The sequence below is a fragment of the Myotis daubentonii genome, chromosome 8 (genome assembly GCF_963259705.1).
Source record: "Myotis daubentonii chromosome 8, mMyoDau2.1, whole genome shotgun sequence".
NCBI classification, from domain to species: domain Eukaryota; kingdom Metazoa; phylum Chordata; class Mammalia; order Chiroptera; family Vespertilionidae; genus Myotis; species Myotis daubentonii.
This window is the reverse complement of record NC_081847.1, coordinates 32,814,692-32,867,399: the sequence shown is the minus strand read 5'-3', so window position 1 is coordinate 32,867,399 and position 52,708 is coordinate 32,814,692. Positions and strand designations below refer to the sequence as shown.

The following is a 52,708-nucleotide window of genomic DNA, read 5'->3' as shown; positions in this document are numbered from 1 at the left end:
GCCCGCAACCCAGGTACATGCCCTTGACTGGAATCGAACCTGGGACCCCTCAGTCCTCAGGCTGACGCTCTATCCACTGAGCCAAAATGGTTTCGGTTGTTTTGTTTTTAACATTACACATGTAAGTGAAATCTTACGGTATTTGTTTCTCTCTGCCTGTAAAGTCTTTTTCTCATATTAAGCTATCCAGCTTTCCTTTGATTAGTATTTGCATGGTATATCTTTTTCCATCTTTTACTTTTAGCCTGCCCATATCATTATATTTAAACTGAGTTTCTTGTAGTTAGCATCTAATTAAGTCATTTTTATCCATCCTGATAATCTCTGTTTTAATTGATGTGTCATTAAACCACATATTGATATTGATATGCTTGGGTTTAGATCTACCATTTTATTGTTTGTTTACCATTTGCTCCTGTCTTATTTTGGAAAATTTGAACATTTTTCTAGAATTCCATTTTAATTTATCTGCTGATTTTTACTATATCTTTTGTTATATTTTTAAATGGATGCTCTAAAAACTACAGAACACATGTTTAACTTTTCACATTCTATTTAGAATCAATATTTTACCACTTCAAGTGGAGTGTAGAAACCTTGTATCATATAAGTTCCTTTATACTCCCTCCTTTGTATTGCAATTAATTGTCTTATGTTTTACATCCACTACATTGAAACCCCATCAGACAATGTTGAGAGTTTCGCTTTCAGCTGTCAAACATATTTAAAAGAATTCAAGAGGAGAAAAATAGGTTATTAAATGTACCCAGATATTTACCATTGTGATTGTCCTTCTTTCTTTCTTCCTGATGTTCCAAAAGTTTCCTTTTATATAATTTCCCTTTTAACTAAAAAATTTTCTTTTGCCAAAACCGGTTTGGCTCAGTGGATAGAGTGTCGGCCTGTGGACTGAAAGGTCCCAGGTTCGATTCCAGTCAAGGGCATGTACCTGGGTTGCGGGCATATCCCCAGTAGGAGATGTGCAGGAGGCAGCTGATCGATGTTTCTCTCTCATCGATGTTTCTAACTCTCTATCTCTCTCCCTTCCTCTCTGTAAAAAATCAATAAAATATATTATTTAAAAAATTTTTTTCTTTCTTTCTTTCAGAGCAGGTTTTCTGGCAATGAGTTCTCTTAGTTTTTCTTTATCTCAGAATGTCTTTACATCACCTTTATTTCTGAAGGATATGTTTGCTAAGTAAGTAATCCAGGACCACAGCTACTCTGATTGGAGAAGTTTCTCCTCCCTCCGAGTTTCAGGCACCTATGGGTCCCTGTTGTCACAGCCACCACTGCAGGATTGCTTGGAGGCTGGGTCATGAGACAATGGAGAAGAGACTAAAACAGAAAAGAACAATTATTTCCCCCTCTCACCCTGAGCATCAAGGGGTCTCCTTTCCTGATCTTCAAGTCAGAACTAGGGAGACTCTTTGAGAGCTATCTCTGTTTATTCCCTAAATTCCAGATTTTGGCTGCCTTGAAACCAGGCCAGGGGACACCAGAGGAAACAAAAATGGTGAATTCACTAGTTCAGTGGCCTTTTTCCCTAATTTGCCTGCTAATATTTTCTCTTCAGACTCCTCAAGTAGCTGCTCTCTGCATTTTGTTCAGGTTGTATTACGGCATTCAGTGGGAGCAGTGTGCTTAGCAGTGGAATCAAAATTGTTTTGAAACTAAACAAATTGAAGTATTTCCCAATTAGTACAAAACAAAACTACTGATTTCTTTAGAGCAATTTTGCTTTATGCTTAAAATCCTCCTTTGCAATTTACATTATGACTAAACACTAGTTCTTTTTTTTAATCACGTTTTATGATGCAGAGGAGAGAATTATTTATTGCCTAACTCCATTCCAGATGGGAGTATTGTGGGTGAAAGTACTCTAGTTTTAGAGAAATTCCTTGTGGAGAATTCTGGGAAATTTAGTCTTCTAAGTACCAAGCAAAAATACATGGGGGTCAGACAAAAAGGTATATTTTTAATGAGGATCACAAATTATCTCCTGATTTAAAAAAACACACATGGCTTCCTTTGATTTTACTTTAAGTGTAAAAAAGTCATTTACATAATTTAGGTGGGCCTTAGGGCAGATAAAACATTTCATCAATTAACTTGCTAATATAGCAATCGGTGTTTTTTTTAGACATCAGGCCACCTTTCACATGGCTTTTTTCACTACCATTTCCTATTCCTGCTACAAATGCTCTACATGTTTTCCCACAAAACATAATGTAATAATGGTCATCTGATAGAATTCAATTTAATTGAATAGCAGGGGGAAAATAACCAATGCCAAAAAAAATTATAGGCCTTTATTGCAAAATTATAGGCATTGTTGTAGAGTGATTTACCACAAATCAGAGCTACAGAAAAAGATTTCACTTTGAGGTGGGCTCTCTCTGGAGCACGCCCACAACTTTCTTCCCTCTCAGGTGTACGTCTTTACTTTTCTCTCCTAGAAACTCTAAGGGTTCCCATGAGATTTGCCACCAGGGGAGCAATAGGCAGTGGCAGCTCGCCCCAGGTTTACACCCTGATTCTGTTTCCAAGGCCTGCTTTCCTCTGACTTTCCAGTGAGCTAAAAGCAGCCCTGCCTAGACTCGCTTCCCTCACTGTGACTTACACTTCTCAGTGAATTCACTCAGCCCAGCGCGGCTCACTTCTTTCTTGTAACATTCCTAGAGAGTAAGAACAGAGTGCCGCCTGGGCTCCCTCCTGTTGCTTCTTCTACCCTACGACCTTCCTTTGTCTCACTGTCCTCAGCTTTAATAGACGTACTCCCAAAATCACCTGGGCTCATATTGTGAGATCTTTCCTGCATGAAGTCAAAAACCCACCCAAGACTGGCCAGACCAAAAAAGATCCACTCCAAACCTGTTTTTTTCCCTGCAACAAAACCGCATTAAAGCACTAGCCAACCACTTCTGCAAGCGACACACTTAAGAGGCAGGCTCAGTGGGCACCAAAGCCCTGCCGAAGTAAGTCCTGCTCCGAGGGGAGGGATCTTGCACAGCTGATCCTCCAGGGTGGTCGCGGCCAGTCCTTGCAGCTGACCAGCCTGGGGGTTATATAACTTCCATTGATGTGCCAACAGCAATCAAGGTTCAACTACAAGAGGAGGGAGGAGGAGAAAAAAAAAGACTTAACTTTGAAAAGTAACAGTTAATTGAACATGTATTTTATTTAATTATTATTTCTTCATGTACATTAGAAATATTAACCAGGACAGTAGTGCAGAGTCACAATATAAAATCCGTGGAGTAACTTTACAAATTCTTCTGAAAAGGTCAGCTTTGGGTAGAGAGTAGAGGGTACCGAGTTCAGCCTCGCCACCAGTAGACAGAGACTTAGGGACTTAAGAGACCGGGATGGCAAATGACCTAGTGTCCTTAGAGAAGACTAGGGCCTGGCACAATGTGCGCTTGCTCTCTCATTCACTGAATCATATTTATTGAGCACCTAATATGTGCTAAGCACTATTCTATAGATAAAACATAGAGTGCACATTCTGGGGGGGGGGGGGTGCGGGTGTTAATGACAGACTAACAAATAGTAAATAAACAACACATCAGCTGATGTCGAAATGCAGCAAAACTAGAGCAGCGGGAGAGGGGAAGAGGGAGTTGTTATTTTAGGTAGGGAGGTCAAGAAAGGCCTCCTTGAAACAGTGACACTTGATCACAGTCCTGGAAGTGAGGAGTGGTTTTGAGCAGAGGCATGACTGGTCAGGTAGTTAGGGCTGGTTCAAAAGGAGGTAGCCCTTGCCCACTGCTCCCCCTTCCCACATGAGCCACATAAGAAACCAGGCCCAGAGAGTGAGTTAACTTCTCTCTTGTGGAGCTAGCGCTTGTTGCATAGCCAGAAGTGAAAGGGTGAGCCAGACAATCCAGTTTCCTGGACTTTCCCCCCATGCTTCCCCCGTGATAGTGATGGAAGACAGTGGGGGGAAAAGTTTCATGAACATTTATTTTTAGGTTGTGATTGTTTCTCTTTCCACCTTTCCAATGAATCACCATCTTAACTTCAAAGAAAAAACATGTTCGTTTTCAGATATTTAAGATTCTTGCTATCATTTTTTGTAATAGTCCAAGTGCAGTTTGCATTCAATAACCCTGGTACTCAGAAATACTTGGTTTGGGGAGTGAAATATGTTCCTAACGGAATTCAGATCAAAATGTTTATTTCATGTAAGCCAACCGTGTGCCAGGAAGCCAGATGGGTATCATCATCCCATGTTACAGAGCAGAAAGCTGAGGCCCAGAGAGGTTAAGGGACTCGCCCAGGGTCACACAGCCGCTTAGCGACCCAACGCACGTTCCGCGATGCCCCACCGCCCAGTACAGACTGGTGTGCAGGTGGCAGAGGACGCCGCTCTGCGTGCTCGCGTGTCCGCTCCCACGCCCTCTGGAGCAAGGGCCCAACTATCTCTTTAAGAAGGAAAGTGAAGACCAGCCGCTTACGCAGCTGCCGGCGAGCCGCCGACTGGCTCATCCCTTCCATCCACCTCGCCCTCCCCGCCCCGCCCTCCCGGCAGCCCCAGCCCCGGCGAGCGCCCAGTTAGCCGCTTCCAGCAGGGGCTCCGGAGAGCAGCTCGGCAGCCCCGGCCGGGCAGCCGAGGCCATGGCAGCCTCCACAGGTGATGACAGGGTCTCCGGGGACCTGCGAGCCCACCCCCCAGCGGCGCCCGCCGCAGCCCGGGGTGCCCGGTGAGGGGTGGGGGGAGGGGAGGCGCGCACCGCCAGGAGGAGCGGGCCCGGCGCCCGGCAGGCAGCCCGCCCTCCAAGCTCTCCGGCCGGCGGCCCAGCTGTCGGCGGCCGGGGGCTCCCCGGCCTGGGGTCCCCGCCCGCGTTCACCTGCACCTGTCTGTCTGTTTTCCCCGCCGCCGCAGGTTGCTGATCGCGGCCGGGCAGCTGCAGCAGCGACTGCAGAGGCGCTGCGCCAAGCCGGGCCGGAGCGGTGCGAGCCCGCGCGGCCGCAGAGGGCGAGCGGACTCAGGTGAGGAGGCCGCGGCGACCGGGAGGGGCCCCTGCGCTGCACCGCGGCGGGTGGCGGGCGGGGGCCGCTCGCTGCGGTAGAATCCGCAGAGGGCAGCGGCCGAGGAGGGGTTAACTGTGACTCACTCATACCCTCCCTTCCTTCCCCTACATCCTTCTCATTGCACCCCCACCACCGCCACCACCGTGAAATTCACAACTAGAGGAGACTCATTGCCACAAGGAAGATGCCCCAGGTGGGCGAGGAAGAGGGCGTTAGGGACTCCCCGCATCGCTGTTTGTCTTCCTCTCCCAGCATTTGGCAAACACTTCGCTTCTTTCCTCTTGGAGGAGGAGCAAGGCTCCCTGGGGGTGGAAGAAGGCTGGAACCCCACACCCAACCCAAGGTCAAGTACCAGTGACGGCCTCCCTCCCATATCCCCCTGAGAAGTATCCGGGCCCTGCAGCAGATCAGGGGAACATGCCCGTGACCTCTAACGGGAGGTCCCGGCCCCACTCTCCCTGGAGCTTCCTGGGGTGGGATGCCCCCTCCTTCCACTCCTCGGCTCCCACTGGCCTGAGCAGCCCCGTATTCCCTCCCTCCGCCCGGGAGGCCTGGGTCCTCACTGCCTGTTTCCTCTGCTTTCTCTGCCCATCGGGTGGTGTGGGATGAGCTGGAGTTGCTCCCCAGAAGACAGTGGTCTCTGCAGGCAGGGTGGGGTAGGGAAAGTGCCAGCGATTGGGGTCTGGCCCCTTAGCTTGCTAGTAGGCGACTAGTAGCCATTTTAAAATGCTCCAGGCGTGGGTGTCTGTCTGCTCATCTGTTCGATGCAGGAGTTGGATTAGATGGTCTGTACAATGTTAATATGCCACTCAAGCAGCTTTAACGTGGCAGGAGACCCGTCTCTTAAAGCAACCCAGGATTCAAACTCGAGTCTATGAAATAATTGGGGTTTCCTCGGTTGATCTCTCTCAACTCTGGACTTCTCAAGTGAAACCCTGACCTTGTGGGTCTCGTGGAACCGGAGGCACCAGGCAGTCCTCTGCTGGCATCCCTGTGCCGTCACTAGGGTGACCTTTGTCAAGTCACTTCCCTTCCCCAAGCTTCAGTTTCCTCATCTGTAAATCGGGAAGAAGGGCACACGTCTCAAAGGGTTGATGTTGGGATTAAAGGAAACACTTAGAATTGTACCTGTGCCTGGCACATAGTAGGTTTTCAGAGACGCAGAAGCTGGGAGATAGACTGAGGAACGAGGAGTAGCTGCTTTTAGTCCTCTTCTCTCCGCCTGGTACCCCACCCGCCCCACCCCGCCAGCCTCTTCTACATCCCTGTGGAGGTGTCCCTGCCAGGGGCTAATGATGCTGGAGTGATTTGGGCTGCTGGGCTGAGGGCCTAGGAAGCCACATTCCCACTGCAAGGGCTATGACATCATTTTAGCAAAAGATGGTCCCAAAGAGGCATAGATAGCCCGGCCCTGGGTTTGGAAAACCTTGGCATCTGAGGGCAGAGTCGCTAAGGGAACAGAAGCATCAGAAGCTTGTGTGCCAGCAGGGGGTGGGGACCAAGCTTCCTGGTTTCAAGTGGACCCCCTGCTGCTCCCTTGTCCTCTCGGGAGTCTCTTACTAGAATCTCCCTGAGACGAGCCAGTCACGTGTTTAGTGTCCAGATTCTCTATTCTTTATCTCCTTCCTGTGTTTAGTGTCCAGATTCTCTATTCTTTATCTCCTTCCCTGCTGTAATTTCCAGGCTTGCACTTACCCTTTCTCTCCCCAGCCTATTCCACAGATGCCTTCTGCCTCTTGATGGCATGATAAAGACAGCGCCCCAGGGGGTGGGGCAGGGCCTTGGCTGCTGTACCCTTTGGGTCAAAAGAAGTTGTGGTGTCTCCACCTGCCTTCATCCTCCGGGCAGAGGCCCTGTCTTTCCTCTCTATGTCCTCAACCTCTGGTCTGTGGCTAGGCACAAAGTAGGTCTTCAGGAAGATGGAGGAAATTATGTCCCTGAGCCAACTGGGTTAGGGAGAAGTTTGGGGAATGTGTTGATGGTGTAGGTGAGGCACTTTTAAGTACAGGGCATTGTGCAAGTTCCTGGTTGTCACTTCTGTTGTTAATACTGTTGTTATCGCCATTGCCAGTGGCCAACAGCGGTTTTACCTTCTCAAGTCAGGTTTAAAGGGGCTAGCTGTGCCTGGGAGAGGGGTGTCGTTGGCAAACAGGTGGTGCGAAGATGAATATGAAGGGAAGAGGATTGGGAAGAGAGTGAGTCCAGCCACTTGCTGTGTTTGTGGGGTAGAGGCAGATGAGCAGAATCAAGTGAGCCAAAATGGATGCACAGTAGAAAACCAGGAGACCCAGGTCCCAGGTCTCATTCCACCACCTCACTGGGTGACCTTGGGCCAATCACACCTCCTCTCAAGATCTGGGTCTCCAGCTATAAAGTGAGAGGACTGGACTACATCATCCCTAAGGTTCTGACATTTTTAAGTGGATTTTGTTAAGTAAAAATGGGGACTGTTATTGCTCTCAGTATCATTGATGGAGTGCCAGACCATTCCCTATCTCATGTAATTCTCATTAAAAAGCATACCCGTTTGAGAGAGGATGAGGCTGAGGCTTAGAGAGACTGACTTGCCTCAGATTGCACAGCTGGAAGGGGCAGAACTATTATCTGACACCAGGTCCGCCTGACTCGAAAGAGCATGCTCTTGCAAAAGTTTCACTGCCCCCCGTCGGACCTGCTGTCATTGCTGTGCGTGTGTGTACGCTGTACGTGCACACCGCGGTTTGGAGAAGGGAAAGGTATTTCCCTGAAGTGATTACTGCAGAGGACTTGCTGGGTGGAAACGTGCATAAATCGGTGCTGAAAAGCCTTCCTTCACTGTGAGCTCTGCTGTGCTGGTGGGTGGTGGGTGCCCTTTACCACGGAGAATGGCCCGGAATGAATGGCAATCAGGACAGACAGGCTTCCTATGTGCTGTGTGGTTTACACTGGGGCACTCAGTTACTCCTCAGAAAATCCCGTTATGTGGGCGCCATAATTTTACCAATTTCACAAGTGAGAAAGTCAGGGCAGAGAGGCAAAGGGTCTTGCCCAGAGTTACACGGCGAATTTGTTGTGAAACCTGAGAAAGTTGAGCTGGAAGCGCGCTGCCCTGGGAGTCAAAGAGCTGCTTTCAGTCTGTGCCCTCTCATTGACTGAGCAGCTTTGGGTAAACCAGCTTTCCTCTGAATGTCGGTGCTCCCGTCCCACAAAAGGACTGGATGAATCTACTGGCTGTAAAAGACCTAAATGCCACCTTGTCCCAGAATAGGCGTGAAGGGGATTCCTTGTCCAGAGAAACATTAATCAGCATCTGTTATTTATTACCTGCGGGGTAAGTGCAGGGGATACAGGAAAGAGTAAGAGTTGATCTTTAGTTTTAAGAAGCTGACGGAAGAGACAAATATCTAAACGTGTAGGTATGATAAACCGTCTAGGAACTGATAATCCTGATATGGGCTATGATGGGCCTGGGGGTGGGAGGGGTGGTCTTTTCTGCTCAGAGGCCAGGAAAGCATTAGAGAGCTGATACCATTGTCAGCTCCTTATTTTCAGCATTGAGTTTACGCACGAGGATGATGGTGAGGACGATGATTAATGTTCTACCCAGCTTAGGATATTTCCAAACAGTTTTAAACTCTCGTTGACTCTTGATCCCAACAACCCAAAAAGTAGCCACAGACATCCGAGGGACAGCTCAAGCCCACTGTGTGGCACCCTTCCAGTGGAGCTACCCGTGTGCCCCAGGGGGGCCTAAAGCTTTCCCTCCTCCGGTGCTTATGGAGGCGGGACTCTGAAATTCCTCTTGGAAATAATCTTCCTCACGTCTGTTCTCACCATCCCTCCTGTCTGCAGCACCTAACACCTGGAGAGGTGAAGGCATTTACCCACGATCCCTCAGCAAGCCTGGGATCATAACTCCGGCCTCGCGGGAATGGCATTTCTCAGCTGCACGCAGTCATTCTCCATCCAGGTCACCAGGGGCCTGAGGGGCCGTTTCTCCATTTGATGGGCAGCTCACACTGAGTGAAGGTTGGACGCGGGTGAAATGAAGCTCGGACTGAGGGCCCTGGAGAGGGAGAGGCCTGTGTTCCCTGGGCGCTTTGCACCTCTTAATAGACAGATATTTACAAAGCATGTGTCACATGCTCAGCGCTGTCCTCCGAATTGAGGTGCTGAGTCAACCAAAAGGGAGTGTCTAGGAAGCAGCCTGGTGCAGTGGAAAGAGCCGGCGCCGAGTTGGGAGACTCGCCTCGCTCTGCCAGCAGCTCCCTGGGTGGCCCGCGCCGAGGCCCTTTGCTTCCCCACACCTGCAAAGTGAGCGCCAGAGGTGGTCTCTGAGGGCTTCGCCAGCTCCCACTGGCTGACAGTTCAGCCGCTCTTTCTTCAGTTCTGTAACCACTTTAGGGGCACGGGCGTGGAGAGGATACAGATAACTGTAACCCGAGGAAGAATGAGATAAATATCACAAGAGGCAAGAACAAGTGTTCTGTGGGTTTGCTGCAGGGACGGGGCTTGGGAAAGGCTCAGTTCAGAAGCCACCTCTTCGGTGATAGGATGCGGGTGCGATGCAGATAAGGCGGTTTGGGGGTTCTGAGCCAGGCAGTCGCCGAAGCAGGCTGTCTTCCTGGGAGAGGAGGTTTCATAGCAGAGCAGCGGTCCCCGGCCTCAGATTTCAAACATCGGTACATTGGGGAGTCTGTCCTCGGTTAGCCAGCGTTCTATTTTGCCGTCTAAGGACATTCAAAGGGCAGTGAGAGTTCTGTTTACAATCACTACCACATAGTGAGAGAAAGAGCATGTTAACAGTTCCATCTCCCACAGAAAGAAGGCCGTATAATATCAGGGGGGAAGTACTTCTTCAAATTGAATGCATTCTGCTTTACTAAACACTGCATTGTCCGTTAATTTTGCCGTAGACGGGTGTCCTTGTGTTTGACTCGAGTCAGGCTGCTTGGGTTCGAATCCTGGCCGAGTGACTTTTTCTCCCAGAGCCTGTTTCCTCATCCGTAAAATGGGGAAACGGTGCCACCCACCTCGTAGGGTCATTAGGAGGCCTGTGTGCCACCATAAAGCAAGCACAGCCGGGGACCTCCAACCCAGGTGTCCACAGAGGCAAACCAGGCTGGGCTGTGTGGGGACTGCGGCAAATGGAAAGGGGCTTGCTTGAAAGAGGCTGCTGCCAGCCGCCTCCTGGGCCCTGTGTTGCCAGATCTTCTGATTCATAAACAGAAATCTGGATATTCCTTCGTGACATCTCTTGATTTTTAAAACGTGGTCAATATTTTTAAATGCACATATTAGAACATGAGTGTGCTGGTCCATCGGTTCGTGTCCTGCAATGTCAAGTGCCGGGTGTCGGACACTAAAGCTCAGTAGCTGTGAGCTGAGCATGAGGTCAGGGAGGGAGGGGAGGCCGGAAAGGCGCCCGGGCCGGGGCATGCCTGTCTGCAAGGCTGGGAACACGTTTCTTTGGCAGCTTGTGATCTGCGTCTGGGCCTCCGGCGTCAAAGGCCCTGTTTGTGCCCCTTCCCTTTTGGGCAGCACTGTCGGGATCGAGTCTCTAGGGACCGAGGCCTCCAGACACCTCTGTGCCCCCTTGAAGTTGGCACCAGCCGGGCTTCCCTACCGCTGGGTCTTTGGGAGCTTGGTCGGCAGCCTCAGAAGAGGGAACTTGGCTGACGGCCCGGGGAGCCTGGCAGAGAAGCCGCCTGGAGAGGTGGCCTAAGGGGGGCTCTGGCAGCTGCTCGGTGGGGGGCAGTTCCTGTCCTTGGAGCCTGGCTGGCCTTGCGGCCGAGGTCCCGCCGCCTTCTGCTGGGGTCGTGGTGAGGGCTGGGCGGTAAGCAGCCCCTCCGGACCTGCATGGCTCTGCCACGCGGCCGCCACGGAGGGGGTGTCGGGATCTGGCTGTGGAGGAAGCCCCGAGCGTTCTCCGAGAATGGCCCCAGAGGAGTTCCGAACTCGCGGGAGGACGCCCACGGACAGGTTGCAGGGCGTTCTGGGATTCCGATGGAAACCTCTAATGACAGCTTCTCTTTTGCGGCTCCCATTAATCAAATATGCATCAAGCACCTTCCGTGGTAAGGCTTGATCCCAGCCTCAGTGGGGAACGCAAAGAAGTATTTACACCCATTCATTCCACCAGAATGCCCGGGTGTCTGCTCTGAGGCGGGCGCCAAGGTGTGGTCCTGCCCTCGGGGAGCTGTTCAGCCTGATGAAGATATACAAACGGCGCCTGGCTCAGAGACATAGTAGTAACAGCTGCCATTGGGTTGCGCGCCTTCCGAATGTTAGGTACTAGCCCTATAGCACCTGTGTGAGAGGGTGGCTGTGGGGGTTGCTGGCTGGTACCTGGGCTGACTCCCTTCGGAAAGCCCTCGGAGGGTTCTGTGCCTGCGAGAGGAGGAGCCTCAGATTGGGCGGGACTGGCAGGAGATGGTCATGGTAAGGAATCCCAGAGGTCAGCATCCAGGTGAAGGAAACCAGGCTCCAGATCTAGACGCTGGCAGGCCCTTTGCCCTGAGCGGTCGGAGACAGAAAGCCCGGACTTCGAAGGTGGACACACTTGGGCTGCCACCTCGGTCTCTACGTGGACTTACTTTGTGACGTGGGCGAGTCACTTGATTTCTCTGGCCCTTGTTTCCTCGGCAGTAAAAACAGGCATCATAATCATAGCTCCAGCCTCTTAGGGCACCGCTGGCATAAGAATTAAGCCAGAGTAGAAATCCCACATATGCAAAGCCCCCTGCACAGGGTTCAGCTCACAGTAGGTGCTTAATAAATGCCATGCCCTTCCATCCACAGTTAGAAAGAACTGTAACTTCTCTAATTTTCCAAAGACCCAGTGCATCCTCAGTTGGTAGTGAGCTCCCCTCTCACTGGAGGTATTCAAACTGGGTCAGAGAAATTGAGCTTCAAACAGATGGATGTTGGGCTTTGAAACCTTCAGATTCTCCCCCACCCCGAATTCCTGTGATTCTGTGCAGACTTGGCTCAGATCTCATTAGTCAGTTATTAGAAATCAGTTGAGGTTTGGCTTGGGTGTGTGTTCACAGATAAAAGACAGGTTTCTGCTGGAGAAGTGCAATCATTGAAGGCTTCTCCCCGGAGGTGGCAAGGCTAGAAGCAAAATGAGGTCCAGGAAGAGCTCTGAGAGGTCCTGCGAAGGGAGCAGGGAGCCAGCTGGGGCGTTTGGGGCACGTGGCTAAATGTTCAGGCTGAATTTGGGGCAGGCTATGCCATGACTGATGGAATGAACTGCCCAGGACAAGGACTGTTTGCTTTACCGCTGAATCCCAGGGCCCAGCACAAGCCAGGCCCACAGGAAGTACTCTGGAAAAAGAAAGTGAGCAAATGAAAAGTAGCCGATAAGAATCCTGGGTTGAGAGACTTAAGTATCCCTAGAGGCCAGGTGGCAGCTTCATCCTTAACACACATGTGTATGTCTGTGTGTGTGCCTGGCATCCTAAGTAAGACTCACCCTGCTTGCTGCTGCTCCTTCTGCTTCTCTTTCCCCTGCCCCTCCTTCTCTGTGTTGCAGCTTTATTGAACTACTAGGGGCCCAGTGCATGAATTTGTGCACCTTGAAAGGAACTGTGAGCCATGAGGCTGCGGTGGGCACAGGGGCAGGTCTTGGCCCATCTTCCACGCCCCGGCCCGGCTCCTCCCGCCACAGTTCCCGGTCCCCTGTCTGCTGGCAGCCCGGCTCCCACCACCACTGTTCCCATGCGCTGACTGCACCAGCTCAGCTCACACCCGTAGACAGTGCAGAATAATTGGGGCCAGGGCCGGAGCGGCGGCTGCTGCCCGATCACCCCTCAGGAGCAGGGGAAGGTGGAGAAGCCCTTAGGGGTGATCAGGGCCGGCAGCTGCTCCTCGCACCCGTTGATGGCGCCAAGCAATCGGGGCTGGAGCTGGGTGCCGACAGCAGGTGTGAGCAGCAGCTCTGGCTCCAGCAGTGGGTGCGAGCTCTGGGCAGGACCATGGCACATAGGAGCAAAGAATTTTCAGTAACCACCACCAGAGGCTCACCTCGATGACAGCGACTGGTGCCCTGCCTTGGTCTGGTGCCCCTGCTCACTTGCTCCACCATTCCGCCGCGGCCAATGCCTGCCATGTTCTGCACACAACCCCTGCTGGTCAGTGCACATCATGGCGACCAGTTGTTCAGTTGTTTGGTTATCCCGCCCTTGGGTTTTATGTATGTAGATAGCCAACACACAACAGGCTGCACATATTGAAAGTGTACAATTCGGTTAGTTTTTACATAGCATCTAACCCACAAAGCCATCACCGCGATTAATAATGAACGCCTCCATCATCCCCCGGTTTCCTCTTGCCCCTTGGTACTTCCTCCCTCTTGTGCCTTTCCCTCCCCCACCGCGTCCCCAGCAACCACTGACCTGCTGTTACTACAGATTATGTAGCATTTTCTAGAATCTTATAGAAACAGGATCATACAGTAAGCACTCTTTTTTTGGTCTGGCATCTTTCACTCAGCATAATTATTTTGAGGTTCATGTTGTTGTGTATATCAATAGTTTATGTCTTTTTATTGCTGTGTGGTATTCTATTGCATGGAAGGATAAACCCTGATTTGTTTATCTCTTCATTTGTTGGACTTTTTTTCCCCCCAGGCTTTTTGCTTTTATAAATAAAGCTGCAGGAAGCATTTGTGTATAAGTTGTTGTGTGGGCATATACTTCCCTGTTCTCTTGGCTAAATACCTAGGCGTGGAATGGCTGAATTATTCGGTAAATATATATTTAACCTGTTAAGAAACTGCCCGAATAGTTCCCAAGTGGTTGTAGCATTTTACACTCCCCTCATCAGTGTACGAGCGCTCCGGCTCCTCCGCTCCTCGCCAGCACTTGCTACGGTCAGTCTTTTTAACATTAACCATTCTAACAGGTGTGTAGTCGCATCTCCTGTGGGTTTAATTTGCATTTTTCAATGAGTGATGATGTTGAGCATCGTTTGTGTGTTTGTCATCCATGTATCTTCTTTGGTGACATGACTGTTTAAGTATTTTGCCCACCTTTAAATCTTCAATCATTGCATTGTTGGTCATCTTATTATTGGGTTGTAACAGTTCTTTATACATTCTGGATACAAGTTCTTTGTCAAGTATATATTTTGCACATATTTTCTCCCAGTCTGTGTCTTGCCTAGAGGGCCCTGTGGGAGTTTCCGACTCAGTGTGCACATGTGTGTGCACGTGTGAACGTGCAGGTGTGAGAGAGGGCCTGGCTTCCTGTGAGATTCCTGCTTCTGGATTCAGTTCTTCTCCACTAACGTGCAGAATCATGGAAAGACAGCACAGAGGGAGCAGGCCCAGGGCTGGGTGCCTGAATTTCTTTTCTTCCTGTCAGGTCACTCTTCTGAGTTTCTCTCACTTTGTCTATAAAATGGGCACAGCAGTGCCTTCCTGTGGGGGAGAGGCCAGGGCGGACCCCTCTAGCTGACCATCCCAACTTCAAGCACCATCTATTGCCATCACAGGCCCGGGAGGGGAAGCCCTGTGTTCATTAAAGAAGGTTTACTGAGCTCCACACTGGCTGGGTCGGGGGTGTGGCTGGGCCAGTGCTGGGAGCCTTCTCTGCTTTGCTCTGGGCTGTGTAGAGCCTGGTTGAGGGCATCTTCATCCCTCTGCACGGCCCTGCACAGCTCCCAGCAGCAGCCCAGCTGCTTAAGCTGTGAGGGGGCGGGCGGAGGTGGGGGCGGGGGGCGCTTAGAAGTCCTCAAAAGATGGAGGCTCGTGGTCCCCAGGTGGGATGTGTGTAAGCAGCCTGTGTCCTGTTGGTGTGAGAAGCGGGGCCCACAGAGGAGCCCCGACCTCTGTCTCCTGTGAGCTCTGCTGGGCGTCCGGCTGGACCTGGGCTTTGGAAGATAAGGAGCTAGAAGCTTGGAAGGGCTTTCTAGGCAGAGGGCACCACACAGGCGAACGCAGAGCGAGCTCGGAGAAGATGGCCGAGAAGACTGTGTGATGAGAGCCAGAGCTCGCAAGGCAGGCCGGGGTCAGGTTGTCACAGCAGCTGTGTGTGTGTGGGGGGGGGGGGGGGGGCGGGGCGGGGGGGGGCGGAGGGGGGATGTATCTCCATTTTACAAATGGGGTCGCTGAAGTACCACGAGGTGGAGTGTGCCTTGGGCCTGTGAGCCAGAGGCTCCCACCGCCGTGCTCTGTCTGCTGTGTCCCAGGGGCGACCGATGGTGGGGCTCTCCCTGGATAGTGGGGGGGGGGGGGTTCTCAGCAGGTCCTGACTTCCTTCCACGGGCGTTGCTAGGCCTTGGCTCTCAGGCCAGCGCTTTCTCGGCACCTGGGAAGGCCCCGAGCCCCTGAAGGCGCGACGCCCGCTCCTCTCCGGCCTCGCAGGCAGTGGGCCACCGGCCCAGGCGCTGCTGCTTACGGTGCACGGGCCAGAGCTGCCACCGTCGTGTGCTTTAGGTTGGCTCTGTGGCCACCCTTGAACAAAATGGGGAGAGGGGGGCTGGACACTGAGTGGACAGTGACTAGCGTCCATCACTCCACCCACCCAGGGGCCTGGGCACCACCATGATGCTCTCCCCTCCACGTTCCCACCGCCCATCTCTTTGGGCCTGAAGAGCCGACCTCCGTAACTTCCCTTGACTCCCTCTTTGCTCCTCTCCCTCCGCTACTCCCGTTTCAGCTCTCCGATGCCTCTCGTCTCTTCCCAGCCCATTCCCAGCAGAGCTGGTACAGGGCTTCCTTCTGTAACGTGGACCCGACCTTGTCATTGTCCTGCCCAAAGCCTTTTTCTGGGGACTCACGTGGCACTGCCAGCCTTCCCCCCTGCTCCCCTGCGGCCCCCACACTGTCTGGTCTACCCACACCCCTTGTCCTCCTCCCTCTTCGTGCCTCTGCGGTGCTCACCCCTGCCCCTGCCTTGAATCTCGTGTCTCCCCTGCAGACAGCAGACAGCTCTGCAGCCACCCTTCAGAACCCGGCTTGGGCTTCCTCCCCTGCGCTGGGCACAGAGACTCCGCCCTCCTGGGCCTGCCCTTCCTGACCAGGCTTCGATTACAGGGGCTGAGGGAGGAGGCCCCGCGCAGTGGACACTTGGTAAATATTAACTAACATGGCCCTGCCAGGGCCGCCCGCAGATAAGTGCTGTAATTATCGAGGGAAGGCGCTCTGGGGAGCCGCTGCCGTCTTGCAGCTGGGCCGCTTCTGAGCCAGGTCTCTCCAGGAGGCCGGGTCCCCCCACCCCCACCCCCCCCATCCCCGCCCCGAGGATGGAGAGGCACAGAACCATCACCTTGGTGAAGTCTTGTGTTTGAGCTTGAACTCCCTGCCTTTTAGGAGGCCAGGCTGAACGCCTACGGTCTTGTGGAGGGAAGGCACAGCTGATGTACACATATTATGGGGGAGCATTGTCAACGGCCACTCAACCCTTTAGGGAAGCGGTCGGCAGCATCTTCATACTTTTTGACCCTATAAATCCACGGGGACCCCTCCTGAGGAGACCATTCTGAATACAGAACGTACTTATGCACAGATATCTGTTAAGGCATTCTTTTTGATAGGGAGAAAGTCTAAATGTTAACTCTGATGGACCCGTGAAATGAAATATTATGCAGCCCATAAAGTACTTTTTATAAAGCATATACCGTATTAGGGGCAATTCTTAAACCATGTTACATTTTTTAAAGATACAGAGGTGCATGTGCACCATGGCTGTAACTGTGTGAAACACACACACACGCTCACACACAAAAGAAAAAAGTTTTTTTTTTAGGCCTAGAAAAAAAAAATCGAGAAGGGCCAGTGGTTTATCTTTAAGTAGCAAAACTGGAGTTTTTTGTTTAAAAGGTACGTGCTATTTTTAGACTGTAACAGCTGCTTTTATAAATATAAGCATATTTAACATTTTAAAAATGCCCAGTCAGAGCTGAGGGGCACATTTTCGTTCATGACCCTCTCAGGGTGAATTATTCACTTGTCTCTGGGCCTGGTTTGTGGCATCAGGGAGAGGAGCCCGTGTCCCTGGGCATGTGAGGAGCCGGTGTGCCAGGCTCCTCACATGCATCATCTAATTGAATTTCACCACCGGAGCCCTGTTTTTCAGATGCGGAGGCTAAAGTTCATGCTCAGTCTGCTCTGCACACCACCCCAGGGGCCCCATGATTATGCAGTTCTCGCTGCTCCGGGGAAGGCAGGCGGGAGGGACACCTGAGAGCACTGTGTCCGCAGAGCCCGTGCTGGGGTTTCTCTTACAGAGCGGGGAGGTCGGTGTCCGCCAGCGGCGGGGAGAAGAGCCCTTCTGCTGACTGCAGCCCAGGTGGTGCTCTCTGCTGAACCTCTCCAAACCAGAAGCCTTTTCCTGAACAGGGTGTCCCCCTCAGCCCAAGGCCCCTGTTCTGTGTCCCCACCTTCTTATGCATCCCAGCACCCCAAATTCAGCACTGCAAGCTTAGAGCTTGAGTCCCAGTTCTGCCACTGACTTACCCGGTGCCACCCTCCCCGAGCTCAGACCCTCTCCCTGTCAGACGGGGTTGACTAGCTAAGCGATTCCGGACTCCAGTGCTCGGCAGCTCCCCAAACAGCCCCGGTGTAAGCCCAAGAGATGCTGGCACAGGAGCCTCTGCTCGGCCTCAGCCGGCTTTCCAAGCTGGAACGAGACACGCGCTGCGGGGTCTTTGGGTTGGTAAGACAAGCTAGAAACCTGGACGCATTCAAATATAAAATCTCTCCACTTATAAAGGAGAACTAAAATTAAAATATGTGCACACGCAGGTCTGCAGCCACGAGAGGGCCTAGGGGCTGCCCGTCTGACCTCTGGAGGCGCCCGCCTCTGAGCCCATCTGGCTTGGCCTCTCTGCTTCCTGGATTCCTGCTACAAATCCTGCTGGAGGTGTTGCTGGGCAAATGAAGCCCAGGCCTGCGAGAGCAGGAAGGTCAGTCAGCCCAGGAGGAAGAGGCTGGCTCTCCGGGCCCCATTCACGCCCTAGGCAAATACACAGGCCTTTGAAAGGGCCGTGCTGCTGCCTGCCAGGACCGCTGGCCCAGCCGTGCCAGTGGGTCGTTGTGCACTAGACACTGTGCTCAGCAGCTTGACATCCCTTTATGGTCTTGTCAGTGATTAGCCTCATCTACACTAATAAAAGGGCAATATGCTAATTAGACCGGGAGACCTCCCAGACAAAGCCATGGTGGCAGGGCCGAGGCAGAGGCAGTTAGGGGCGATCAGGCTGGCAGGGGAGGGCAGTTGGGGGCGAGCAGGCTGGTGGGGGGGGGGGGGAGGAGACAGGGGGCAATCAGGCCGGCGAGCGGGGGGCAGTTGGGGGTGATCAGGCTGACAGGCAGAGGGGTTAGGGGCAATCAGGCAGGCAGGTGAGCGGTTAGGAGCCAGCGGTCCCAGATTGCAAGAGGGTGCAGGCCGGGCTGAGGGACACCTCCCCACCGTGCATGAATTTCATGCACCGGGCCACTAGTGAACACACAAGGAAATTGGCCCTGAGTGGGACTGGCCTGAGGCACAGAACTCCCAGCTGAATCCAGGAGTGTCTGCCCCCTGGGCTCACACGCAGTAGTCATCCTGTCCCTCGGAGGGGACTGCGGTGCTGACGGCAGTGTTTGGTACACAGAGTGGAGAGCAAACAAATGAGTGTGATTACGTGTGCACACTTGTACACAAACACAACTCCACGTACTGTGTGCAAATCTGTGTCCTGGATGGGTGTGCGCAGCACCGTCGATTCCCATCCTTGGTAATAGTTATGTTCTATAAAGCCGCTGCGAACCCCTGAACTAGTGAGTATTGAGCCAGTGCCCCTGAGGGAGAGTACAGGGCTAGGCTCCTGTGAGCCTTTGGTCACAACAGTTCATCAACGATCGATCCCTAACCTTGTTTTATGTGTATTTCTGTTTAAAGACACCTTCCTAATAGATTGTTGATTCATTCACATTGAACTCACGCCAGCAGCACTGCCATTCGTACCTGAGTGAAGCTTATCGGACACACATTTTCCCTGTCGGGCACAGGCCTCTGTGCGCAGGAACACTGGACAGCACTTCAGCACCCCGTAGGCCGGGCCATTTTAATCAGCAAAATCCACAAAACACACAGACGTGCGACAAACATGGCATTAACAGGCTGCCAAAAGGAAGCTTGCTGAAGGATTGGAGGTGGAACCAGAAGGTCGCCTTGTTCCACCTCAGATGTTCCCACTGCTCAGCACGTGTCCGAGGAGGGCTGTGCAGGAGCTGTGCGCTGGTTGGAGGGTCACAGATGAGTCTCGGGGAGGAGGTGGATCCACGGATACAGAACCCGCGCGGCATGAGTTTCAGCTGTGTATCTCTCGTCTCTTTCCGGGGTTGGTGGCGGAACTGACCGGCTGTTCTGAGTGCGGGTGTCGTTTGGAGGGGCAGCTGGCATCCGTTCTGAGCTCCGCTCTCCTAGTTGCCATGTGCCTTCGTTCAGGTTCATGGTCTCTGTAGCCTGAGCTTTCTCGAGGATAACAGAGAGGACACCTCTAGCCTGTGAGGGCGACCTAAGGGGGGACTGAGAGAACAGAGGTGGAGCAACAAGACAGTGCCTGGCAATACGCTGATTAGCTGCTGGCAGTTCTAAACCGTGGTGCTTTCATGCCTTCCCTTAAGACGCAGTTACTAAGAGCTTAGCACTCAACACCTGCGAGATGCTGACATTTCAGAGCTGACGAAAACCCTCCGGCTCCTAATCTAGTAGGAGAGACAGCCACCTAAATAGGACTCTGTATGAAAAAGACTATAATAAGCCCTGGCCAGGTTGCTCAGTGGATAGATGTCAGCCTGTGGACTGAAGAGTCCTGGGTTTGATTCCGGTTAAGGGCACATGCCCAGGTTGTGGGCTCGATCCCCAGAAGGGGCCATGCAGGAGGCAGCCAATCAATGATTCTTTCTCATCATTGATGTATGTTTCTCTCTCTCTCTCTCTCCCTCTCTCCCTCTCTCCCTCTCTCCCTCTCCCTCTCCCTCTCCCTTCCTCTCTGAAATCAATAAAAATGTATTTTAAAAATAATAATAATAAAAATTAAAAAGACTGTAATAAGCCCTGGCTGGATGGCTCAGGTGGTTGGAGCATCATCCTGTGCACCAAAAGGCTACAGGTTTGATCCCTGGGTCAGGGTGCGAATGGAAGGCAACCGATCCCCAATGGATGTTTCCCTCTCACATCAATGTTTCTCTCTCACGCGTGCTCTCCCCCTTCCACTCTTTTTAAAATCAGTAACATATCCCTGGGTGAGAATTTTTTTTAAAAGAACACTATAATAATATTAACAAAGCTTTTTTGTCCCTTTTTTTATTTGCTAAGATGCTCGCACTTGCTTGGGTGGTGACGTCGATGAGTGTAGGCCTACATGTTCATTCAGCAAATATCTATTGAAGGCCTGTGGTGTCCTAGGCACTGGTGTGGGCACGGGAATGAAGAACACAATGGGAAGATAGCCTTACCTTTCTGGAGCTTATGTGTTAGAGACGATAAGCAAAGTAAATATATAAATATATTAGCTGTTGCTAAGGCCTGTGGGAGAAATGAAGCACGGGAAGAAAGAGAGGGAGTTGGGGTTGCAATTTAGATAAAGTGATCAAGGGAGGTTCCCTGAGAAGGTGGCATTGGAGCAAAGACCGGAAAGGAGAGAGACTACACTGGGCAGAGGGAACAGCATGTGCAGAGGCCCCGAGTGGGGGTGTGCACGGAGGCAGAGTGGCTAGAGCAGCATGAATACGGGGAGGGTAGGCGAGGTCAGAGAGAGAAGGGCTCTCGTTACTTTGGCTTCTATTCCAATCCAAGAGTTTTCACTATCCCTTAACCATGACAACAAGATGTGACCCTTGGGAAAGGAGTTGAGCGGAGGAGTGACGTTATCTGACTCACATTCTGAAGGATCCCTGACTAATGCACAGAGGTTGTAGGGGTGAGACTGGCATCACCCAGGAGAGAGGTGGTGGCGTGGACCAGGGAGGGGCCGTTGGGCTGGTGGCGTCGCATTCACACCAGTTCATGTTTTGGACATACTCATTTTAAGATGCTCTGTTTGATGGAAGTGGCAACGCCCGGGAGTTCTGTTGGTTAGTAGGCGATGATTGGGTTGTGATTTTTGTGGGTGCCAACCGACCTAGGTAAGTATAAATGGTTCTGGGGTCCAGGACCCTTTAGATACTAACTATGAGAATATTTCAGGCTAAGATTTGGGAGTGGGCTGGGATGTCGTGTGTGTGAAGAGCATTAGGAATCAGACTGTATTCAGGTGAATAAACAAGCACCACTGTGCAGAGTGCTTCCCCCGTGCCAGCTCACTGCTGGGCATTGAGCCTGTGCTGTCGCGAGTCATGACCAGCTCACGCACAGCTGTGATCGGCCCCATCTCACAGGGACCCCGAGGCTTGAAGAAGTGAAGGGCGTCCCACTGTCACAAGGTGGTGGGCGTGAGGTTTGGAATTCAAATCCAGGCATATTTGAGCCCAAAGCCATGATTTCTTTCTATTAGGTTCGCCGGCCGCTCTGTGACAAAGGGCTTTTTAAATAGGACTTAGCCCTAGCAGGTTTGGCTCGGTGGGTAGAGTGTCCACCTGCGGCCCGAAGGGTCCTTGGTTCAATTCCGGTCAAGGGCACATACCTCGGTTGCAGGCTTCTCCCCAGCCCGGGCCCTGGTCAGGCTCCTGCAGGAGGCAACCAATCAGCATTTCTCTGTCTTTCCTTCTCTCTTCTACTCTCTCTAAAAATCAATGGAAAAATATTCCCAGGTCAGGATTAAAAATAAATAGGACATCGATCTTTACAGATCTCCCTTTTAAAACATTTTGAAATGTTCGCTTTAGCTAAATTAAGGTGTGGGGCAGCCTGAGCGCAGGCTTCTCAGGGGAGGGGTTTATAATGACCCACCCTCTCCCAGCAAGCACCAGCCGTGTTGGGCCTGTGGGAGGCCCTGGACCTTAGCGAAGGCACGCGAACTCAGCTGGACCTGGGAAGGGCCACTGGAAATCAGCCGGACAGGAGCCGGCTGCTCAGGGTGGCCGAGACGCCGGCAGCTGCAGGAAGAAAGAGGATCTGGGAGGAGAGGGGAAGGTGCTGACATGGGGTCTGCATGGCCCCTGGGCTAAAGCGGAACGGTCGGATGAGCTGGGCTCGTATCTCCGTGCAGAGCCCCCAGGAACTTCAAGGAGACTGAGGAGACTTGCTCCATCAGGGCAGCGCACCCCGAGTGGTTGGTGGGACTGGAGTCAGCTGGCTCGCAGCCTGTCCCTGCTCCTGTGGCTCACACTGTGGCCTTTGGCAAGTCCTCTGTTCTGCTTAGAAAATGCGGCAGTTGAACTAGATGGTCATGAAATGCCAGGAGGGGAGGGGAAGGGTGAGGAAGAAATGAATATGGTGAGAGAGAGGAGATGAATGCGAGAATATGAATGAGTGAGTTTATGTGGTTCCCTGTTCTGGATTCCTAGGAACACAGAAGCTTTCTGATTTCAGGCTGAACCGGGAGCGGTCTCCATGGATAGGGGCAGTGGTCCCGGCAGATCAGATACATCGCCACATGTGCCCTTGTGTTCCACGAGTCCTCACCTCATGTCCGCAAAGAACAGCACACACAGGCCACAGCACACACAGGCCACAGCACACACAGGCCACAGCACACACAAGCCACAGCACACACAGGCCACAGCACACACAGGCCACAGCACACACAGGCCACAGCACACACACAGAGCCACAGCACACACAGAGCCACAGCACACACACAGACCACAGCACACACAGGACCACAGCACACACAGACCACAGCACACACAGGGCCACACACACACAGGCCACAGCACACACAGAGCCACAGCACACACACAGACCACAGCACACACAGGACCACAGCACACACAGACCACAGCACACACAGGGCCACACACACACAGGCCACAGCACACACAGGCCACAGCACACACAGGCCACAGCACACACAGGGCCACAGCACACACACAGGGCCACAGCACACACACAGACCACACACACACAGGCCACAGCACACACAGGCCACAGCACACACCGACCACAGCACACACAGGCCACAGCACACACAGGCCACAGCACACACAGGGCCACAGCACACACACAGGGCCACAGCACACACACAGACCACACACACACAGGCCACAGCACACACAGGGCCACCTGGGTGAACTCTGAGGGCGTCATCTCTCCTCTATTTTAGGGCCCTCCTTGCAGGTTCCCAATAGGCAACCTGGCTGGAGCAGCATGACGGTCTGTAGTGTACTAGGCACTGGTGTGGCCACAGGAATGAAGTGTACCCAGCCCCTCCTCCCCTGTAGCAAATCCCATGCAACAATACTTCTTTTCGCTTTTACTTTAGGGAGGGCTTTATTTCTCCTAAAGAGCTGGTCCACTTCCCGTTCCCCCTTAACCCAGAAAGCAAGAAGATTGGGCATAATTTCTCTTTTTGCATCGGTGGCCAGGAAGCTCGGAGTCAAATCTGAGCCTTGTCATTGTGCCATGTGTGTCTGCGGTCAGGCTGTGGTTTCCCCTTCTTCCTGGGCCCGGAATCCATGTATATTTTATTACGGTCATTTGCCATCTGCCTTAAAGTTGGTGAGACTTCCCCGTCTTAGCTCTAGGCTTCCCCTCCAACTTCTTTACTCAGAAAGCTGCCCTTGGCTCTTATTTTGTGGAGCTTTTGCCCGGATTCAGATGCAAGTGAGGGGCGGGGCTGTGGTGCCAGCGAGGCTCTGACCCACTTGCTGTGCGACCCCAGACAGACCACACGCTCTCTCTAGGTTTCCGTTCCTCTCCTGAAATGAGGGACTGTGACAAAACCCACCCAAGATGCTTTCCATTCTAGAATTCTGAGAGTGTGTTAGCCCTTGTTGGTACCTGGGGTGAAAGCAGGGAGGGCGCCGACTCAAGGATCCTAAGAACCAGGACAGAGATCTGGGGAAAAGGGGGAATCCGCAGACATGGAGGCCCCATTTTCTCCATCTTCCATGATGCTCTAGAGCTGGAACCTCGGGAGCAGGTTGAGGAGCCAGGCTGAGGCTTGACAGCTCTATCAGCCAGGAAGCCCAGGGAAGCATATGCTGCGGCCAAGGTCGCTGAAGGGCCTCCATCTGCCAGGAGCTGCTGGCCAGGCAGCTGCCCGCTAGGGCCGCCCCACGGTCCCTGTCCCCCACCCGTCCCCACACTTTCCGCAGAGAGGCAGCCCTAGCATAGAGCTGGGCGGTGGGAGGACGGAAACCAGTGTCCCACCTGCTGCTCCCCACACAGGAGGCCTGCCAGACATTGCCCTGGAGGGCCGCCCACCGCAGTCGCAGTCGGTGTGGCAGAAGGTGCCAGGAATTTCAGAGCCACCCCTGGGCCTGCTCTGACTTACCCTGAGGGGCGAAGCCAGTGCTATCTCCGAAGAAAAGAGAGATCCCCTCAAGAGGTGGTAGGAGTACCCGGCCGGTGTGGCTCAGTGGTTAAGTGTCATGGTTCTTTTCCCAGTTGGGGCACATGCCCGGGTTGTGGGCTCGATCCCCAGGAGGGGATGTGCAGGAGGCAGCCGATCAATGATTCTGTCTCATCATTGATATTTCTGTCTCTCCCTCTCCCTTCCTCTCTGAAATCAATAAAAATAAAATTGTTTTTAAAAGAGATGGCAGTAGTAATAGCAAGAAGTATCCGGTCCTCCAGTTGTCCAAGAACTCCCCCATCCCTCCGTACCCTGCCTGGGCTGGATCCTGACGAGACGGGCAGGGTCAGGAGGTGATTCCCACTGAATACATGAGGCCGCTGAGACCGAAAGAGGTTAAGGCCCAGGTCACCAAGCGGGACCATGTGGTGCGGCTCAGGGGAGCTGAGGGTCCCTCCGTGGCCTAGCCCAGCACCGGCACTGAAGCCTGGGCCGCAGCAGCTGCTGGAAGAGTTGGAAACGGTGGTCCTCACAGGGAGGGCTTCTCCCTTGCCTGCGTGGCTGACTCTTAGGAGCAGGAGAGACTTGCCCTGGTCAGGGAGAAGACGTGAAGAATTTCTTTTTATTTTTTTATTTTACTTTATTTTTTGAAATATATTTTTATTGATTTCAGAGAGGAAGGGAGAGGGAGAGATAGAAACATCAATGATGAGAAAGAATCACCGATTGGCTGCCTCCTGCACGTCCCCTACTGGGGATTGAGCCCACAATCCAGTCATGTGTCCTTGACTGGAATCGAACCCAGGACCCTTCAGTCCGCAGGCCAACGCTCTATCCCCTGAGCCAAACCAGCCTGGGCAAGAATTTCTTTTTAGCAGCCTCCTTGCCCTGCTTACCTCCTGTTTCTGTGATGTCTGGTTTTATGGAAGCTTGAGGAGGCCAGGATGTAGGGATATAACCCCCTCACCTCACCGTGGTCTGAGTGTCTCCTGGGCAAGTAGATTTTTTTCTCTTTTATGCAGCAAAATGCGATGTGTCCCAGATCTCTCCTATCATGAGACCTTCGTGATGCAGTAGAAATGCATGTGCTCATGACCTGGCCGCCCAAGGTCTGACCTTGAGTGATCTTGCAACCTCCGCAGCTTCGGGTTTCCCATGGGTCGGATGGAACGGTCTCTGCCTGGCCTCCCTCCACGGGGAGCGTGTGAGGACCAGGTGGGGTGAGTGGATTTGCAAAGCCTTCCAAAGGGGCGGCCTTAGCGCCTGTCTCCCCCAGGCTGACCAGAGCCAGGAGCAGCGGGGAAGCGCCGAAGTCAGGAGGGTGGAGGAGTGTGGTCCGAGCCTGTCCTGGCGCTCCTTGCCGAGCCACCCCGGGCAGCTCCCTTCCCTCCCTGGACCATGCCTGTCCTTCTGCAGATGTTCATTTTACACATGTGTTACATCGACTTTCACATTTGCTTTTTATGGAGGTATAATTCACATGCCATAACATTCCCCCTTTTAAAAGATACACACTTCCGGGGTTTTAGTATAGTCCCAACGTTGTGCACTCATCACCACTCTCTAATTTCCAAACATTTTAGTCAACCCCAAAAGAAACTGCATACCAATTAAGTCACTTGCTACTCCTCCTTCCCCCGACCCTTGGCACCCACTAATCTGCCTTCCGTCTCTGTGGATTCACCCACCCTGGACATTTCCGATAAACGGGATCCTACAATGTGTGTCTTTGTGCTCGGCTCCTTCCCTTTAGCGTCATGCTGCCCAGGTCCGTGCCCGTGGTGGCACGTCAGCAGCTCGTCGTTTTTGGACTAACTGGCGTTCCGTTTCATGAATGTACCGCCACTCCTCCATCGATGGGCATTCGGGCTGTTTCCTCCTTTGGCCCCGCGGCTGGTGCTGCTGGGAACGCTGCTGTGCAGGTTTCTGTGTGAACACCTTCTCCCGCTCCTCAGGGCACGTGCCCACTGCGGGAATTGCTGCGTCGTGGGATTCTACGTGTAACTTTTGAGGAACCGCCAGACGGTTTTGCGCAGCAGCTGAACCACTTTACACTCCCACCCGCGATGCATGAAGGTTCCGGTTTCTTCACATTCTCACCCAGGCTTGCCCATCTTTTTTTATCATAGCCATCCTAGCGGATGTGAGAGAGTATCTCATTGTGGGAACTGTATATGACATCGGTTTTTAATCTGCAAGTCCCTCTTTAAAAAGCCAGTTCCTGCCCGACCAGCCCGGCTCAGTGGTTGAGCGTCCACCTATGAACCAGGAGGTGAGGTGCCCAGGGGGCGTGCAGGAGGCAGCCGATCAATGATTCCCTGTCATCATTGATGTTTTGCTCTCTCTCTCTTCCTCTTCTTTACTCTCTAAAATCAACAAAAATATTTTTTAAATAATTTTTTAAAAGTAAAATAAATAAATAAAAAGCCGTCTTCCTGTAGATCGTCCATATGTAGGACTCATACCTGACGAGGTGCAGTGGGGCAGGTGGCCCGAGCTCACCCCTCAGCAGCCCCGGCGGCAGGTTCGTTGGGTGGTTCCCAGACACGAGTCTGACTCCCAGAGAGTTCTGTGCCGCAGCACCTCAGCCCTCGGTCCTGTCCTGGTTGCCCTAGGAACCCAGACAGCATTGGCCCAGTGGTGGGTCTGCCCTGCCATTGAGCCGGGGTTGCCATGGTGAGAGGAGGCGTCCAGTGGCTCCCACCCATGGCTCCAGCTCGGAGGGCAGCTCGGGCAGGACCAGAAAGCCGGCTGGAGAAACGCCGCCACTGCCTCTTTCCCAGGCCCAGGAAGGGAGGCCCTGGGTTTGGCTGGTAGCACCGAGGAGCGGGGTGGCTGGTCAGGTTGCGAAGCCAGTGGAAGGGTCACTGAACTCCGCTGTGAGTAGCCCTCAGAGCACAACCCTCTGCGATCCCCGTGGCCTCTTGGCACGCTCCCAGGCAGCTCTCTCTCCTCCCAGGTCTCTCCACATCCGCACTCTGGGAGCACCAGGCGCTCTGCCGCGGGGTGTTCTGCATTCCCGCGTTGCCTGGGCAGAGAGGAGACCCCCTCCCCAAGTTCTGTTCTGCTGGTTGCAAGGCTCTGGTTTTCACAGCTGTCAGAGGCGTGAGTCACCAGTCGCAGATTGTTCTGTTCCCTGGCTGGGTTTTAGGATAGCTTTCTTCTTTCTTGATGGCTAATTCTTTGAAAAAGGATAATTTATAGGTTGTGCAGGGACTTTCACTTAGCTAGAATATTAGATTAACCCGAGTGCCTGGCTTCTCCCCCGTGACTTGCTGGTGGAGTGAAATGCCATAGTGTCTTTAAAGGATGCAGCGTCCTGATTCTACAGCTGTGGGAACTGAAACCTGGAGCCTTAGTGATTGAAGGTGGGAAAGCATGACGAGGGTCAATTGCTTCAGTAACAGCCCTGGAATTACAGAATCGGAAAAGGTTGGCTCTGGAAGCGTCTCAGACCATCTAATCCAACCCCTGGGCTTAGCAAACGTGCCTGTTTCAGCCATTGTGTTATGTACAGTTGTGTGTTGGTTGTGTTCATTTGTATGAAACTCCCCAGAGGGTGGTGTTCCAACCCCAGGCCTGGCATGCAAGTGATCATGACAGTAAGTGATGGGAGGTGTCCCAGCGTGTGGTGTGTGCGTGGGGACAAGGCGGTGGGGTGGGAGGGGGGGTGCAGGATGGTCGAACAGCCCAGGCAGAGCTGTGGGAGCAAAGAATGGGCGCGGTGCAGAGGGGGGGAATAGCAGGCAGCTGAGAGCAGGGGGAAGGGTACAGGTGAGAGGGCCCTGGACTCCGGGGTTAAGAGTTTTGCCCTGACCTTTACTTAATCGGGCACCTCTGGTGAATTTTGAGGGAGTTTCTGGCCCTCTTGTCCATCGCTCCCGCTGCCGCCCTGACCGGGGCCCTTCTCATTCTTACCTGGGGTTTTTGATAACCTCCTGCCTCATCTCCCTGCCTCTACTCTTGTCCCTTCCCAGCCACACTCCACAAGGGCCCCCTGCCCACCGGGCTTTCTAAAATGCAAGTCTGATGGTGTTCCTCCGTGACCTCCTATGCTCAGAGGGCGGGCGAGACCCTGGCTGATGCCGCACAGCGTGGCCGGGCCCCGCCTTCTCCTGCAACCTCGCCACCCCCCCCCCACCCCCCGCTGTGACTCGGCCCTCACCAGGCCCCTCGTGTCCTGAGCAGCTGTGCCTTTGCCCGGGCCTCTTGCTTCCTGCTCACTTTCCCTGCCTGGTGAACTCCTACTCATCCTTCAGGGCCCCGTGCACATTTCTTTTTAGAGCAGCTTCCCCTGGCCTTCCTGAGGCCGCCATTACGCCTTGGGTGCGTTTCTGTTCTGAGGGTCACATTGCATTGCAGTGATGCCCTTCTAACTGACTGGCATTCCCCTTTGTGAGGGTTGTCGGGTGATGGGCCCTGGGCTCAGCCCCACCCGTGCAATATCCCGTGTCATTCTCACAGTGACCACAGGAGGCGCCTTCTGGCACAGCCCCACGGACAGATGAGGAGGCCTGCGGCTGCAGGCGACAGAGCTGGGATTTGGGCCCACATCTGTTGGACTCTATTCCTGCATCTTCCCTCTGCTGTTCCCTAGATCCTCCTGTATCCCCCAGGCCCCCCAGTGGGTCCTCAGGAAATGCTGGGCGTGTGAGGGACTGGCCACAGGCTTGGGTTCGGCAGGGCACCGTGGTCTGGCAGGTGGGGAACTGGAGGGAGGCAGGAGGGAGAAGGGGCTGGAGTTACTTGGGGTTGACATGATGAGAGACTGTGACCCATGGCTAAGGGTTTCCTTTCCACCCTCCGTTCCAGTGGCAGCCTCTGGCCACCTGGGGACTCTGGGCCAGCAGGCAGCATGGTGACAAATGCCATGGCAACCCGCCTTCTCTCGGGCGTGGAGGGGAGGGAGGAGCTGAGAGCGCACAGGCCCCACACTGGGACTTCTGAACAGGATCCTAGAAAGGTGGCTGCCTTGGGCCTGGGTGACTTCTGCCCTCCCCTGAGGACGCCTGCCTGCAAGGTCCCGTCCCAGCACGGGAAACGCCACTTCCCCTCTGCCCCGGATGAGTGGCTGGCCCTGGCCTCCCAGGAGACTGTGGGCTTTATCCAGGTACAAACGCAGTCCCCTTCCCACCCCGCCACCCCCCTCTCCCACCCTCCTGTCAGAAAGGAAGGAAGGAGCTCAAGAGGGGGAGGCGTGGGGTTGCCAAGCAAGGTAGGGGAGGGACAGCTGGGACAAGGCCCTCATTGTACCGAGGCCACACGCACTCCCAGGCAGCCCAGGCATCTGCCTGCCTCCCAGGACCTGGGACTAGAATTCCACTTGGCCTTTCCCACCCAAGCTACTTAGCAACACGCATCCCAGCCGGCCTGGAGGAGCGCGGCGCATGCTCAGATCTGAGTCCTGCCTCTGCTGAGAGGTCCTCCTGGAGCCACAGCCTCCGCTTTGCCCCCTCCCAAAGCAGAGGGAGGCGGGGATGGGGACGATGCCGGTGAAGCCGGCTGGCGGGAGGTAGCAACCAGGTCTGTCAGACCTGCAGCCATGTGCCCTTGGCCAAAATGTGATCACAAACCCTGCGGCCTGGAAGGTTGATCTCTGAAGACATGGGCTTGGCACACAAACGCACTCTGCACAGTCACTTGGCCACACGGGGTTCAGACCCCAGTCCCCGGCAGGTGGTCCCAGAAGCCTTGGCCCGCCCCTCCCCCCCCCCCCGGCCGCCCCCCCCCCCCAAGGAGGAAGGACCATCAGCCCCAGCCCCGCCCAGCTGCGCCCGGCCCAGCCCTCCTGTGCTCCGGAGGCAGGCGGCAGGCGGCCACTGGCGGCTTCCTGACAAGTGTGGGGGCACCGTTGTTGCCCCAGCCTCTGTCCCATGGTTCCTCCCCCAGGTCCGGCCCTACGGTCCCAGAAGGCCCTGCCTGGGTGACGGGGCGTGATGGGTGGGCCGCGTCACCAACCAAGGGCGAGCAGCTCAGGTGACAGGCCTGGTGTCGGAGGCTCCTGCGCCGGCACCTGACACCTCGTGCGGACAATGCTGGCTGTGTCTGGCCGTCCAGGGGACAGGCCGCATCTGTGTCACAGCCAGGAAACAGGCCACTGAGGAGCGCCTTTGTCTGCTCAGGAGGCAGCCCCACCGCCGGCCAGGATGGCCAGGCTCCCCGGGGGCCGTGACGCGGGAAGGGGTGGTGCCCTGGCCCGGGGACTCCAGGGTTCGAGGTCCAGCCCCCGAGCGCCTGGTGTTGGCCCAGCCACCACTGGGTGTGACTTGGGCCCGTGCCTTCCCTCGGACTCCTCACCCGTAAAGGGACTAACCACAGCACTTCCTCTTAGGGTTGTTGGGAGGCGTCGATGGCGGAATGTACGTAACATGCTCGGCCTGGGGTCTGAGACGAGGAGCGGGGTGGGTGAATGCTTGTTTCCCGGCATGGGGGCGGGTCTGGGGCCCGGCGTCCTCGGCGAGTCTCCTGTGACCCGGCCACTGCCCTGAGCGTGGAAGGAGGGGACGGGCCTCTGGAGCCGGCACAGGACTCGCATGTTGGCTGCAAGGGCCCAGGCAGCCGCCTCCCCACAGCAGCTCACACCCCGCCTGGCCTGGGGCCTCCCCTCCTTAAGCCCCTGTAGGGTCCCAGGAGAGGGGCCTAGTGACTCCTAGGCCGGAGCCAGGGGCCTGCGTCCCCCTACCCACTGTCAAGAGGACCGAGGGTGGGCCTCTGCAGGCACAGTCCCTTTCTGCTGGGCCCAGCCCCTGAGACACCCGGGGGGGCTTCTGCTCCCACCGCCCAGCCCTCACCCGCTCCGAGCCTGCGCCTGAGCTCCTGTGCACGGCAGGCTCAGCACGCGCTCCTGCATGGGTGCGGGCATGCGTGTGCAGCACGTGTGCGGGAGGGCCGCTGCATGTCCTGCACCGTGCGCAGGTCCCCGAGCATGTTCACATGGAATGTCGGGCATGGTGCCTTTTCATGACCGTGTGTATCCATATGTCTTTCTACACGTGTGCTGGTCTGTTGGTCTGTCTTGTCTCCCCTGTAGACGGGAAGCCCCGAGCCACACGCCAGCAGGCACTCTGGGAAGGTGACGCCAAGACTAGCCCAGCGTAATTTGGGGGTCCTGGTCCTGCTCCGGGAGCCTCCAGCCTGCAGCCCCCGCTGAGGAGGGCGGACCGGGGTCTGAGTGTCAGGGACCCGGGGGGCCGGCATGTAGCGTAGAGGACTCGGTGCTGCCGGGGGTCGGGCGGCGCTGCCGATGCCTGTGTGACCTTGGGCGAGGCCTCTGCTCCGTGCCCACGGTCGCCCACCTGGAGAGCACGGGGTTGGACTGATGATCTCTGGCTGCCCTGAGGCTCTGCCAGTCATTTTAAGTCGGGTGCCCGGAGCCAGCTGCGGCCAGAGCCTGGCCTGCCAGGCCCTTGCTCCGTCCTGGGTGCCCTGCTGAAGGGTGAAAGGAGAAGCCATGCCGGGCAGCGGCCCCAGCGAGAGGATGACGTGGCCCGGCCCGGCCCTCGCCGCGGCCCCCCCAATGCGCCCTCTCTCCTCAGCCCCGGGGACACCACCCATCCCACCCCTCACCCGGACCCGCAGCCTCATGGCCATGTCCCTGCAGGGCAGTCGACGGGCCTCTGCTGGATCCCGCAGGTGAGTCTGCCCCTGACCCAGACCTGGGCCTCAGAGGACGGGAGGGGTGTCCCCACTCTGCCACCCCCTTGCAAGGCATTTCCCTCGTTTTCCCATCTCTACAATGGGCTGCTGACACTCGCTCCTCCTGGAACTGCTTAGGGCTCGCCTGGCGCGGTGGGTGTAAAGTTCTCTGAAGGCACACGCCGTGGGGTTCCTGCCCCCATCAGTGCTGTTTGACCTTCACCGTTAGAGGGATGTCACGCCGTCCTCCACGCAGCTCCCTCCTGTCTCCTCCCGCCTGCCCCATTCTTCTCGGTCCATGCAGGACCTCCTCCTCTGGGCTTGGGGACCCTTTAAGGGCTCATTTCCCCCCCCACCCACCCCCCCGTTGGCCTGCAGCCCTGTCCAGCCTCCATTCCTGCCCTGGGGAGTCAGGAGGACCGGCCTCCTTCTGGTTTTCCATCTTGATTTGCACTGTCTGTTCTGTCACCCTGTCTGTGCATCCCCGATTCTCCTCTGCTTCTCTCCCGGCGGTGACCCCGCAGTGGGGGCGCTTTGGGCCGCAGCGGCCTGGCAGTGCTCGCCCAGTGTCCGCAGCTGCCCACCAGCCAGAACGAGCACCTGCCCCTTCTTCCCGCCTCCAGGCGCACCTCTCCGCCCGTGAGCATGCGGGACGCCTACGGCACCTCCTCTCTCAGCGGCAGCAGCACCTCGGGCTCCTGCAAGGGCAGCGATGGTAGCCCCACGCCCAGGTACCGACCCCCCCTCCAGCCTGGCCTGGCCCAGCTGCCTGGGAGCCTGGGTACCCTGGGGGGCGGGGCGTGGGTGTCCTAACACCCCCACACTCCCTGGCTGTCCGACCCCAAGCAGGTCATGTCCTCTCTGAGCCTCAGTTCTTGTGTCTGTGAAATGGGTGTGATATGTCCAGCTGTGAGTCTCCAAAGACAGTGTCCTAGGCCCACGAGGAGGGATGCTTTCAGGACCAGGCGCCACAGGCGGCAGCTCTCTGCATGTCAGAGGCCGCCTCCTGCCTTCCTGCTCACCCTCCTCGGTGTGTAGCTCTTGTCCTCATCACATGTGGCTCCCACACCTCCAGGCAGCGGGCTGATGCCCAGGAAGGAAAACGGGGAAAGCCCAAAGCCCCACCCCCCGGCCCCCCACTCATGTTCCTGACGGGGACCGCTCCCCGGGGATCCTGTGTGCGCCTCCCTGTGGAGCTGGGTGATGTGCGGGCCCAGGTCGGACAGAGCCATGTGCTCCCGGGCATGGCGTTGGGCACCTCGCAGCTTCTGCCGCTTGCTTTCCTGGGGGGCACCATGAGGGTGGCAGAGGTGAGCAGGTCTGGAAAGCAAAGTGGGGGAGAAAGGCTGAGTTGTGCCCTCAGGAAAGGCGAGCAGAGACCTGAGAAGCAGGATCGGGCTGGGAGGCAGGGCAAGGGGAGCCGTGGGTCCTCGAAGACCAGGGAGTTCGAGCTGGGACGATGGCACAAGCCTATCCCCAGCGTTGAAATGCTGGGGGAGGCAGAAGACTGTGGACTTGGGGTTTGGTCACTTCCCATCCCCACATCTCCATCCGACACTGGTAACGGCCGTCGGTGGGGCTTTGGTCCTCCGTGAGAGTCGTGGCCGGAAGACGGCCTGCAGCCCTGTGGCCAACGCACCTGCTGGGAGGACTCGTCTGCCCGTTCCAGTGGAGAGCGTGTCATTTATGTGAAGTGATGTTCGGGTTGTGCTGAGGCAACAGTTCTCAGTGTTGTCCAGCATGACACACGAATGATGGGTTGACACACGTGTGCAGGACCCATGCCCCAGCATTCTGTTTGTAACCACACTCCAGAACACAGGGCATGAGGAAGACGGATGCGTACACTTACATTTTAAAGTGTATGCATCCATCTTCAGAGAGAGGAAAGGAGAGGGAGAGAGGGATAGAAACATCAATGACTAGAGGCCTGGTGCACAAAATTCGTGCATGCAGGGGGTGGTCCCTCAGCCCGGCCTGCACCCTCTCCAATCCAGGACCCCTCGGGGGATGTCCGACTGCCAGTTTAGGCCCAATCCCTAAACCAGCAGTCGGACATCCCTCTTGCAATCCGGGACTGCTGACTCCTAACCACTCACCTGCCTGCCTGCCTGATCGCCCCTAACTGCTCCCCTGCCTGCCTGATCACCCCTAACTGCTCCCCTGCCTGCCTGATCACCCCTAACTGCTCCCCTGCCTGCCTGATCACCCCTAACTGCTCCCCTGCCTGCCTGATCACCCCTAACTGCTCTCCCCTGCCTGCCTGATCACCCCTAACTGCTCCCCTGCCTGCCTGATCACCCCTAACTGCTCTCCCCTGCCTGCCTGATCACCCCTAACTGCTCTCCCCTGCCTGCCTGATCACCCCTAACTGCTCCCCTGCCTGCCTGATCACCCCTAACTGCTCCCCTGCCTGCCTGATCACCCCTAACTGCTCCCCTGCCTGCCTGATCACCCCTAACTGCTCCCCTGCCTGCCTGATCACCCCTAACTGCTCTCCCCTGCCTGCCTGATCACCCCTAACTGCTCCCCTGCCTGCCTGATCACCCCTAACTGCTCTCCCCTGCCTGCCTGATCACCCCTAACTGCTCTCCCCTGCCTGCCTGATCACCCCTAACTGCTCCCCTGCCTGCCTGATCACCCCTAACTGCTCTCCCCTGCCTCGGCCCCTGCCACCATGGCTTTGTCTGGAAGGATATCCCGAATGTCCAATCTAATTAGCATATTAACCTTTTATTAGTATCGATGAGAGAGAATCATTGATCAGCTGCCTCCTGCACGCCCCCTACTGGGGATTGAACCCACAACCTGGGCATGTGCCCTGACCAGGAATTAATCCATGACCTCCTGGTTCATAGGTCAACACTCAACCTCTGAGCCACACCAGCCAGCCTAGATGCAGTTCTGATTAGTTAATAACTATTTTTTAAAATATCTTTGTACTAGTGGCCCATTGCACAAAGATTCATGCAATAGGCTTTCCTTCGCCTGGCTGCCAGCACCAGTTTTCCTCTGGCATCCAGGACCCAGGCCTTTGGTCTGGCCAAAGCAGCGAGGCTTGGCTTCTCTGCTCTGGTTGCTCCCAGCCCCTCCTTTTTTTTTTTTCCCCAGCCCCCCCTGAGCGGAGGCCAGGGCTGGATGGAAGCCTGGGTTTCCCCCAGTGACCCAGGCCCCCAGGCCCCCTGGCCCCAGCCCCTCCTGAGCGGAGTCCAGGGCCGGTGGGAAGCTTGGCTTCCTCCGTCACCGGGAGCAACCCAAGCTTCCTGCTCGCTCCAGCTCTTTGGCCGCAGCCATCTTCAGTCGTCTTCAGTCTTCGCTCTATGCCTGCATATGCAAATTAACCGCCATCTTTGTTGGTTTAATTTGCATAGTCACTCTGATTGGCTGGTGGGTGTAGCAGAGTGGCAGAGTGATGGTTAATCTGCATGTTTCTCTTTTATTATATAGGCTTGATTTCAGAGAGGAAGGGAGAGGGAGAGAGAGCGATAGAAACATCAATGATGAGAATCATTGATTGGCTGCCTCCTGCACACCCCCTACTGTAGACCGAGTCTGCACCCCAAGCGTGTGCCCTGACTGGGAATCAAACCGTGACCTCCTAGTTCATGGTGATGCTCAACACTGAGCAACACCAGCTGGGCCACTTAAATTTTTTAAAGTTCATAATTGACAACTTTAGTATTTTTCCTTTCAGTAGCAGATATTTGTAATGCATGTCATACCTGCAGCCCCGGGGCGGTCCCAGCCCGGAGGCTGACCTCTGCTGGGGAAGGGTCCTCTCGCCCACAGAGAGCCTGCTGCCCTCGGAGAGCCTGCTGCGGGCGAGCAGGGCCCGTGTGGTGGCCTCCCTTCCGATCGCTGGGCTCTGAGGGAAGAGCGGAGAGGCTTGGATTATAGTACAGTCTCCCTGTGTATAAATGTTTTCCCACAAAGATAGAGCTAGTGACTGAAATGTGCAAGTGTTAAATGTTATATTGGGGAAACACTCATGAAAGCAAATGGAAAGGTTAAAGGAGTTGCTTCCTCTCTCAGCCTCAGCACTTACTAGCGTAACTCACCCTGGTTCCCCTCCTCCAGGCATGGGGAGGAGACCTTTCACTCGCCACAGAGCTGTGTCCCCAGCAGTCCTTGCAGGGTCCAGGAGCCCACAGGGCCAGTGCGTGGGGCCGCGGGGCTCTGCTGGCTTGCTTGTCTTTTGGAAAGAGATTTCTTGCGCCACCAGAGAGGCACCCTGAGCTCCACCCCACGCCACCTCTGCCCCTCGTCACAGAAAACAGGAGTGACTTGGTGCTGCAGCAGTGGCCCTCCCCGGCCTGCTTTTCCAGGCCCCTCGCATGCCATCGTCCCTCCCTAGACCTGGAGCCCCCAGCCCCAAAGGAGCTGAGTTGGGGGGCAGCAAGTCCCCTGCCAAGTTGTTTGAAAAACCTGCCCAGGGTGTTCAGCCAAGACCCAAGCGGGGAGGAGGGATTCATGAACAGAACCACCAGCAGGCAGGAAGCTGGGAACCGAGGAGGCCGGGCCAGGCTCTGTTGGTGGAATTGGGGTGCCCTCTTGGGAAGCTGCTCGGGGTGAAAGCCTTGACCCTCCCTCCTCTACACGGGTGGGACCAGGGTGCACCCACCATACACACGCCTGTGCCACCTCGTGCTGGGAGCATGTGGCCTCCGGAGCAGTGCACAGCCAGCCGCTGCCACCTCGGGTACATCGGGTCAGAGCCAGCCGTGTCCACATGTGTGTTCACATGTGCCCCAGAGAGGGGGCGTGCACTTGTATGAATCCATGCATGGTGTCCTCACATGTGCCTGTGCCCGCAGAGAGAGGGTGGGGATGCGTGGGCATGGGTGTGTACTCATGTCTGTGGACATGCAGGCGCAAATGGACTGGGAGTCCGTGTGCTCCGATGTGCACGCCCAGTGAGTGTGTGTGTGGGTTCGAGGAGGGAGAGGCCCCACCCCCAGCCTCGTTCTCGGGCTGGGAGACTGGGCGCCTGAGCTCTCTGGGATTGGACTGATGGAGGTGGTGTCAGTGTGCCCTGCAGTATGTCTCCCCACCCCCAACTAGTGGAGCCGGGGCTCCCCACCTGACGCTGTGGTTTTCACTCCGAAGAGCTCTGATAAAGCCCACCTTCCAGAAGAGGGCGGGGTGTCCTGGGGCCCACGGGGGCCTGTCCGGGAGGCCTGGCCTGGAGCCCTGGTGGCCGTGGACCTGGGTGGTGGGGCTGGCATCCTCTTGCTCCCTGGAGGCACGGGCCTACCCCTGGCTCTGCTCTCCGTCCCCCTGGCTGACGAGCGCCCCCTTGCAGGCGCTCCATGAAGTACATGCTGTGCAGCGACAACCACGGCATCAAGCCGCCCACCCCGGAGCAGTACCTGACGCCGCTGCAGCAGAAGGAGGTGTGCATCCGGCACCTGAAGGCCAGGCTGAAGGACACGCAGGACCGGCTCCAGGACCGGTGAGCAGGTGGCCAGGGGCAGCCCTTGGCAGCCCGGGGGCACGCTCCGCACTCCGAGGCACCAGGGCCCTGGGCATCGCTGGGAGGAGGGAGCGGCTTGGGGAGCCCATTCCCAGAGCCCCTGCGGGTCCCTGTCCCCGCTGAGCTGCTGTCTTTGACCTCAGGAAGCTGCTTGGGCCAGGCCAGGAGCAGTTTCTCCCAGGAGGGCTTGTCGGACTTCCCCCCAGGGCAGGGCTCTCCCGGGTCTAGCCGGCAGCCCCTCTGGCCACTTCTCCCTGGCTCCTTCCCTCCTGGGCAGGGCTGTCTTCCCGGCCTTCCTTCTCTGTGAGGGAGGAGCAGCCCATTGGCCCTGCTCGTGCCCAGGGGACTCCTGACCCACCAGTTCCGGCCCCAGAGCCGTCCTCCTCGTCCGTTATAGATGCTGTTTAGTCAGGAGAAATCTGTGAGCTCCTCCCCGGCCCAGGGGTCTCCCAGGACCCCCTCGGGCCCCCTAAGTGCGTTCTCCAGACCTGAGGGCCAATGCTTGGCCTCCCCCTGTCCAGGCCGGTGGCCTCATCTTCAGGGCCGCCCTCCGACCTCCTCCTCGCCTCCACCATCGTCTCCGACTGCGTTGATTTTGATGTGCAGCCCACCGGGAGCTGCGGCTGCGGGCGCTCCGGGGCACTGGAGGGCGGGGCCAGCCCCCACGACCAGGCCTTCCTTCATCTCCTTTTCACATATAACAACTCTGTTGGTTGTAAATCACATGCCACACAATCTATTGTTTCTGTTATAGTCACAGAACTCTGCAACCATCACAGTATCCAATTCCAGAACATTTCACCCCAGAAAGGAACCCACTCCCAGCAGCAGTCATGTCCGCTTCTCTGCATCCCCGCAGCCCCTGGGAACCATGACTCTCTGTCTCTACAGACTTGTCGGTCCCGGGCACTGAGGTCACGGGAAGCACACAGTTCGCACGCCACCTCTTCCTCGAACCGTGGCAGCTGCAGGCGGCACTCTGGGCCTCCTTGTCGGCAGGGCTGGGGTTTCTGTTTTTCTTTCCCCTCAACGATGCCCTGGGCTGTCTGCACAGAGGTCTCAGGAAGGAGGCGGCCCCTCTCACAGCTTCGAGAGCCGGCCTGCGGCTCTGAGCAGGCAGCGTGCCCTGCCGTGGAGGGCCTACACCTAACCCCTGGCCGCTCCCCGCCTGCTACCCTTGCGGGAACCTGTGGCCGTTCATCACCGGCTTCACTCCACGCTCTGTGTATCCAGTTTGCTGCTGCCGTTCTAGCGGTCGCCTCCCTCTCAGTAATCTTTTACACCCTGTGGTTTCGGAGGCTGTGTCCCCACTTGCTGGGATGGCCTTTCCCCATCTGACTTTCTTGGCAAACTTATCCTTTAGGGCCCAGTTCAAAAATAAAGCCCCAGGCAAGACTGGGAAGCCACAGTCCCAGGGACCCTGCCGGCTGCAAGGAGAGGGGGCAGGTGCCCGCAGAGCTGAGCATGCCCAGCTCCTTCTTCCAAACTCACTCTTCCTCCCTGGGCTCCATGTCAGTGAGGAGGGTCCCCGTGGGATGAGCCCCCCCCCTGAGGAGTGAAGGGCGAGCACCCCCATACCTGCTGGCATCGCTGTTGCTGCCTCTCTGAGCTGTGTCCCGTCAGCGGTCTGTCCCCTCCAGTGACCCAGGCCCCCGGGCACCCTGCGGCTGCGATTCCTGGGCCCACTTCCTGAGCGGCATTTCCGATCTCACTTTGAAAATAAACGAAGCCTGATCTGGGACTGTCGTTCTAATGGGATCGAGAACCCCAAAGTGACGTTGTGCCGCTTGTGGGCTGCATTTGCACGAACGCCGGCCGGCGGCTGCGTGTGGCCGTGTCACCGAGGGGTGTGCTGAGGGAGGGACCCCAGGCCGGCTCCAGGCTCACTGCTTTCTCACGGCTCTGGTCCGTCTGGTGTGAGCTCTGGGCTTGATGGCATCTTTGTCGAACTCACCTCCCTCCCCCACGCCCCCCAAGTCATCGTCAGCTCAGGGACTTACAGCCCGAGAGTTTCTGGACAAGGGTCTGCTGACTGTCGGGTTCACCTGGCACTTGCCTCTTCCCTCAGGAGTGGCTGCGTGCCTTTTTTGCCCTTTTTTGCCTTTTTTTTGGCTTTCCTCTTTACAGTAGATATAAAACAGAAATGTCCCCCCAGATGAAAGAGTGCCACCCTGTTTCATCGTTCCCCTCTGATTGCCCCCTTCTCCCTCCTCTTGAGGGAAGATGTGGAATTACCAGCTTCCTCCTCCTCCCCTCCCGCCTCCAGCCCCCATGTTGCAGGTGGTCATTTAAAGCCGGCCAAACAGGAGGCCACATCCCTTCCCATAGAGCAGATCGTAGGTTTCCTTCTGTGGTTGTACATTAAGATTTTTAAGGATGCCTTGGGTTTTTATAGCAGGAGCACCTTGAAACTGAGACTCTTTACCGTCTGCTCTGCTCTGCAGGTGATGGATTTAAACGTGGACGGGCCTTTGCATTACGGCCCAGAGGGGGTGGGATGCCGTGCTGTCCCTTGCCCCATTTCTTCTCCCCGCTCCCTCCCGCCCCCTCCCTCGGGGAGGAGGCCTCCCCTGTCTTTACCGCTTGGCCCTCCCCCACCCCCTCACCCTGGGGAGTAAGGAGAAGGAAGGAGCATTGAGTAGATCCTGGTTTTCGCTCTGTGAGCCGGCGGCACAGGCCGTCTGTCCGTGTGGCGGCCCCCTCCTGACCTGTCCCCCTGGTGGCGGTGCCAGGCCAGCAGTGAGCATGGGTCTCGCCCGCCACAGGGACACGGAGATCGACGACCTGAAGACACAGCTGTCGCGCATGCAGGAGGACTGGATCGAGGAGGAGTGCCATCGCGTGGAAGCCCAGCTGGCCCTGAAGGAGGCCCGCAAGGAGATCAAGCAGCTCAAGCAGGTCATCGACACCGTCAAGAACAACCTGATGGACAAGGACAAGGGGCTGCAGAAGTACTTCATGGACATCAACATCCAGAACAAGAAGCTGGAGACGCTGCTGCACAGCATGGAGGTGGCCCAGAACGGCACGGCCAAGGAGGACGGCGCCGGGGAGTCAGCAGGCGGCTCCCCCGCCCGCTCCCTCACCCGCAGCTCCACCTACACCAAGCTGAGCGACCCGGCCGTCTGCGGGGACCAGCCCCCCGGGGACCACCCTGGTTCCTCCACGGAGGACGGGGCTGACAGTGGCTTCGCGGCCAACGATGACGCCATGAGCCGGACGGACGTGCTGGAGGCCAGCAGCCTGCTGTCGTCGGGGGTGGACTGCGGCCCCGAGGAGGCCTCGCTGCCCAGCTCCTTCAGCCTGGGGCCCCGCTGCCCGGCCAGCAGCACCTACGAGAAGCTGCTGTGCGGCATGGAGGCCGGCGTGCAGGCCAGCTGCATGCAGGAGCGCGCCATCCAGACAGACTCGCTGCAGTACCAGCCTGACCTCGACACCATCCTGGAGAAGGTGACCCAGGCCCAGGTCTGCGGGACGGGTCCCGAGTCGGGGGGCAGGTGCCCGGAGCCGGAGCCCCACCCCCCAGGGCCCAGAGACCCCAACTCAGCGGTGGTGGTGACGGTGGGTGATGAGCTTGAGGCCCCGGAGCCCATCACCCGCGGGCCGACCCCACACCGGCCCGGTGCCAACCCCAACCCCGGCCTGTCGGTGAGCGTGGCGTGCCCCGTGGAGGAGGAGGAGGAGGCGGCCGAGCCCAAGAGCTACTGGAGCCGCCACTACATTGTCGACCTGCTGGCCGTGGTGGTGCCCGCGGTCCCCACAGTGGCCTGGCTCTGCCGCTCCCAGCGGCGCCAGGGCCAGCCCGTTTACAACATCAGCTCCCTGCTGCGGGGCTGCTGCACGGTGGCCTTGCACTCCATCCGCAGGATCAGCTGCCGCTCGCTGAGCCAGCCGGGCCCCAGCCCCGCCGGCGGCTCCCAGCTCTGAGGCCTTCCTGGCCAGGGGCTCGGGCGGCCTGACCCGAATGTCGGGGTGCCGTCCTCCCTCTCGCCCATCCCCGTGGGGCATCATCTTACTTAGTTCTGGGCTCGGAAGTGGTGTTTTCTGGATGTTAACAGTGTGGGGGCTGGGCGTCGGAGCCTGGACAGGGGAGAGGGGAAGAGAGACCAAAGGCGGGAGGCCCGCTGTAGGACCGAGTGCAGGGGGGTCCTCACCCCGGCCCCTCCGCTCAGCCCTTCACAAGGGCGGCCCCTGCTCAGGAAGTCTCTGGTGTACTGAGCCGGAGAGGCTGGACCTCAGTTGCCCGCTTCAGTCTCCCCATCCTCCACCCCCCACATCCTGTTCAGTTCCCTGATCACTCCACACCACCCCTGCCCTCAGCCCGGCGTCTGGACCAGTATTATCTCCTCAGGTGCAGGCAGCTGCGACCCAAAGTGCAGGCTCCTGACCCAGGACTGCGAGCAGAGCCTGAACTGCCGGGCCCGGCTGGAGCCCCAGCCCCTCAGACTGCTCCACACTTGGGCGAAAGGTGGAGATGGGCAAGAGGGGCAGAGGGCAGTGTGGGTTCTGCATCTGTCGGCCCCAGACCTTCCCTGCGGTCCACTTTCCTCCTGACACGTCTGGGCGTCAGATAATGCTTCCTGTGAGAGCTAAGCCAGACGGCTCGGTGCTGGGGGAGGAGGCTCCCCTCCAGGGTGCCAGCACGAGGAGAGGCGGCGGGCTGGCAGCCCGGGCCCCTCCGGCCTGAGATGAGGCCCTGTGGTCTGGGAGGCCGGGCTGCACTCAGCAGTCCTCAGCTGGTGTGGACAGCCAAGGCCATGACGGCCCTGGAGCGCACCCCGACTTTCTCTGGGGCCTCAGGCCCCACGTCTGCTTTGCACTGTGCTCACTCGGGGGCTTGGTTCTCATGTATCCGGACCTCCTGAAAGGGGGCTGCTTACTGTCTAGGGTGAGGGTTCCTGGCTCTTAGACTCATGTGCCTCAGGGGGAATTACTGCAGGATGAATGGCAAGACGGAACTGAAGCCATGTTGTCATCCAAGCCAAAGCAGGTGCCCTGGGTGTTTCGTGGGGGGCGAGGGGGGAGCCCGCAGACACCCTGCTCCCGGCCCAAGCCCAGCCTGGGAAGGCTCACTGTCCTCCCTCCATCCCCAGGACCACATCAGGGCCCCCAGAAACGCTGCTGACCTTTTATTACCATTACTAGTGCCCCGGTACACAGATTCATGCACATGAAGGGAAATTAATTAGAAGGTGGCTGGTGGGGCGGGACTAGGCGAGACAGGCCAGACACGCCCTGGAGCCAACCTCCCGTGGTCCCTCCCCGGCTGGCCACACCTGGGGCAGCGCTGGGCTCAAAGGCATCTGCGGAGTGAGTGGGGCCCCTCTGGCAGGTGGGGTCCCTCGGCCTGGCCTGCGGGGATCAGGCCAAAACTGGCTCTCTGACATTCCCCGAGGGGTCCCGGATTGTGAGAGGGCAGTTCTCGGGTGATGCACCCCGGAATCGGGCTCCCTCCTCCCTGGTTCCAGGGTGCATCACCAGAGAACCACTGCTGCCAAGTCACCGCAGTTCAGCAGCTCCTGCATTGAGCGTCTGCCCCCAGTGGTCAGCGCGCGTCATAGCTACTGGTCAGACGGTCGGATGGTCACTTAGCCTTTTATATATATAGATTATTTTACAAAGTAAACCCGGTCCTTTTTCCCTTCAGGGCTGACACCCATCTGGTTGTCCCACCCACTCTTCAGAGTTAGGCCCCACACTTGGGGTTGGTGGGACCCTGTGTCCCACTCACCCCTCTGGCCTGTGGGACACCCTGGTTCTCTGCCAAGGTTGCCTGCCCACCCCTGCTGCTCCGGAAGCCGCTGCCTGACCCATGGGCTCTGCCCTTCCTTTCTGCGCCCTCCCCTCACGGGGGCAGCGCCTGCATGCACTGGGAGTGGGCAGCCGGCCCAGCCGTCGGGGCAGCGGCCCCCTCTGCCACGCGCTTTGTGCCTCCAAAGCCCCCCTCCTCGGTCTGGGCCTCAGGCCGCCTTCCTTTGTGGAGCACCTCCCACCCCAGCCGAACTGAGCCCCAGCTCCTGGGGCCTGGCCCGGGCTGCCCAGGGACGCCGGGGCCGTGGCCTGGGGGCAGGACGAGCCCAATCCAAAGCCAAGCCGGGACTGGCCGGGACCCAGCCTCCTGAGCCATGTGCTCACGGGCCACATAATGTCTCCTTAGAAACAGGCAAAGCTTTGCTGAGGAAATAAACGTATGACTCTATTTGACAACATAAAATCTATATATTTTTCACCACGGGAATTGAGTGGAGCTGCATAGCCCCTCTGCTCTTGTCTGTGTCTTGCTGTCTGTGGCCTTCCTGTTGTGTCTTGTTTTGGTGGATGTGGTCAGGGCTGGGGCTACAGTCAACACTGTCTGCCGCCGGAGAAGCCACTGGTGAAGGGCTGGCCGGGCTCGGACCCAAGGCCTCTGGGTGAGGTGAGTGGGTCCAGCCGCCACCCTCTGTGCCTCCTCTGGCCTGAGACTAGCCTGTCTGGGTCCCAGGGGCCCTGCTCTCAGCATTGAGGGTCCTCTCTCTTGGGAGGGAGGGGTCTGGTGGAGCCGTGGACGGGCATTTCTTTGTGTTAGTGGAGGAGGCGGCTTACCGGCAGCCCTGAGACAGCCCCGGGGACCTGTTGGTCAGTGGCCCCCAGGGCTCCTGCGTGTGTACGTGTGTGTGCTCAGTGTCCGCATCTATGCAAAAGGTGCAGCGCTCCCTGTGCGGCTGCCGGCGGTGGAGTGGGGCCTGCCCCCTGACTATGCAGGGCACAGGACGTGGGGCTGTTGAATGCTCATTCTGCACGTGTCTGCTTCACGCCTCCTCCCGTTGGGCTGTGACCTTTCCCGCCTGCCCTCCGCTTCTGGAGCAGAAATCCGTGGGCCCCCCTTTCGCCAGCCTCTGCCAGGGCGGATGGTTAGGTCCTACGGGACAGTGTTTCCAGGAGTCACTTTCTGGAAACGCTGGCCCCGTGGAGCCCAGCAGGGAAGAGTGGCTTCTTCATTGTCGGGCCCGGGCCAGAGCGGCCCTGCTGCTCCTCTGGTCCAGGCTCAGGCCGGAGTCAGAGTCGGGCCAGGACTCCGCACACAGAGCTCGCCGGCCGGGGCGGAGTTTACTGCCTGTCTCCCAAGGGGATGACTTCGAGCTTCACTGAACACCTTCCCAATCGCCACTGGCTCAGCCAGCCGGCTGCAGCACAGGTAGCTGACGGCCTTGGGGAGGGGCGGGCAAAGGACAAGGTTCCGGGGCAAAGGTCTACGGAGGGGCCTTGCCCAGGGACCTCATGATCCCCTCTCTGACCTGGGGGCACAGTGCACCCCAGGCACAGTGCACACTCACACTCGGCCATCCCCTGACAGAATTCAGGGGCCCGGGAAGGGGGGAGGTGGGAGGGGCATTCACTTTGGTCTCCTTCGTCCTTTTGTTCAGACAGTTGTACCTGCAGCAGACGACTCTGAATTAAAGCATGAAAACACACACGACCCTCAGCCTGTTTCTTGATGTCTTTTTTCTGAGGTGGCGGGTGAAGGGGGCTCAAGCTGTCCCCACCCGAGTGGGAGGCAGAGCGTGCCCCCTGGCAGGGGTCTTCTCCAGGTCAGGGGAACATGAGCTGTGGGTGGTTCCGCTCCAACCCCCCCACCCCACCCCCCCGCCCCTCAGTGGGGGGCGGAGACAAAGCATCTAGAAGCACCTCCCTCGATGTCAGACCCTGAGCGCATCCATTCCTCCTCCCCTCACCAGTTCTCGCGCCCGTTCTGCACGTGCACAGCAGCCTGGCCGGAGAGAGGGGTGTCCAAAGCTGGTCCCCTCTTCCAGGGCCCACGCGGTCCCCCACTAGCCGTCCCTCCTCCGACGGCAGGCAGCCTGAGACGGGTCGGAGCGCTCACGGCTCTCAGAGGCAATGCATAGGCAAGGCCTTGGTCTCACGATTGCTTGAAAGAAAACCAGCCGGGCATGTCCTGGGACTGAAATTCTGGACTTTTCAATGACTTTGGAGGAAGGAATTTTATTTAAAATCAAAGCTTTATTCAAAAGATAGGTGAGGAGTTCTACCCATGTACAGTGTGTGTCAAAGATCAAGTAAAGGGAAAAATTCTCACAAGGAATGTGCTTCTGTTCTCTCAATGTGGACTGTCCTTCTGGTAGAGGTGACGTCTCAAAAGGGACCCAGCTGCCCCTTCCGGAGGCCCTGAGGCGGCTGCCGCGACACGGAAACCCGCGCAAGCCGCTGCCTGTGGCCCTGGCCCGCCGTAGTCCGGGCAAGTCAGGCTCCGAGGAGGCTGTGCTCCACATGAAGACGATGTGCGCTGCGGTCACACACACACACCCGCCCAGCGCACCCCGTCAGGACATCCGGCTCAGGCAGCAGGTCTCCGAAACCTGAAACCTGTGTCCTGAGGCCTCTGCATTCCGCAGGAGGGAGGGCGGAGCTGCCCGTGACGTCAGACATCTGGGATGGAGTGGTCCATGGTGTGGCGGAGCAGGGTCGGGGACAACCTAGATACAGCAATGACGACAGTGGCCACACGGGCAGTGCCTTCCCGCGGCCTGTGCCTCCCACGTGGGCCTCCACTTTTATCTCTAAGATTTCCAGCCACCAACCACGCTGAAGGGGGTGGGTGGGGGCGGGCAGCTGGCTGTGCACTGTGAGCTCTGAGGAGGCCGGCAGAGGGGAGTGGGGAGGGGAGGGAAGAAGCGAGGGAGCGCCTTACTTTTTGACCATGTGCTCGTAGATCACGGTGGGGATGATGGTCAGGGTGATGACGCTCCCGGCCGTGGCCAGAATCTCCGTGACCTCTTTGTCCTAGAGAGGAGGCGAGCGAGCGGTCACCCCGGGCCAGGGGTGACTGCAGGCAACGCTATGGCTGGGTCAGCGTGGCCTCTGCTGGGGAGCCACTGGCACCGGCTTCAGGGGTAGGGCTGCCCTCAGGGGAGAGTCCCAGGCAGACACCTGGTGAGGCCCTGCTTGACCGAGAACGTGGACCTCCCCTGAGGCTCCCCTCTGTGAATGGGCCACTCCCCACCCTCGTCTCAAGGGCCAGTCCCCTGGGCCTGACAGAACAGGGCCTTACAAACAGAACTACGCTCCTTCCCCACCCACAGAGGCCCCGAATCTCACCAGCCACATCTCCTATCCCAGCTCCCTGGGCCCGGCCAGGTTCTGGCCCCAAAGCAGGAAGAAAACAGCCATGCAGTAGGGGACATTAGGAGCACCACCCCCGCCGGGCCCGTGGGCCAGCCAGCCTGAGCTGCCCACAGGGGCCGCTTCCTCTTACATCTCACTCAGTGAAGAGGAAAGGCCTGCAGAAGCCGGTGAGATCCTGGGGACACAACACATAAAGTCTCCATGCAAAGTGTGCCAAGCACCCCAACAGCTAGAGCGAAGGCAGCAGAGCCCTGGCCCGTCCAGAGGCTAGAGGCCTTGGCTTCACTCTAGCTTGGTTTCTGTTGTCGGGTTGCTCCAGGATAAAGGGGAGAAGATGTGCTGGACAGGACTAGTGATGGCCAGAGTGAAAGCAGATGAGCTGTGAAGAGATCATCTCAAGTAGCATAGCTCTCTGTGGCCACTTGTCAAGGGGCCAGCCCGGTCCTAAGAGCCTCACACGCTGTGGCTTGGCAGGGTAACGGGTACGCCCGTAACGCAGCCGCGAGCCGTCCGAAAGGAGAGGACCGGCCGCACCTGTGAATGACTGCTCTCAGTTAGGATCCATGAGCGGTAATGCTCTCAAAGGACGGATTCATTCATATCCGAAAGCCGGCTACTCAGAATTGGTACCAGTGTGCCAGCTTTTCAGGTATGGGGTTCCCTTCGGATTGTCACACCTGATCCCTGAGGGGAGAGATGCAGCAGGAAGGACCTAGGACAGACATTAGGAAGCACTTCCTGATCACAGTGAGCTGCCAGAACCTGCCTCCAGGGAAGGCGGGGAGACCACCAGGCACAGGGAAGCAGATGTGACAGGAAAGGCTTGGTGAAGGCCCTTGTGAGGGGTGGAGAATGAATGCCGGCACCCAGGCCATTCTGCAGGGGGACCTGCCTTGTGAGCCCAGAGCCCTGGCTGCAGGAGGGGAAGGGCCTCATCTAATCACACCTGCGATGAGAACCACTCTTATCCAGGGAGCAGCATCAGGTTAGGATAACATTACTTTCACTTGTTCAGGGACCAAAAGCCATGTGACTTGGCATCCTCTGTGGTCCATTCCCTGAAGGCACCCACCTTCAGTCCAAGCCCCTAGCACTGACTCGAGACCACTTATATTTTTCAAAAATAAAAGTCGCTACACACATCCCCTCAAAAAGTGAACAGAGGTCAGAAATGGATTTCTGAAGAACTGTTTTCAGAAACATTCCTGTCACGCGATCTAGGATGCAAGCAGAAGTACCACACAAGTAGGGAGGTATTCATGCAGCCCGTAGCCACCTGGGCACCTGTGGCCTTTCACATGTCACCACACCCCCTCTTTCTGTCACACCTTTGACCTCCATGTGTTAGTATCAATAGCTAATGTTTATTGAGCACTGACCATTGCCCAAAGCTCTATGTACTTACTGTCTTATCGACTCCTTGCAGCAACCTTAGGATGAAGAAACGAGCTCGGATGGTGCCCACAGACATGGGCCCTCCCACCACCCAGCAGCCTCCTGCCCTGTAGCTCGGGCAGAGCCGGCCACTGGCCTACCTTCAGCCCGATGACATTCTGCCCATTCACTTCACACACGTAGTGGTTGGTGAGGAGCCCGTTGCGGGCCGCGGAACTCCCTTTGACCACAGAGACCACTTTCCCCTTCTTGATGATGAAGCCCACGTGGCCGGTGCTGTCCCTGTGCATGGTGACCGTCCGCTGGAAAGGCCTGCCGGAGAGGGACAGTGAGCGGGGCTCGGGCCGGGGCTGCGGGCGGGCAGAGGAGCTCCTGCCACGGGCACTCACCGGTCCCGAACCACCATGACGATCTTCTCTGCTGGAGCCCTCTTCACTGCCCGGTGCGCTCTGTCTGTGCTCCACCCGGCACAGTCGCGCCCGTCCATCTGCAGGATCTGGTCCCCAAAGCGCAGCCCCACCAGGGATGCAGGGGTGTTGACCTGTACCAGCTGCACGAAGAGTCCCTGGGAGAGGCAGGGCCCCAGTCAGCGCGCCCGCCGGGCCCAGGTCCCTCCTAGGTGTTGTTTCCTCCTGGTGCTCTGGGGGCCTATAGGGTGCGGAGACGGAGACGACAGCTCCGCCAGCAGGTACACTGGCTCCCCATTTTCCTGGTGAGGAAACTCCCAGGCCACACAGCTCGGGAGCACCTGAGGCAGAATTTCAACCCTGGCTGGAGGCCGCACCCCCAAGCACTGGACCGCAGCCTCTCCCGATGGCATCAAGGCCCTAGGACAGCCGCCTGGCAGCCAGATCCCTGTGAATCGGGGGGCACGGGGAAGGGAGGCTCTGAGCAGCAGGAGCCCCTGAGAGGCAGCTGGTGGGTCCCTCGCAATCCAGTGCCAGGCCTTGGGCCTTGGGGGAGGGGCCAAGAGGAAAGGGCTGGGCTTGGGAGTTAGGTGGGCCTTGCTCCCAGCACCCTCTGCATCTTCCCCACCCCCACCCCCACCCCGCATTGCCCTCCCCAGCTGCTGGGCTGTGCAGCCAAAGCCCCGAAGGCGCGGAGCTCGGGTGGCGCGGGCTGCTTACGGGTGCTGCCCACCACCCCGCTCCCGCCAGGCCGCCAGCCCCACCTTGTTGATGGCCCGCAGCCGCAGCCCCGTCTTGCCGCGCTCGTCCTTGCAGAGATGGATCTCACGCACCCCGGGCTTGATCTCCGCGCGCCGCACGCCCAGGCTGTTCCCGGACACCGGCGCCACCCGCTGGCCCTGCAGACACCAGGGGAGAAGGGGGTCAGCGGGCCCCTGGGGCCTCGGAAGGAGGGGGAAAGGAGGATGGAATGGGCCCTGGGGCCTCGCCCACCAGCAGATCGGCTGGAGCCCAGAGGGGACCTGACTCCATGAAGCCACTAGGGGGCAGCCAGGTCCACGGCCTTGAAAAACAGCCAGGAAAATGAGGAAAGAGCAGGGCTATACAGAAGAGGCCCTCATTTTCCAAGGCTAATTGATACCCGGTAAAGACCTCTTTAAAATCCACTTTTAAGTAAAAGTAAGTAAAATTACAAAACAGCAATAGTGACCAATGGGAAAAAGTGGTTTCAGTTTGAATTTTTTCTAAAAATAAAAACGAATACTTTCCCCCTAAGATCCAGAACAGGTAACAAGTCCAAGCTCACCACTACTATTAAATATAGGACTGGAAGAACTAGCCAGAGCAATAAGGCAAGAACAGGAAATAAAAGACATACAGATCGGAAAAGAAAAGTTAAATGGTCCCTATTTGCAGATGACATTATGGCCTACTAGAAAATTCCAAGGAATCTATGAGTACACTCCCTAAACTAATAAATGAGTTCAGCAAGGTCACAGGACACAATATCAACATACAAAAATCAATTGTACTTCAATATACTAGCAATGAACCTGTGGAAACCTAAATTAAAAATACAATACCACTTACGATCACTCTAAAAAGCTTATAAGCCCTGGCCGGTTGCTCAGTGGTTAGAGCGTCGACGGAAGGGTTGTGGGTTAGATTCCAGGTCAAGGGGTTGCAGGCTCAATCCCTGACGCCCGGTCAGGGTGTGTGCAGGAGGCAACACATCAATGTTTCTCTCTCCTCCCTCTCTGTGCCCCTCCACCCTCCCCTCCACTCTCTCTATAAACAAATCAACGGAAAATATATCCTCAGGTGAGAATTTTAAAAAAAAGCTTATAAGTTATAAATCTAACAAAACATGTATAGAAATTGTATGTTGAAAATTAAAAAACACTGATAAAAGATATCAAAGATCTAAATAAACATAGAGATTCATGGATTTGAAGAAAATAAAAAAAACTGTCAAATGTCCCCAGTTGATAATACAGATTTGATATCTATCAAAACCCCTGTAAGATGTTTTCTAGATTTAGGCAAGGTTAATCTGAACTTCATGTGAAAAGACAAAGGAACTAGAATAGCTAAAACTATCCTGACAAAAAGGAAAGTGAGAAGACACACTCAACCAAATTTCAAGATTCATTATATAGCTAAGTAATCAGGACAGTGTGGTGTTAGTGGAGGGATGGACACTTATGAAACAGAACAGCCTCCCATAAGTAGGGCCAGCTGTTTTCACAGAGATGCAAGAGTAGTAGTTCAATGGAGAAGGAATAGTTTTTTCCACAAATGGTATAGGAGCAATTGAACATCCATAGCAAAAATATGAACTTGGACCTTTACCCCACACCTCATATAAAAATTAACTCAAATTCAATCATAAATTTAAATGTAAAACATAAAACTATAATGGTTTTAGAAAGGAAAGAATCTTCAGGACCTAGAGCTTAGTGAAAATTCCTTAGGACAGCAAAGCATGACCCACAAAAGAAAAAAAATCAATAAATTGAGCCCCATCAAAATTAAGGGTCTCTGCAAGAGCCCCTTTTAATAGGATGAGAACAGAAGCTACACACTGGGAGGAAATATTTACAAACCACATATCTAATGAATGACTCTAGAATAAAGAACTCTCAAAACCTGACTTAGCCCTGGCCAATGTGCTCAGTGGTTAGAGCAGCCGTGGGTAAACTACGGCCCGTTTGAAATGAATAAAACTATTGAAAAAAAAGACCGTACCCTTTTATGTAATGATGTTTACTTTGAATTTATATTAGTTCACACAAACACTCCATCCATGCTTTTGTTCCGGCCCTCCGGTCCAGTGTAAGAACCCATTGTGGCCCTCGAGTCAAAAAGTTTGCCCACCCCTGGGTTAGAGTGTTGGCCTTCGCACAAAAGAGTGATGGGTTCAATTCCCGAGCAAGGGCATGGTCGAGGGCATGTACCTCGGTTTCGGGTAAACTCTGCTCCCCCGCCCCCCCCCCCCCCAGTCAGGGCGAGTTTGGGAGGCAACCAGTCCATGTGTCTCTCTCACATCAATGTTTCTCTCACTCCCTCCCTCCCTTCTACTCTCTCTGAGAAGCAAAGGAAAAAATATCCGCAAGTGAGGATTAACAACAAAAAAACACTTGACTTAAAAAAGCAAACAATCCATTTAGAAAATAAGCAAAAGATATGAGGAAACATTTCACTGAAAAAAATATAGATAGTAAATAAGATCATGGAAAGATGTTCAACATCACTAGCCATTAGGGAAATGCAAATTAAGACCTTGATAAGATTCCAATAAACACCCATCCTAACAGCTAATACTAAAAATGGTGATAAAACCCAGTGCTAGTGAGGATGTGAAGAAACTGGGGCTGTCATGTGTTGCTAACAGGAAAATAAAATGGTCAAACCACTCTAGAAATAGTTGAGCGATTTCTCTAAAAATGTAAACATTCATTTATCATACAGCCTCGCAATTGCACTCCTGGGCATTTACCCCAGATAAATAAAAACTTATGTTCATACAAAACCTGTCTACAAACATCACAGCAGCTCCATTTGTAATGGAAATTGGAAACAACGGAAGTGTCCCTCAACAGTGTAAGCAAACTGTGGCACATCCACACCATGGACACGGCTCAACAGTAAAAAGGGGGAACTGCTGATGCACGTGACAAGCTGGAAGCGTCTCCAGGGCCTGATGCTGAGTGCAAAGGTCACACACTGTAGGATCTACTGACATGACATTCTGAAATGACGACGTTAAAGGGACAGGAGAGAGAGGAGTGGTTGCCCCGGTGAAGAATAGTGAGGGGGGAGGACAGACATGATTATGAAGGGCAGCTCGTAGGAGACCTTGGTGGGGATGAAACGCCCTGATTGTGCTGGTGGTTACAGGAATCTCTGCAGGTGATAAAACGACACCGAACCCTAGACACACCCTGTACCAATGCAATGCCTGCTCTGACATCATGCTGTCATTATGTAAAACGTAGTCATTGGGAAAACTGAGAGAAGGGTACACGCTTCGGTGCCTTTCTCCGTCCTTCGCAATGTCCTGTGAATCTATGATTATTTAAAAATATAAAGTTAAAAATAAAAACAAAACTTTAAAATATTATAAAATGCATTCAGCTGTCTTATTTTTATCAACACTTGGGTTAAATGCATTTATGTCCGAATTATTGGAACAGAGGGATTAAATCAATGGATTAAAATTGAACGCGATAAACATGACCTTCTTACGTGGAGTGTGGACTTCACAGCA

The 52,708-nt window shown here is 55.9% G+C and overlaps 2 protein-coding genes across 9 annotated transcripts in view; one reads left to right on the top strand and one right to left on the bottom strand.

Moving 5' to 3' along the window:
* Positions 1–4,522: 4,522 nt before the first annotated feature.
* SNPH (syntaphilin) lies at positions 4,523–44,971 on the top strand. Of its 6 annotated transcripts, none has more exons than XM_059705781.1 (7): positions 4,523–4,636; positions 4,889–4,995; positions 30,740–30,767; positions 31,439–32,040; positions 32,667–32,774; positions 37,346–37,495; positions 40,282–44,971. In XM_059705781.1, the coding sequence occupies exons 4-7, from the start codon at positions 31,859–31,861 to the stop codon at positions 41,441–41,443; spliced, it is 1,602 nt and encodes a 533-aa protein (XP_059561764.1). In that variant the 5' UTR covers positions 4,523–4,636; positions 4,889–4,995; positions 30,740–30,767; positions 31,439–31,858; the 3' UTR covers positions 41,444–44,971. The 6 variants fall into 6 exon arrangements, with proteins under 6 accessions (XP_059561764.1, XP_059561761.1, XP_059561765.1 ...); XM_059705778.1 differs by having other exon boundaries at positions 32,568–32,774; XM_059705782.1 differs by lacking the exon at positions 30,740–30,767 and having other exon boundaries at positions 31,944–32,040; positions 32,568–32,774.
* Positions 44,972–45,494: 523 nt separating this feature from the next.
* SDCBP2 (syndecan binding protein 2) overlaps positions 45,495–52,708 on the bottom strand; it is a 17,645-nt gene continuing 10,431 nt past the window's right edge. For 2 of the 3 annotated variants that reach the window (XM_059705776.1, XM_059705773.1), the window contains exons 5-9: positions 49,203–49,337; positions 48,421–48,596; positions 48,172–48,343; positions 46,203–46,294; positions 45,495–45,987 (exon numbers count right to left, since the gene is read on the bottom strand). In XM_059705776.1, the coding sequence (XP_059561759.1) occupies positions 45,933–45,987; positions 46,203–46,294; positions 48,172–48,343; positions 48,421–48,596; positions 49,203–49,337 (630 nt within the window). In that variant the 3' untranslated portion in view covers positions 45,495–45,932. Of the gene's footprint in view, positions 45,988–46,202; positions 46,295–48,171; positions 48,344–48,420; positions 48,597–49,202; positions 49,338–49,723; positions 49,747–52,708 lie in introns of all 3 variants that reach the window. The other variant, XM_059705777.1, reaches the window with a different exon arrangement.

Excerpts from the sequence above, each read along its gene's own strand:
- SNPH (XM_059705779.1), top strand. The coding sequence starts at position 31,859 with ATGCCGGGCAGCGGCCCCAGCGAGAGGATGACGTGGCCCGGCCCGGCC. Across the intron at positions 32,041-32,567 it reads GCCTCTGCTGGATCCCGCAG|TGGGGGCGCTTTGGGCCGCA; the intron begins GTGAGTCTGCCC and ends GTGACCCCGCAG. Across the intron at positions 37,496-40,281 it reads CAGGACCGGCTCCAGGACCG|GGACACGGAGATCGACGACC; the intron begins GTGAGCAGGTGG and ends CGCCCGCCACAG.